Source organism: Notothenia coriiceps, unplaced genomic scaffold, assembly GCF_000735185.1.
Source record: "Notothenia coriiceps isolate Sejong01 unplaced genomic scaffold, NC01 NC01_scaffold00023527, whole genome shotgun sequence".
Classification (NCBI taxonomy): Eukaryota; Metazoa; Chordata; class Actinopteri; order Perciformes; family Nototheniidae; genus Notothenia; species Notothenia coriiceps.
Genome location: NW_011356228.1, coordinates 378,303 through 439,250, shown reverse-complemented (window position 1 = coordinate 439,250; position 60,948 = coordinate 378,303). Strand labels below are relative to the sequence as shown.

The window sequence follows — 60,948 nt, the reverse complement described above, 5'->3', positions numbered from 1 at the left end:
GCAGACTGGCTCCTCGACCGAGTCAACCAGGCGAAGTGGGTGGGAGGGAGTTAAGTGAAGTTTCCACCAATGCGAACAAACTACATTAAAATAAGTATTTATGTTTTCAAAATAAAATCATAAATGATATATTGACCGGAGGCTTCTACTTTATGATAACATAAATATCAATATAAACACAAACTATGGTTCAGTTATTTATTTTAATAATTTACATGTAATAACAACGTAAAATGAACTAGCCATAAAATAAAACTGCACCCTATGGTTTTACTCTGAAAACCTTGACCGGAAATCCCATCTTTCTGTGCACCCAGCTTGACTGTAGCTCTCTGAGAAGCTCGAGCGCGGCCAAGCAGGAGAGAGTGGCAGTGAATGTGTCTGCGGCAGCTTTTAGCGTTAAAAAACACAAACTACGGCCGAAGAACAGAGGACCGAACCCCGCTGCAATTAGAGACGACCTCGGAAGACCATGGACTATGATAAATTCTAAAAAGAGACTGGTAACTGTGGGCTGTTTTGACGACAAGCGGTTTATTGAACATCTGTAGAGCATAATGAGGGCATCCGCTATTCTTTACGGTGGTTTTTCCTCTGAGGTTTAGTTAGACGCTGAGTGACACTATTTATAAATGCGTCGCTTTTAGACATCCACTCAAGGAATAGACACACCGAGGGGATAGAGCCTGCAGAAATTTAGTTAATTCCCTCCTCCCATGGCCCCTGGGGAACAGTGAAGTCATTTGAGAAGTCACCGGAGAAGAAGACACGTCTTAACCATCCTGATAGTTTAACAGTTTTGCGCGAGAAAAAAAATCTACATTCCCCTTCCATCGGCTCGCCGGCACACCTCTGCTTTTTCATCATTTTTTTCAGTTAATCTTACATGGTTTAAGCTTCCTGAGAATTCATCGCCGACCCTGCTGTGGGCATTTTCCCCGTTAAAGGATGCCGGATCAAATATCCGTGTCCGAGTTCCTCTCGGAGACAACAGAGGATTACAATTCCCCGACAACATCCAGCTTCACCACCCGACTGCAGAGCTGCAGGAACACCGTGAATGTGCTGGAGGAGGTAAGGCCACGGTGTCAGCCTGCCTGCGGGCTGTGTGCATGATGGATGGGTGGATGATTGATGATTTAACAAAACAACCAAATAAACTATATTATTATATTAAAAATGCATCCAATTAAAAAAAAAACAGGCTTACAGGGTGGAATGTTATAACACCAACCAAGGCTACATAACCAAAAATGCAACTGTTGATACATGACAGCATTTCAAAACCTCCTTAAATGCATAAGAATGCTACACATCCGCACCTGTTGAGCTGCTTTTTCTGTGAAAGTGCATTTTTCCTGACAACATTTCCCCCCCTCCACACATGCAGATCTGGTGTGTGTAGGTGAACTATAATCTTGTGTGTTTGTGAATCTGCTGCTCTTTCTTGCCAGAGCTGTAGAGTACTAATAGAGGGGGTGGATGGCTCTGGTGGTGTAAGGAATAGAAAGATGTGCACTCAGGCCTGCAGCTCTCTGTGTTCACTATTACATAACTCACAGCTTCAGAACATGCTGCCAGGCTGTGGCAGTGTGTGTGAGTGTGTGACAGATAGAGAAAGACCAATCTCTACTCACTGGCAGTCAAATCAGGATTGAACCGTTTCAGGATTAAAGACATTCCCCACTTTTACATGGGCCAAATTATATTTAAAACGATCCAGAAACACCCCCAAAGTCACACTCGATGTTGCTGTGTCACCTCTGATCATGTAGGGATAGTGTAATAAGGCCAGTCAGGTGGGTTGCTATGTGAATGTGTGTGTGTTTCCCACCTCCCCACCCCCACCATCACCCTCCATTGGCATGCTTCCTGCTATGATTAAATGGAGCATCAAACCAGGGGAGCGCCCACCTTCACTGTTGTCCGTGAAAGCCAAAATGTGACCTAATTTCCCACTTTAAAGTGCATTTAGCTGCAGACATGAATTACTTCAGGATCACAGTATTTAGTTTAATCTGTCATGTAAAGCAGAAACATTGAACGTGACTAAACTAAATGGTTTATTTATTGTACAGATGTAAGCAGAGGAGGACAGTAACCAGATATGTTTGTGTAAAGGAAAAAAAAGCCACTCTTTACATTCTAAACAGCCATTACAGTACCAGCCCTCGCTATCCATCACTTCTATCTCCAATCTTTCGCATCTTTATATATCATGATATGTGTAATAAAGCAACCAAAACAGAACCGGGCCTGTGTCTATTCTCAACCCGGAGCACACTCTGTGTCTGCTGACTGTAACAAGGAAAAGGCTCACATCATGAATCACCTCTCTGGCTCTGTGCCTCTGAACCCAGAGACTGCAGCACCACAAACGAAAAACATCTGTTAGAAAGGGCCGCCATGTGCGCTGGGCTTCAGTAGCTGCTCTGGAATTTTTTGCAGGGATCACATGACATGGAAGACCATTACACTGGTACCATAGAGTGAGCAACATGCTCTTCACTGTTTAAACAAAGGCAAGATGCCCCTGAAACTTTGAGGCGAGGATATTGAGAAACTAAAGCCGGGATACACCCATCAGACAGAGAAGACACCATCAGCAGCCAGCATTAAGCCATGAAAACTGTTAGATTAGTGTCTGTTTATAATGACATTAGCTACCCTGTTTGATCCCTGCGTAGACATGTAGGGACTGACTTGCATCATAGACCTGCTGCATTGAAGTAAAACTGCTTTCGGCGTCACTTTGCCTGAGGAGGCGTTTGTTCAAAGTGTCCCAGGCTTTTTTTTTACTGAGCTCCTCTCCCCAAATTTAAAGCATTTATTCCTTTTCTTTTCCTCCAAGTAATGTCCTCTGTATGTTGACAAGGTAAATAATGCAAAGGTACGGCTTGAATATTTAATGCTGTAACTTGAGGGGGTGACTTGACACACCGGAGGGTAGTCGCTCTCTGAGTCATCATGAGTTGCAAAGAAAAGGAAGGAAAGAAAATTTGTTGCAGCATCATATTGTGTGTGTGTGTGTGTGTGTGTGTGTGTGTGTGTGTGTGTGTGTGTGTGTGTGTGTGTGTGTGTGTGTGTGTGTGTGTGTGTGTGTGTGTGTGTGTGGTGTGGTGGCGGCATAGTGGCAGCGCTGTTGGTTTGTGGTGTGGCTTCTTATTTTGGTGTCATCTTCGGTGCTAAGCAGTCATGATGTGGTGTTTTTTCCACTGCATTTCCCAGAAATCAATGTTGGACTTTCTGTTGGTGAAGTTGGAGGGACTATAGTTGATAATCATATTTTGTTCATCCATATAGCAGAGATTATAGCTGCAAGTATTCCCATTCATTAATGTTCTCCCATATTCCAAGAACTCAAAGTCATACAATTGGTTTTCCAAGGACTTCAGAAAACTGCAATACAATCTTTGGATTTTCGGCGCTGTAACCCTAACACATTTGGTTGTGACACATTGTTGGTCAGTTGGTTTCTCTACCAGTTTGTGTCAAAGAAAGATATCTTAACCAGGGCTGAACAATTAAGGCAAATGTTATAAATATGCAATATGGACTAGTGCAATATTCAAATAGTAGGGATCCAAATCATTGTTAAAGGCTACATATTTGTTAAAATACAATTTTTTTTAGTGCCACCTTCAGGACAAATCAACACGTTTGGCATCACAAACTGATACATTCTTACACATTGGACGATTATGTTTGATTATTTAGTTTGTGACATCTAATACTTTTGGCCAATTAACATTGGGCCACAATTCAAGCAGCATCAGTATTTATTGTCTCCCAAAATGGTATCGCTTTATGTTAACAATTTACAGATCCTTCCTGCAGTCCTGGAGATGGCTGCTACTACTCATTTGTACTTCTTTATATTTGTTGTACTACATAACGTTTTCATGCTTTTCCCTCCCTGACAGGATTATTTGAAAAAATAATAACAAAAAATCATCTTAAAATACTCGCTTTAATCAGATTTTCTTCTGCTCTTTACAGCGTGTACTATAGTTCAGCAACCCATAGTAATGACAAACAAAAAATCTTTCATGTTACACTGTTAAACTCAGCTTTTATTAACAAAGAAGTAAGTAGAGCAAACATAATACCCCAGACCAACTATAAATACCACAATACCCCCAGAAAAACCTGAAAATGTCACAGGTTATTTACCTTAAGGCTTTTTGCTTTTTGATATACCATAGGTTATTATTAGCACTTTATAAGCACTTGTTATTCCCCCGTGGGGCATGCATTGTGTCCCTCTCTGCCCCACAGATGGAGCTTTGCGTCACTGGGTTTGCTTTTCTAAACCACACAGAGCCATAGCAGCGATACAAGGGAAACCCTCACTGCAGTGGCATTCCTTTGAGCATGCCTCTCGCACCACATCACATGGGCTGGACCAGAGAAATGTTGACTTTTCACAGTCATTCTATTCAAGCATGAATAAGCAATAGGCAGAGACCTTTTTATATTTTTGACTTTTATATAACTGCCTTTTCAGTAGCAGAGACACATCACAGAGTTAGATGATAACCTGGAAAAAGCTCAATGAGTTGTTATATTCCAAACCACTGCGTCGATATTTTTGAGTTAAAATCATTGCTTGAAGTCGTCACAGAGTAATTTATAGATTGGGAAAAATGTTGTATAACTGTTTCCAGTAAATTACTTAACATTTCTACCATTGTTTTTATAGCTTTAGTTCATTTATGTCAATGTACCTGAGTTAGCGTCACTCCAATCAAAAGTTGGATCTAAGTTTGGAAGAATTAAAGACGTCCTGTGCAGATTGTGACCAATCAATAACATACATGCACAAATGTGGAGGAAATGTGCTTTAAAAGCCAGCAAAGCAAAGAAGTGCAAGACCAACTGAAGCTTTGGGTTTTAAAACAAAGAAGTCGTGTTAAGATAGATTTATGAGGTCAGGTCGCCGCGGTTTTCATGAGAGGAGTGTTCACTTTGAGGTGGGAGAAACTCAGTCTCATGTTCAGTTCTCTGCTTTGGCCGAATCCTCACTTTATCAGTCAATCACTCTTTTATTCACCCACTCAGGCAACAGAGACCGAACAGCTTGGACTGCGATTAAACTGTCGATTTTCATTTCAGGATAGTCAAGTAATCGTCACGTCTATACAAGATATGAGGATAGGGAAACACGGCCGTTAGCAGTTCTCCAAAACCTAAGGATGGGACGTCTTTGTTTATCCAGTTTTGTCCAAATTGCAAACTTATTTTGGCAGCAAATATTCACTTTTGACCACACATTTTGTATTTCACAGGTTTCAAATGAATTGTGTGTCGATTGCCTATAATACTATTTCATTTTATATAGCCGATGAGTGTGATTCTCTCACAATAAAAGCTATCAATAGTGGAAATCAGAAGTTATTGATCACAGCCAGAGCACGGGTAAGCATTATTATCTAAAATAAACCCTGAAACGGACGGGAGAAAATGAAACACACTCAACTCAACACTCAAGCTGTAGAAACAAGTAAACTTTTGTATTTGATAAAACATCCGGAGGGGATGTTTAGAGAAATCTACCATGGTTGGAAGTCCACAAATCACCAAACACTTAGAATGTTAATTATCCCAGCTTTAGGTTGTTTGTCTGAAAGCACCTGAGGGCATTTCCCAGAAGACACGCTGTCACGTGAGGCTTCAGCTTGGTCACATGTTTCCTAACATCTAGTCTTCTACCAGGGAGTCAGTTGTAACAACATCTACACACATAACAGATAATGTTTAGCTTTCTTTCATATTTGGTCATTAAGCTTTGGAGAATTGGCTGATTCTTTGACCGGTCTTCATCGGGAAAACACCTACGAATTGTATGCACCATAATTCAAAAGAACGAGGCGGGGTTTTATCATACTTGGCTTTACATAACAAAAGCGAGTGCTGGCTATTCAAAGCTCTATTCTGCAACATCTGCAACTGAGGAGCACAGCTGTGTCGGATTCAATTATTAATGAAGTTATGGCTTTTTATTCATCATTTGTCCCCCATGTCACCAAACCCAGTGAATCATAAGGGGTGAGAGAATGGGAGCATTTCTCGTCCCTTGGCACCGTTACTCACATGACATCTTGTTCCAGTTAAAATGCACTTTAAAAAAATGCAGTTAAACTGGTCATTAAAAAGATATTCAAACTTATTTCTGACAATTACAGTGCTGAGGGGGGTTTCAAAGGTCACAGTGACACTTTTAATGGATTTCTTGCTTCTTAAGTTAGAATTGTTGACACGATAATTAGCTAAATGCTATCGCAGATATGTAGGTGTACAGCTAACATATTTTTGTAGGGTAGCTTTTTGTTTTAAAAGGTTTACTGTTGTCAGAAGGGCTGAAAAACATACACATTGAGTAGTTCCTCATCTTAAATGATTTGCCTTCATGTTATCAATAGAGCTTTTATACTGCCGGTCAAGTGTCACTTATTGACCTAAAGGCGGAAATAAAGAGAAAAGGCAAAGAAGTGAAAAGAAGATAAAGGACCAACGTTTTGGGAGAATTTCCTCTGCTGTGTTTGGGTTCCTTGTTTGCTAGCAAATATTTATCATCTGATATAATATTGCAGGCTAAAGGGCTTTATTTAGGCCATTAGCATAGCAACTGTACCACATAGCCTTTGGCCTTAAACTCGCTATGTCGTCAGAATGTAAAGAAGTGGAAAATCCCCCATTCTGTCATTATTTCAAAAATGGTTATCACTTAAATAGCCTTGTAGCCACATAACATAAGTGTAAATTAAGCCTTAATTGGATGTTTTTATTTGGTGTTATGGTAGTATTTTAGCCGCCACTAATGGATGCTTGTCTGCCATTTTGACTTAGTTGTGTTTACCTCCACCAAGGAGATGCTGTATTGCTGCTGTGTGAAATTCCCAATATTTTCCTATTGGGAAATAACTAGGATGCTGACATGAACTGTTGGAACAATAGCTGCTTATAATTACAGTCTGCACAGGAAAAAGGCATAACTGACAGCTACGGCACCGTACGGGAGTGTTATTTAATTTTAATAAAGCAGCATCCAAGGGAATGTTCCTTTGATTGTTCCTCTATAAATACCAACAAACCTCCGAGCCATTTTCTAATTCGTTCTGTCTCCCACAGCAGGAGGGGAGACTCTGTTGTGTTGCTTGTTTGTCGGCTTGTTTGCCGTCTGTGGCTGAAATCTGATAATCGGTCTGTGGGCCACAGCTGTTGGCCTACCTTCCTGCCACAGCTGCACTGCGTATATCATCAAGGGCTATTAGCCGGCAGCGGATTAGCCCCGGACCAGACTCTGCCCCGGCACTCTGATCCGCCTGCTCTACCCCAGATTTAGGCGAGGAAGAGGGGGCCAGTGTTCACATCTGTTTGCACCCTACCTCACACGGATAGATGGTGTTTAAGTCTTGCTCCATCGACAGCCATTTTAATCTCTCATGGAAAAACTCTTTGTGCATCAATGTAGCTAACAACTGGGATACATTTACATTATATCTTATACAATATTGTCCGCTTTATAAAGATGGCTGACTTGGGCTACTACAACTTTTGATTATTTTCATCAATTTATGTAAATATTCTGTCTTTCAAAATAAACAAATGCTACTTCCTTTACAAAAACAGAAAAACTTGTATGTTTCAGGTACATATTGAACCTTGTAGGTAATTATTGTATTTAACAACTTAGCATGTCATGCTAGCATTTGGGCTACCCAATAAGTCAGACAATGAAGGTCAATCAGTCCACCTGATGGACTGAAAAGATCTCAACAACTATAAGATGGATTCCTACAATATTTGATCCAGACATTCATGACTTTTAGAGGATTCATCCTGCTGACTTTCCCCTGACTTGACCTTTAGCACCACCAGCTGACATTTGTCGCTCGACTGATGTATCTGGACATCTATTGGATGGATTGCTAAGATATTTGGTACACACGCCTCAGGAAGAACGGAAATACCTTCCTTTATTTAGCACACTCTGGTCAACATTTCAGTTTGTTTATAACTTTGGTTTATAATAGAAAAATCAGCAAACTAATGACATTACCATCAGACTCAGGTGTACTTTGTGTTAAATGCTAAGACATAAATTACGCTTATTAACACCCTGAACAAAGATGGTGAACATGGTAAACATTATACCTGCTAAACATGTTAGCATTTTCATTGTGAGATTTGTTAGCATAGATTGGTCTCTCCTCAGTTCAATACTTAGCATTTTTTTTGCTCTTCTTCTTTGATTCTAACATTGTTGACTGCCCTGCAGAACCAGGAGACACGGTTGTCCCGTGACATCTTATTGTGGCCTGGGGGGTAAACAGTGCATCTCTTGTCTGTCTGTGCTCTTTGGTGGTGTTTGGCCCTGGAGTGTGTGTGTGTGTGTGTGTGTGTGTGTGTGTGTGTGTGTGTGTGTGTGTGTGTGTGTGTGTGTGTGTGTGTGTGTGTGTGTGTGTGTGTGTGTGTGTGTGTGTGTGTGTGTGTGTGTGTGTGTGTGTGTGTGTGTGTGTGTGTGTGTGTGTGTGTGTGTGTGTGTGTGTGTGTGTGTGTGTGTGTGCTGCAGCTGAACAATTGATAGATCTCTTCAGTGTCGAATTTGTATACAACCTTTTCCAGCACAGCCAAGTGCATTCAAGCCTGCAGGAAAGGCATTGACAGGCCTTCAAGACAAGTCCATTTAAAGTCAGTGAAAAGTCTAACATCACTTCCTTTTCCACATCATAACAGCAGCTGTCAGAGCTCCACTCGCTGAAAGTACTCACATGGGGAAATCCAAGTGGAAATGTGCATTAAGAAGTTACGCCTTACTTCAGTTCCTCTGTGTGTCTAGTTGCTTAAAATATGCGAGCGTCCAAATGGCCTGTGGGAGTGGATACACCTGTGGTTTTGGAATAGCTGCTCGCTCACCCAGCAGAGTCCAATAAAGTGTGAAATTCGAGACTGGTCTGCAGACAAACTTCAAGGAATGCTGTAAAGCTCTGAAGAGGCTGTGACTTTGGCCAGGGAATCATGACCGAGCGGTTGAGCAGGAGTGTTACTCAGAGGCTAGAAAAATAACTTTTCTTTAGATTGCGCGTGTTTATCAAGGGAGCAAATTCTTTGGCAGATTGCCCTAAAGTGCCTTTACAATGTGAGTTGCTGGAGGGTTAGGTAGCAAAGCTGGCAGGCTTATCAGCCGATCAGTGATAAGTGAAAGATTTAAGATAAAAGCTTGGAGTAGTTTATTTTAGGTTATCTTTCATCAACCTACGCAGTGCTGTTTTGTTAGTTGGTCTTTTTCCAGCTGTTCTAGTGTCGTATTGTAGAAATGTGATGAATGATCAATACTCAAACACTCAAAGCAACAAAGTATTCTCTATAAATTACCAAGGTTTTGCCTCATCGTCTCAATTGGGAGGATTAGCTGTCAACCGAATAACTTGATTGGGCATTCAAATGTTTGTTGGTAAGGATGTTACTTTGGACATTATTCTAGCTTGTTGTATGCCAAATGAAAATATGTTGAAATAAAAAGAAATAACCTGCAGGTTGATAGGTCCTCCATATAGCTTTGGTTGCATCTCTGTTTGTAATTATTGGCATTTCTAGGAATAAAGGATACATTTGAAGCCAAAATCCACAACCATTTATAATTGTTCCTCCAACCCTGACTAGAAATATGTTTCCTGAGTTGTAATGTTTTTTCTTCAGGAAACAACCTGTTTACTCTTTTTGTTTTTCTGTGGCATATCAAACACAATGAGAAACAGGATGCCAGTTGTCATTTTTGTAATCATCAGCTGCAATTCCTCCCACTATTCCCCTGTTAATAGCAGCTGCTTCACATGAATAATGACTTCCTGACTGGTAGACACAATACAGATAAAGGTATGCAGCTTTTTTTTAATGGTACGTTTGGTGAGTGCAGTCTAATGCAGCGGTGTGTGGGTGGGATAGAGAAAACATGCACATTGCTCGAAGAACAAAAAAAAAGTAGTGCGCTGAGAGTGAGAGAAAGAGAGAGCAAGCATCGCAGAGGGAAGCCACCAAATGAAGTGTGAATGTAACGCTGCTGCATGCTCGGCTTGGATTTTCGCCGGCTGCACGCATGCGTGTCAGTTCCTGTGAGATCTGCGGCAAAGAGACGGCGTCTTAGCAGCTCGGCGACTTGGCTTCATCCACCGTGTGGCCGCACTACACTCAGCACAGGAAGCACACAGCTGAGCAGTTCATTTCTCTATCAGAAATCTGCATGCTAATAGCAGCAATACGTTATGGAGTAATCTCTGACTAGTATTGACGTTCTTAGAGGCCAATAACATTAGCAAGTCAGGATTTATGCATTAGATATAAATCAATTAGAGCAGATATCTTACCCAGTGACTCAGCGTGTGAGTAATATTTTCCTGAGATTGTTGTATCCCCGCTGTAAATGTATTTTATTCGTAGTCAAAGTAACATCACTTGGTGATACTGTGCAGAGCAGGGACTGTTGACATTTCATTGTGGTTTGGACTTCCTTGTGGGACATTGAAGTGCTAATGGGAGGTTGCCACAAATGAGAATTGAGTTGGCTGCAAAAAGCGATGCATCAACGAGCTGCATGCTGGAAAATCTGACTCTTAAGTAGGCTGAGCAATACAGGAAGTGTTGCTATCATGATAAGCTGATATTTGAACGTACAGGCCAGGGGTAATATTATACAAGGTATCAGATCTAATGCACTCAGGCAGTGCTATTTCAAAGCCTTTTGGTGAAAATCAAATGATGGCATGAATTGCTCTGCAGCTACTTTTTTGTAATAACTGAAATCCTTATCATTTTGGGCTAGCTGTCGGTCGGTCAGTCTGTCAGATACTTTATCCAGACTGAAATATCCTAACCATCTAAGCTATTGCATGTCATTTGAAGTTATAATTTGACTCTTAGTCTCATTGATTAACAGAATACCTCATGATAAAGCATCTTGCCAATGACTTAAACAAAAATCAAACACGAGGGGTATGACAATGACAAGGTATAATGTTAGTTTTGCAGCTCCTTGTACTAAAAAGTTGCTAGATGGCATCCAAAATGTTCTTATTTCCCACTATAAAGAAGAACTATAGTTATATACTAATCCCAGTTTAAAAAAAGACAGCTGCGATGGTTAATCTAAAGTAGGTTTCATGTTGATACAAATTTGGGATCCTCATTCATTTGAAAACCATGAATAAGACGAAGTGTCATTCATACTTCTCGTTTTTATTATCCATTTCAGATGCACTACATTAGTCATGTGGTCGTTCTGATACACCTCTTAACCAAAACCACTGGCAGTCAATCGCTCTCTTTCAGTATTTCCGTGTTTCTGTGTTTGTGTCGAAAAATAGGCCATCCTACCTCAGCTGCTTTTGAAAATGTTACATCCTCTCATTTTTCCCATTCCACTTGGAAATCTGAAGGCCTCTCCTGCTGCAGACCCAGAAAAAAAGGATGTGCATTTGTGTCCTGCCAATGAAAGCAGCTCCCCGCCCTTCCTGCTTGACTCATGCCACATAGACTCAACAGACAGACACATAGACTCGACAGACAGTGATATCCTCTTTGACTTGTTCATATTAACAGAACGTGAAAAGCCATTATTGCTGTAATGTTCAGTATGTGAACATTTTCTGTATTCAAGTGTATCTTTCAGTTTAGCTTTGAGTCAGAAAGGATGTGACTGAGTGAAACAGGAATCAAACACACATTCCCGTTTCTTCTTCTGGGAATTAATCAGCTTAACAGCAATTCGGAGAGCTTGGGTCTCTGATCTTATCTGGGTGAAAAGTAAAATCTGCCACAGTGGCATAGTTCAGTTCTGCTGACAAACAGAGAGCAGAGTTAGTCAGAGCTTCCCAAAATCTCCACGATGAAGAATGTTGAGCTGACGTGTGACACGGCCACACCACATCTCCAAGGTTACCGTACAACCACAGCGACAGTGCGATGCCAAATGCCGAAGTGGGAAGGATGAGTTCAGAAAGGAAATGAGAAAGACGACTAACGGGCCATGAAAGGGACAGAGCAGGAGTCTTAAGAGTGGATCAGCAGACGAAGAAAAACACCCAGAAAGCGTCTTTTGTTTTACTCTCCAGCTGTCAGCGGAGAGCAGTTAGTGTCATTAGACGGAATGCTGACGACCCGGGACAGGACACCGACAAGCCTGGCCGCTTCCTGCTTCCTGTCAAAGGACGGCTGCAGGGGAAACGGCAGTGCTGCTGAGTGAGGATAAGGCCCGGGGCAGGAAGCGTGAAGCTGAGACGGCCTCCAGTCAGTCATGCCCAGTCACTTCAACCACCAATCTCCCCCAAGGATTCAACCTCAACGGCATGACTAGGTGCGGTTGTTTGGGAACCAGGAAGTCAGCCCTATTAACCCCTTTGGTCATATGGGTTCTTTCAAGGGTTATTTCTATTTTAACTTTGAAATAACAAACGGACTCTTGGGAATGGCTTGGTTTGTCTGACCAAACGCCCAGAACACCAAGATGTTAGCTGCACGCTCCCAATGTTTGTCGGTTTTTGGCACATCTCTGTTGGATTCATGGACTAAGACTATACTGTTTTGTTATATTTCCCATCTTTAGCAATCATGTGCCAGGTTTTGCATAAAAGGATGGTGATTTCCCCCCCACTCTTTGTCCTCAATCAGTCTGCTTTCATTGAAGATATTTGTTGACGATGAAGTGGTTTGTGGGTGCCAAGTGCTCTTCAACTGATATTTATCTAAACCTGCATCAATTGCAGCAGTCATTTAAAAAAAAAAAAGCTGAACTATAAAAACTTCCCTGCTTTCCAGCCTTTAGAATATAAAGTGATGCATTTACTTTTGGTTATTTATACTGTTGAACAAAACAATAATGTTGAGTTATTGACTATTTGATTGCTTTTTTAAACCACCAACTGATAATCTTACATCATCCAATCTCATGTCAGATGGATCTATGTATTTGGTGTCAACCTTATTGACCTTACAATCAATACCAAAAAACAGCACTCAATACTCTGAGGCATCAGTCCACCCAGCCTAATCAAAGCTCTCAATGTTTTAATGATTGCCTTTGTGTGCTTTAAGAAGTGAATATTTCACTTAAAAAAACCATGTTTGAACAGTATTAAAGAGCTTTTCCTGCCTCCTGAATTTGACCGTCATACATTTGACAAACTTTCGGAGCTCACGCTGGGTATAAAATCTGTTCCTTCTGAGAAACCATGCGCCACCACCGCCCTTCACCTCCTATAAGCTGGCCCTTGACCTCCTTGGCTCCGTTTCTGACAGACTTCTACTTAAAAGCATTCTGACACTGACATGTTGACTTTCAGAGCACACATGGTTCTTCATGATAGATATTTCTCAGTGGAATAACAAAACTTATTTTATCCCTTGTTTTTTTTCTCTAAATAAATCGTTTGCATGCGTCACTTGGACAAACGAGCGCAGATGTTTTGGCATTGTCACACTTTCAAATCCCCCCGGGTTGATTGGGAGCTTGCCATTGGTTCCTGGCAGACAGATACAATTTAAATATATTCAATAGTTGTCTGCCTTTTGGAGAGCTGAGTTTGGATGCATTCTTTCCTGTTGCCAAGGGGTTTGTAAAGCATGTGTGCCAAGACAGTGCTATTTCATTGATTCTTTTTATCCCACTAAAAATATGAAGGATAAGAGCTTTAACAAACCCTATCTTCAAGATACATTGGTATCATTTACCATTTAAAGAGTACTGGCCAATGTATGAATGAGTCTTCTGTCTTTGTATACAACATAAACAGCACAAAGCATTTCTTTAATCAGATTCGTATGGACAATCTCACCATAAATCCAAATAACAAAACAGCTAAAGAAGTGAATCTGTAAAGGCTGTTATATTACTGCTGAATATGTAATTACAAAAACAGACAGAGTGGATTATGGGTGACCCCTTGGGTGGCGGTGCCAGCTGCTCTCAACATGAGCACCACAACGCCAGGCAGCCTGCTCAGCCTCTTGTTCGTGCTCTTCATCCTAATCAGCACACGGCACTGCAGCCTCTGAATAATCACAGATTGACTTTGAAGACGTTTCAATGAAGACTGACTACTGAGTGACGAGGGGGGGGGGGGGCGGGTTTGGTGTGTTGCGGAAAGAGCGAGTGACGCAGCTTGTTAGTAAATGTGTCGGCTGCTATGGGGATCTAATGCAGAACGTATCCAATCATTTAGCTGGATTCGCTGCTATATGAAAAGAAGTCTGCGGATTTATGTTTTATTTGCTTTAAATAATTCACGTTTTAGTCTATTAATAATTGAAACTATCTCTCACAGTTACAAGGAACCTCATGGTGACGTCTTCGAATTGTATTTGATCTTTGAAAACCCAAGATAACCACTTCGCTTCCCATGTTTTCGGGATGAGCAACCTGAGCTTTGTAATCTATTAAGTATGTTTTTATGCTCTTTGAAGATTTTAATTATAGTGATTATTGAGAGAAAACCCATTTTGGCCAAGATAATGGTACTACAAACATGCACAAGCTTGCCTTGCCACTGTTTAGCCAAACACAACTTAATAATGAGGGGTTGTGTTGGGCAGCAGAGTTCCCATATCCAGGGGGATCAAAGGGTCTGGCCCCCGGCAGAAAGGGCCCTGCAGCGGGCAATCTACTGCTGCCATAATTGGGGAAGAGCCATGTAAAGCTGTCCAGGGCAGACTGGAGAAGCCTTAATTAATGTGCAAAAAGTAATTAGCCTTCTGTTGAGTGTGTGCGCTTTTGTTCTTAACCGCCTGACCTTGATGTAATGGTGTGTTTGCTGGTGTTTATCATCCATTACAAGCAAACATGGCAGTAATGCTTCCATTCCCTCTGGTTAGGATGGTCTGCATATGAAATCATTGTACTGTCAGGACCAATTAGTGTGATGTCTACCAATACCAGCTCACATTTTAAATCATTTAGTGGAAAGTCATTCCGGTGCGTTTGTGTTTTACTGAGTTTCTGAAGCATCTCCCGATGGTCTCTGCTCAATATAAAATAATAATAAACGTCACACAGACAGACAGCGTTTTGTATGACAGGTGGTTTCCTTGTTGTTGCAGTGGTTGTTGAGCACGCAGCAGGAATAAATGCTTGACCTCAATTTTGCTGCATTCTCCATTCATGAGGCAGATCGGAGCGTCCTGTAGCATTTAACTTCAATAATCCCAACAAAGAAACATCCTCCTTCTATTTCATCACACGGTGGTTACAGATGACACTCTGTGAAAAAGGGATGGTAAATAACTGCTGTAAAGAGAATAACAGGGAAGGTGTTGTGGAATAATAGAGTTTTATCACTTATTGGACATATCGTGCTTGTGGACAAATGCATTGGGATTTTGTATCCATGCAGGCATAATGTACTTTCATGTATGCATTCAGAATGTCCTCAAAGTCAAATTAAGTAAACATTTCTTACCAAGAGTTCAAATTGTTTCCTTTACTGAAAATAAAAAAATAAAAATAGCAGTTAATCTGATCACACTTTTTAAGGTTTAAATGTGGTTTAAATTAAACAATTGCCAAACATGTAATCAAGTGATTGAAAGTATCAGACAGTCTATTATCCACATGTTTTAATAAATGTGTCAACAACAATGTACCATATTCACAAATAAGAGCGCATTATATCTGCAGATTGCAAATTATTCCTTTGTTATTAACATATAATAATATCATCGTAAAATATATTCATTGAAAAAGGCAATAAAAACAGCAAAAAAGCTCAAACTTAGAACAACATTAACAAATGCTTACAGATGAGGTTATGAGAAGAAAACAGTATTTGAATAAAAATGAAAGATTATTATAAGACTGGTTGAAAAAGAAAAAAAATGGCTTAAAAATCTAAATGCAATTGTAAGAATATCTGCTAATTAAAAATGTCACATGTCTTCCTCGAGTGAAATGTACTGTGTTTAGCTTTCAGGGCACAAATCATAATGTGTTTGAATGTGTTGTAACTTCAGATGTAGTTGAGTTATTCTCTTGCAGGGAGTAAGCTGAGCGAATACGGGCACATGCTGAGTCTTTCTTTATGTGGATGATGTTTATGATGATGAATTTTCCTTGTGCGTGAAGCAGTTTTAAGCGAGCGGTAAATCAGTTCAAGGGTCAACCTAGAATGGCTTTGTCTTAAATAGCGTTGCAGGATTTTCTCTAAATATAGATATGAATCTTCGCTAAATGAGTTACCACCAGTGTTATGATCTATGGCGTCTTTGGAAGTGGTTTTCTATTTATATTGGTCATTATTTCAACTCCTATGCGCTTTGGGTGCTGAACCCGGAACATTAATCTCTAAAAAATTACAATAAAGTGAGACGGATAACTCACAGTAACAATAGGTCACTGACTGTGTTTACTTTTCTAGCATTAATATGTTTCATTATGAGTAATTATCCTAATAAATATCCTAAACAATTAGAGAACCTGCTTATTTATTTAGCTTTGAGCACAAAGGCTTTGCTCCAGCTGTTAGAATTGAAATAATAAAAATGCCATATTCAGGTCAAACACTGTTTCTTAGCTTTACTGAATATGAATGGTTTGAATTACTGAGCAAATATTGTGTTAATGCTCTAAATTCTTCAAGTTTGCTGTAGCATTAAATCCCCATTATCCCTGACGTCCTTTGATATTAATGTCTTCAATATGTTCTTCAAGGATGAATAGATTTTTAAAAGCTTCCTCTCCTTTTTTTTCTCAGGCGTTGGACCAGGATCGAACATCTCTGCAGAAGGTGAAGAAATCAGTGAAGGCCATCTACAATTCAGGACAAGGTGAGACTGTCTGTTCTAAATATACCAGGCCTTAGCATGCTTTAGCTGATGGTTGGTTACGTACTCATAACCCTTTCCAAAGAAAACCCCCAGAGGATAACCCAGGATCTCTAAGATATATTTAATACAAATGCTTTTTTCGTTGTTGTCCGGGACATTGCCTTTTGTGGAACAGATGGCGTTTTGTGTTTTCAGGCTGTCCCAGAATCCGACACCTGAGTTTGTTTTGCTCGTTGCTGTGGCACGGATCCTCAGTAATTTTCCACAGAATACTTTTGAGAGCAGTCTCCACCCTTTAAATTGACAGTTTCAGCTGCGTGTCTACCAAATAAAGTGTGGTTGCCCTCCAGAGAAAAGACAGACTACCTTACTGCCAGTGTGACTCTTTGTATGAGAAACTCTAAAAGCCTCATAACAAGTGGAACAACTCAAGTCAAATGTCTTAGTTCAAGCCACTTGCTTCAATAGTTAGTGGCTTTGGCTAAACCTAGTGGTGTTGAGCAAAAAAAAACTGTATATGATCTCAAAATAGAAATAAGAATGGGATGTTTTTGCCACCTGCAAATGTAAGAAATGGTTAGAATCTGAGAAAAACAACATTTTGTAATCTTTAAAATATCAGTTATGGTTTATATGGAGACACAACAACCACATATATATGAGAAATAGAACTTAATATGATTGATTTCTATTACAAATATATATAAATAAAGGCACGTGGAATGTGTGGGCAAGTATATGCTAACACCATCTACCAAAGCTAGCTAGCATAGCCACCACAGCTAATAAAACCTACTATAAAGAGAGCTAATTGCTGCTAGTAAACACATTAAATGGCTGGAGCAGACCATAAATAGTGTCAAAGATTTGGTTTGATTCCAGGAATAACATTCACACACACAAATACTGAATCCTCACATATACATTCAGTATTTTCTTGGCCCATACATGCCAAACAAACTAGGTTTTTGAATTTCAGTATGCCAAAAGATCAAAATGGCTGCTGCAGGAAGGAGCTCTGCAGGGTGTTACTCTCACCTGACCTCCCTCTCAGGACTCTTCCTCAGACTTGGCAACCGCGTGAACATCACTCCCCCTGCAGCCCCTCCCCATCCATCACAAGGACAGATGATGCTGCTGTTTGACTGATGCCTCCAGCTGCCGCTCACAGAAAACCACACGTCTCGTTATGCTGACATTTCCTGCGTATCAGCACGACTAAATATAGTCAACATTTATAAAACGCAGTCTCTGTGGAGCAGCACTGATCAGAAATTCCTGGTGAAGGTCACGTGTTATTGTATTACTTAAGTTGGTGCACTGATGAAGGACCTTTCCATTGGAAGGATGTGTTGAATATTTCTGCCATTATTATGAACATCACAAGTAGATGTTAGAAGATTTATAAGCTTTTTTCCTCCAGGTGTTTTCCTGTGTTGCTTTTTTCGAACAAAGAATGGCATTTCACTGATTTCCTTTTTTGTTCTTAGCCCTTTTTCTTCAATTGTCTTTAACTTATATTCTTGTTGTAACATATATCAAACCGTTTGGATATTCTTTTAAGAGCTGTGACCCACGGAGTCAACTTCACCAGCAAACTATCTGTATTCAAATGTAAAACAGACACTATGTGATAAGAACACCGGCCATCTTTTTGTACTTGACAGTTTTTAATATTCAGATCTGCGGACACATTTCGGTTGGTAATACAAAGTGCTGAGGTTTGACACCCAGCCAACCATTACCTTTGTGAGCGTTGCACCTGCAGCTAACCACCATCAAGACATGCAAATGCTATCGTCCACTTCCTTCCCTGTACACATGCTAACCATGCTAATCATCAGCCAGACTTCTGGGCAGTTAACTGACCAGTGGTTGAACCTTCTCCTCTGTTTCCCACACAGACCACGTCCAGAATGAAGAGAACTACACTCAGGCTCTGGATAAATTTGGCAGCAACTTCATCAGCCGGGAAAACCCCGACCTGGGTACGGCTTTTGTCAAGTTCTCCTCCCTCACCAAGGAGCTGTCTGCCCTGCTGAAGAACCTGGTGAGTCCAACGTAATGTCAGTCAAATGTTTCAGAGAGCTCTATGTGTGCTTCTCCTTACATGGATAGAAAGAAGAATACTTTCTGAAGAGAGTTTCTGTCTCTACTTCTAAGTGGTTTAGGATTTGGTGTTAAGATTAGGATTAGAGTAGAGATGAGGCTAGTAGTGGGGAAGGTCAAGAGGTTATTAATGCTGATTCCTCACAGAATAAAGGTTCATCAGTCTCCACACTCAAAACTGTAAAATGTGCCTACACAGTGAGTGCTGTCATCTCGTTTGGACGGTATAGCTGACTGCGGCTGTATCCACCCCCCGAGCTTTGTGTTATTTCCCCCACTCGCAGCTCTTATCTTCCTGCCGTGGATTTCCCCTGACGTTTCTGTTGAATAATGTGTCCTGTTTGAATCCTCTGTGAGTGATTGTTGTTAGAAGAAGAGCCAGTCGCCGCTCTCTCCCTCTCTTCCTGTGTGGCTGACAGCGAGATTAGACTCCATGAATACACTCGGCAGCACCAGGAACAACTGTGTGTGTCCTTAAACGTTCCTAAATCATCCACCAGTTGGCGCTACTTTCATACCTGCAAAGTGAAATGATCCCTACTCTTAGTTTTCCCCTAGTTTCTATTTTGAGTGTTTTATTGAGTGACTTTTTTACACTTCAATATCTACGCCCCTAAGGCTGCTGGTATGTGCGAACGCTGCAAATGAGAATTGATGAATTGTGCTTGTCCTAGATGTTCTACATGTGTTATCGGCTTAAATGTAAGGATTTTATAGATGCATTTGGCCTTGGCTTTATCAATGGAAATTCCCCCCTTTTTTTGATAATGCTGCACTAAAAGACCCGCTTCCAGGATGCACACCGGCAGCCGGCCAGTAGTGGATTGATCCTGACGTTGGACATATGCAAGACGGGCACTTAAGAAGCACATTAGCCCCCATTAGGGGTTGTTTACTTCCTTGACCGTGTGTCTGTGCGGACTTGGCTAACAACAACAGGGACTTAAATGCTTCGTACTGTTGTAAATGACCTTCCTGATCCTAATGGTTAGAGCTGCTGAGCAACCCAAGTACTTGGCAACATGCTAATTCTTCAATAGACTAACTTGCACTTTTGCCATTATGTTGCCGATGACTTCAGTCAGCCGTATGCAGAATGTGTCAATGATGCATTGTGGGTTAAAGGATAAGGCCGGCTTGATTTTTCTCCTCAAAAGACAACAATTTGAACAATCCACCTTTCTGTACTTAACAACTGCCATTCCGTGTCTACGTTACTCAGACCCATAAAGCTGCACTAATCAATATTTTATATTACCAATGAATCAAATGACATGTCACCCAGTGTAACCATGTGGATCATTGATGTTTTTTTATAAACAAAACAATGGATCTCTGGAGTAATGAATTATATCGAGCAACACAGACAATACTTGTTTGTGAGATGAGTCCAGCCTGTGTGATGTTATCTGTGATTTATTGTGGCAACAGCTACATTCTAACTGTAATTATAAATGTGTGTGTACTCAAAGCTCCAGAGCCTCAGCCACAATGTCATCTTCACTCTGGACTCGCTGCTGAAGGGCGATCTGAAAGGCGTGAAAGGGGTAAGGTTTACTGTAAAACATTTTCTCTTCTTGACATTTTTTTCTTCCCTCCCCCGCTCCTCTCACGGCAAAGGCAGGGAAAAAATAAACGCCTCGTCAGCAGATCTCTCTTTTAACCACTGTAAGTTGAGTGTAAGCGAGAAGAGGCCATGGACACGGGGGAGAGTGCTCTGTTTAAAAGCTCCCACTGTAAATCTCCCAGAGAGTAAACACTGTCTTTGAGTTTTGCTTGAGGCGGGTGGCGAGTAACTGGGTCATGAACCGTTGTTGTTTGGGGTACAAGGAGGGGTGCGGTCGCTCGCCAGACGTCCAGAGCATAAATAAAATGAGCGGAGGGAGGCATTTGTTGGAATTCTGGTAGTGATCCAACTCTGCGAATAACTCCGTCCCCACGGTGACCTCTCTGTTTGCTGATGCTTGTCCTCCTTTGTTCCCGCAGGACATTAAGAAGCCCTTCGACAAGGCATGGAAAGACTACGAGGCCAAGTTGTAAGTGGATAATTAAAGTTGCACTTTTGCTCATTAAAGATGAATAATGAATCAAACAGGGTTTCTAATGCAGCAGTATTGTTTGCGTCCGCCAGAAGATATTGCATACACAAACCTACACTGATGATGTAAAAATATACAAGAATAGTCATTATCCTCTCCTGTGTGACAGTACAAAGATCGAGAAGGAGAAGAGAGAGCACGCCAAGCAACACGGCATGATCCGCACTGAGATCACCGGGGCTGAGATCGCCGAGGAGATGGAGAAGGAGCGGCGTCTCTTCCAGCTGCAGATGTGCGAGGTAGGTTGTGAAATGAAGCTACGTTAAAATACATTTTTGGTCGGCATCAAACATCAGAGGAACCCAGCCGTTAGCCAGGGCCACATTACAGGTTAAATCCCCACAGCACAGCATTGTGATCCGTCCAAATATCCTCTTTTATGATGCTGTCTCTTTGTAAATCACAAATTCACCCTCACAATGAAGCGTTTCATATTATTATTTTTGTATTTGTATGCATTATTTGGACTGAATGGGGACATTATATAACCGTTTTATTATGGCTCATGACACCCAAATCCAACCGTTTCTTTAATGTGGTTCGTCCTTCTTTGAAGCAACTTGAACCCGCCAACGCAGTGCTATTTTTGGTTTGAGCACCCACTTATTAAAATCATATATGTATATGTATGTAAAGTCTTCGGTACCAGCTGCATTTAAAGGGAATCTTAAGCTCCAGTTGACTTTTTTTCTCTCAAGATAATTTGAATAATTTAGAGAATATCTTTAAAATTCCTGCAGCTCCACATGTAGGGATTACAGCAGCCCCAAAAGATACATTAATTAATGAGCAACGCACGACTGAATATAACATTAAACATCTCATGGCCAGTGATGAGTTGATATTTGAGCAGCTAATAATAAAAAGTAAAACTGTTGGACATTAATTTAAGCGTTTTCAGATGTTCTTCAAGTTCAGTGGACTTGTTTGCTTCCCAGCGTGTTGTGACACAGTTTGAGTTATCTTCCATTTTATCGCTCAAAGACTAACACTTAAAGAAATCCGACTGCTAGAATTAAGTGTAAAACAAATGTGAGTTCTTTATGTGCTCAAGAGACTCAGAACAAACTGTTATATCTCACTTTCCTTTGCCAAAAATCCTCTCTAGTCGTGGGTGGTGACGCCTACGCCTTGTTCACTGTTTTATCCTGTTAGGATTTTTGACTCAAATTACATAATGGGCCGATGCCGGTGCACTGCTGCTGGTTGTGTGAATTATTCACAACAGAACTTGCTGCAGTCCTTTTGTGGCCTCCCATGCTGAGCTGCCCTCCTCTAACGCTGAGCTGCCCTCCTCTAACAGTACGTGTGTCCTGCACAGTATACTGTATAGAGCCCTTACCAAAAATGTAAAACACTTTTGTTCCTTTTGCTCATATTTCCCACCTGTGTTCACACTTTGTAGTCTGCCGCAGAACAGGTCTTTAAGGATGTCAAGTTTATCTGAATGTTTTCGAGAAAGTGGTAAAAATCAAACAAGTGAAACGGATAAGAAAACAACAGAAGAAAAGATAACTCCAGCCATGCTAACAGAGCTAAGTGCTAACATTAGCATGCTCACACTGCCAATGCTAACATGCTAATGTTTAGCAGATATAATGTTTTCACTCGCCTGGTTAATTATTAGCCCAAAGTAAAGCTGCAGTTTACTGATATTTCATTAGTTTTGCAGTATATGGTTATCTAAACGCTAAAGAGCCACATCAGTAGCGTGGCTTAAACGGGAATGTATTAAAGTTAATTAGAATCGTCACAGTATGAACCCTGGCATCAAATAAGAAACCCTTATCTCCAAATCATTTGTATCCCTTTTCGTGATGCCAATTGCAAGCTCTCTTGGTTGTCATGGTCAAACACAACTGTATTTCTTCTATTTGGTAGATATAGCTATGTAAATGATGATGTAAATATGCTATAGATTCACTAAGGTGCTGCGGGCTGAAACTCAACCCCTGTTAATTAAGGCTACATTTGTTAAAAAACAGATAGACACATACGTTTTTAGAAGCATGTTTTTAGGATGTTGGACCAACTGAATCTAAGAATATGCGTATCATGTTCAAACTACATTAACGCTAGCATGCAGCTGTTCAGCCCGCACTGTATCTTTGCTGTATATCTGTCCCCCTTTGACTCTCTGTCTCTTTATGATTTTAGAATATTTGTTCAACACTCAGTGTATTTTACATTTTTGTAGTCCGCCTCCAGTTGATGTTGGATGCCAGGGTTGTAGCTCCCACGTTGTATTAGCCCTGGCTTCCTCTTTCATTGGCTGCCTCATGTCCATATTTGATTTAAAATGTCTAATGACCAGCAGAACTTTTCATGTCTGTGCGCTGACTTACAGTATGATGCTGATTTGCTGTCCTCACAAGACTGCACGAGTCCCGTGAACAGTGCATGTTGGTTGTTCCGGGCTGAAAGCAGCAGACAAAAGGCCTTTGTGGTTTTGGCCACTAGATACTGAACCAGCCTCTCTATAAATGGTGGTTAGTCGACTTTGCGGTTTTAAAAAATCCTTAAATGGCTCTTTTATGCGAGCAGAATTGAATCATTTCTATACATAGGCTATATGATGTGTTTCAAGCCAAGTACAGTTCAGTGTTTAGGTTAAAAAAATGTAAAGCCAGATATCCCATCAGCTGCTACTGTATTTAAAGAATCATTGCTATTGAGCCTCTGATCTGACCAACCTCTTCAGATAGCGGTTTCTTATTGTGCCATATGATATAATGTAATAAAGGAACCATCAGAATGATTTCGCCATAGCTATCTTGTTATTCTTTAATATATTTTGTTACATTTGGAATGATATAGCCATTCATAATTAGTACTTAAACCATTTTTTTTGGCATTTGATGTGAGAAGGTTTTTATTAGTCAAGGATTTTATTGTCTGCGTTTGCTAAACACCCTCATCATATCTGCGCACTTTAACCATTAGCATATACTTTATTGATTTTCTAGATAATGTACTTTATTTTGCTAAGGTATACGAGCTGAAGCAGTTACTTCAATAACTTCAATTCACCATTTGAGTCTTTGTATTCAAAATATGAAGTCCCAGCTTTCCGTATATGTTGCTCAGTCAAAATCATTGATGTCAGTAAATTGCAGATATTTTGTCTCAAAGCAATTTCTTTGAAGACGATTCAAGAATTGTTAAAGCATTTCTCTATTCTCTTTTGACGTTACCATTATAGGAAATGACAGCCTTACAATATGAACAACTTTGATACCGGAATGATCAAATTGCACATTAAATACCTACTTCATAGGCGAAACATTTTTGTGTTACATCATCCACAGAGTTATGTGATTTATCTGTAAACCAATAAAAAGAGGAGACAGAATAATCAAGACATTTCCTAAAATCAACAGTCATCAGAAAATAACTCGGAGCGTTGCTGCTGTGTGAGGGCGAGTTGCTGCAGTCAGTGGTACAATCTGTTCATCCCACTTAACCTCATTTCTCTGTGTGTGCGTGCACTCTCACGCTCTCTCCCTCTCTATGTTACTCAATCACCAGATTACTGGATGCTCTCCCTCTCTCGCCCTTTTCATCCCCGCTGATGGGGAAGGAGTGCGGAAAGGCCGGGCTCAGCGCTCTGCATTATGTCCTGCTCAGACACGGCGATGCTGCTCGTTCGCACAAAAGAGTCCGAACACGCACATTGCGGCAGCGCTCTCCGAAAACACTGAAGCCGCAGACAAAATGTGGATAATCTCCCATCCAACGGGCGCTGTCAGCCAGACAAAGGGACAGCACATGCATGCATACACACGTATACGCACATACACATGCACTCATGCGTACACATGCATCCTCGCACGTGATGTAAGGAGCAAATTGAAACAGTATGTTGGAAGCTTTTGTGTGGATGATAAAATCTCGCTGTGAAGCTAAAAGTGGTCTGACTCTTTCAAAAATCTCCATGCTGTAGGATAAACTCAGATTATTATATATTTGTTTGTTTTGTGGGAGCCTTGCCTGAAGATTTGTTGTGAATGTTCAGACACTCAGACTGAGCATGCCGTCTACAAAGCACTTCCTCTGGAGGCTTTTCTCTCTTTTTACGATGCAAATATCATCCTTTTTGAATCTTTTTTTAGATCAGGGCAGACTGTTCGGTATTTTCCTGTACTGAAAGTGTGTTCTACCACTTAAGTCCCCACTCCCGGTTTCAAGGCAGTCATGGCTCGTACATCAAAGCTTTCTCAAAGCACTCAGACGCGATTATCATAATGCAAAGTGTTCATACTCTTCAGTGTCTATGGCAAGGCAGAAACATCTTTATTCTCTGTAACAGCTCTGCCTCATTAAACCCAAGAAAAAAATCATTTCAACCCACCCTGAATTTCAACTCCTGACTGAACTCTGCACTTCTCTTTTCCTTTGCAGTACCTGATCAAAGTAAATGAGATCAAGACCAAGAAAGGAGTGGACCTCCTCCAGAACCTGATTAAGTATTACCACGCTCAGTGCAAGTAAGTACCACCTTAATCCCCCTGAACCCGAATCTGTGAGTCTCCCCTGTTGTGTGCATCACACCCCCTTAGAAATGTGTCAGAGAAAAAGGTTGTGTCTCTCTCCGTCTTTGCAGCTCTTGATGTCAATTTCCTTTTCTCCTGTATGATTCACAGACCTTGAGGGTGCACACGTGGGTATATATAGCTCTCATAAATATGCACAGGTCATCATCCAGATACGTTCTGATAGCTGTGGGGTTTGGTGGGTAAATAAGTGGGCGCTCTCTGTGCCAGAACCGCAGCTCACGACGCCTTTTGACAGAACGACAAATCTTCTCGCGCAGTTGCTAGGTCCTGTCATAACACCAGGACAAAACAATATACTTCCCAATGTAATCTATTCAACCTGGGCCTTGATCGATTGAAAAAAGGAGCAGCGGTGACGGATTAGCGGCAAAAAAAGCAATCGATGTGAACCTCAGGGAGGAGTGACTGCTCACAGCCAGAAAACTGTTTGTGTTTATTTTCCACGTCAGATGCTCTTCATTTAACAAATTGAGGGCGGCAATTAACTGAAAATAGTATTGGCCCAAGGAAGCACGGACACTTTCAGAAAATACATTGGTTCTTCTCTAAATAACATCCCAACATTAGTACTATATGATGTCAAATTAGGTATGTAGTGAATTACGTAGGTTTTTGGATGCAAGAATTCAATTCTAATTATGAAACAACAGCTTCCTAGATATGCTCAACTGCCTCATAATGAATGGACTGTGCAATGGCGGTCTGTGAGGCTTAAATGAAAAGTGAGCCATTGACTCCTCACCAGAATAATGAAATGAGATCATCATAAGCGCAGCAATAGAAGAAGGTTAACCAGGAAGTTGCAAGGCGGTTAGCCGTACTGGCATTTCCAGTAGAGTACTTTCTCTGCTTATTAGAGAAAATGTTCCTCTTCTTAATGAACATTATTCTTATTAGGGTCCATATTTCCCAAACCTTTACAACAGTGGTGGTGGGTAGAATGTTGTCACGGCCAAAAGCTATACCTGAAGCATAAACACTTTTACTAAACATCCTTGTACTTGACGTGGGAGCTGGATGGAGTGGGAGGACACAAGTGGGATCCTCAGTGCTCAGATTAAAAGCAAACAAGCAGAGGAGAGATGAGACGGAGAAAGTAATGAGCGGAGGAAAGGAGCGGTGGGCAGGGGGATGGAGGGATGGAGGTCATTAGCTGTGATTTGTGGCTACAGCGCCGCATCGAGGTGTGTCGCGCCGACAGATCCGTGATGGATTTCAGGATGTGCTAAGCACCTCTGCAAATCTGCTGTGGACACGCACAGCCACCATTTCTGTGCCAAGACCCAAAGGCGAGAACAAGCCCAGCTATACATTAAACATAAACTGCACCAATCCCCCCTCCCCCCCCCCCTCTCTCTGTGTGACCTTTATAGTGGCCAAAAGTCTTAACACCTGACATTTGCAAAGTAGTAATTCTCATAAATGACCGACTCTCAAATGTATTCAGTGCATGTTGATGTCAGTGAGATTCACATTTACCTTTTTATTCTCCAGTTTCTTCCAAGATGGCTTGAAGACAGCGGATAAGCTGAAGCAGTATATTGAGAAGCTGGCAGCTGATCTCTATAATGTAAATTATTTTTCATATTTTGCCTCTCTTATTGATCAGATTCATTATTGCTTAAGCTAGAAAGTGTACTTGAAGTGTGTTTTCTTTTTTGTGTGTCCGAGGTTAAAAAAGGAAGTGTATGCATAATGACCCCTTATAGAAAGTGACTAAATAAAAGAGTCTTGTTGATATGCTTTACGGTAGGTTTCAGGAAAGAAAAGGCTATCTTACACACATAATAAAAAACGTTTGGAATGGTAGAGCCTACACTGACTGCTCTCCAACATTTCTTATATAAAGTCCTGCTGTGCTTTCTCCTGAAGCAGCCGTTTTAAAGCCCTGCAGTTCTCACGAAAGGGGAAGTAGCACATCTGCAGCAACTGTCATGACTCACCTGGAAACTTCCCATATAAACGAAATAAAAAGCAAAATAAGTTCATTTTGTAGCAGATAAATTCATTTCAGTCTTGGTATTTACACGAGGCACTTTTATCAGCACAATAAACATCCCCCTGTAAACACAGCTAGTCATCTTTTTGTGTTCCTCAGATCAAACAAACTCAGGATGAGGAGAAGAAGCAGCTGACTGCCCTGCGCGACCTGATCAAGTCCTCCCTCCAGCTGGACCAGAAGGAGGTAGGCAGCTCACACACACACACACACACACACACACACACACACACACACACACACACACACACACACACACACACACACACACACACACACACACACACACACACACACTGGCCAAATGTAAACTTGTAGTAGGTGGAAATCTTAACAAGGCCCAAACCGAGACGTATCATTCTAATCACAGCAATGGGGTTCACTTAAACAGCCATATTGCTCCAGGTGCCACACGGATTTTTTGTTAGACATTTTCCACCACCACGGTTTGGAGCTTGTCTCCTGCAGCACAGAGCGAGTGCCCAGTGCTGTACCATGCTGGTAGCCAGTGTGTGGTCGGCTTTGCTGGTGACCAGTGTTGTGCCTCACTGGCTGCTCAGTGGAGAGCCCCTCACTGCCCGACTTAACACATCATCATTAAAACCCTGCCAACCCCGGATTTAATCAGAAACAAAACCTGCTGTGGTAGATTCACACATTCATTCTCTGCATGACAGCCGTTCACATTTAATGTTCACTTCCTGTAGCTTCTCTTGCTAATATCACCCACGGTAGGCACGACAGTAAAACATGCATATTGTGGATTTGATGGTACATGGGTGGGCGGCACACTTTTTCACACTCAACGCCTTGCACCTGAGATGGATCTTTCACACCTCTCCCCTCTATCTCCCCCTTTCTGCCTTCTGCTTGTCTGGATTCAAGTCTAGAAGAGTAAGTTCTGGTGCATGTTGGGCATGCTGGCATTTGTCTGTTCAGTGGTTTGGCCTTTTAGAGGCTTCAGAGCATGCCTTATAGATGTCATTTTCTTGTTAGCTCTTTGGTTTAAGATTAGACCTTGTGTTTTGACGTTTAAGTATAGTGTGTTTGTGTCTGTGCTGCATGTCTTTCAGCAGATACTCTGCATATAACTTGTGTTTAACGTTGTTATTCCTTGCGTGTTTGCACATTTTGTGTGGATTCGCACAGGACTCGCAGAGTAAGCAGGGTGGCTACAGCATGCACCAGCTGCAGGGGAACAAGGAGTTTGGCAGTGAGAAGAAAGGCTACCTGCTGAAGAAGAGTGATGGGTAAGCCGCTAATACAGACACTAATACATCAACACAGTAAGAGGAAGTAGCATTCAAAACATTAGCTTGTAGACATTAACATTCAAATGTAGAATTTCAAAACTTGTCCACACAGATAAGAAACACATGAACACAAGTCCTTTCCTAATGAGCCCCCCCTCCCTCTTTTTTTACAGACTGAGGAAGGTTTGGCAGAGGAGGCAGTGCTCAGTGAAGGGGGGCATGCTCACCATCTCTCATGCCACAGTGAGTACCACACACACACACACACACACACACACACACACACACACACACACACACACACACACACACACACACACACACACACACACACACACACACACACACACACATACACATACACACACACAATCACACTTTGCTGATCAAAGAGAGAACATCATGCGGGGAGGTAGTGTTGGGCTTTCTCAATCTGGAGGCTGGCAGTGTGGAATTGACATAGATGGGTTGTCATGGCAACCCCGTCTCCCCCTTCTCGCCGCCCCTCCCCCCTCTGCCTGCTGCGCCTGGGTGACTCATCTGAGAGCAGTGAGAGCGTACTGTATGCTGGCACGTCTGAGGGCTCGTCTCCGTGCAGCTGCAGTGGCTGCTTCGTTGCGAAACCAGAGAAACTGAAATCACACCCGAATAAACTCTGTAACACTTGCTGTGATTTAAAACCTCCCACTGTGTCTGAAATAAAGACTGAGGAGCTTAGCACAATCCCCACGTTTAGCTAATTGTGGCAGAGCGGTGGCAGATGTCTCGTCAGGCAAAGACAGATCCAATTGTGGACTTAAAGAAAAAAACAGGAAATGTTTCATTGGACTTTGGAATTAACGAGGTATAGTCTGTGCATTTTGGCTGTGTTACCCTAACTGTCACTTTAAAGCTGTCATGTTTAAAAATAAAGAATCTGAAGAATTGTTTAAAAAACACTGAGAAATGTTGAAGCATCAAGACCGATAAGAATCTCCCTGATGTCAACAAACCAACAAGTTAAAGGGACCCTATTATGGTCATTTTAAGATTTCATTTTTTTTTTTGTGCCTCTTTTGTGAAATGTTTACGAGCTTTATTGTTTAAAAAGTGCCTTATTTTTCTCAAACTGCCTGTGCTGCTCTTTTCACCCTCTCTCTGAAACCAGAGCCCAGTCTGCTTAGATTGGTTAGCTGGCTAGCACGGTTGTGATTGGTCTTAGAAATGGAGCTCTAGCCAATACAAGAGCAATGATTGCGTAGTGATGTCACTCTACCACAAGTCTCACTGCCTATCAACATCATTCAAACTAAAATGACTTGATGGACATCATTGGTGACCAAAAACGTACAGAAAGCTTTTTATATTTGCTTTATCTTTGGAAAAAAGTGGTTTGTATGAATAAATGCACACAAACAATAGACAAAATATTCAATTCATCCAAAATATGACATAATTCACCTTATAACCACATCTTTGTTAAAGACTATTCAATAACCTTACCTATATGAAGGCCCTAAGGAAGATCCTCTGTGCTGTATTCAGATTCAGAAACTCCCTTGCTGTGTGTGAGCCTCAGTATTTTTCATTGGTCACTTTCTGTTTTAATAGTGTTAGTTTGTGAGCATGATTTCAACTTTCCCACAGCCGCTGCCTCAACCATGATAACATCCTTTGTGTTCGCTGCAAGCTCTTGGGAAGTGGTCACATATGACATGAAAGGCTTCCTATTGTTCTGTTGTACAATCACTCGCGTTGTGTTATTCTTGGTAGATATATAAGATCTTATAACACATTTATTTCCGACTGGAGTCTCTTTAAGTTCTTATTTCTGGTGTCAGAACTTGTGGCAGCTGAACTCTAGGTGACTCTTGTTGACATGGCGGGTTGCCAGCAGGCCAGCCGAGCTCCACGGCTCATCACAGCCTGTTAGCATTTCATTAGCACGTGCTGCCTGTCACTGGCAGGGGACAATGCTCAGTATACATGTGCCAAGTGGGTCCATTATTACAGTACACAGCCCAGCCATGACGCTCCAGATTCTCAATGGCGTCCTGGGGTCAACCTGTTTCAGTGTGACACCATTTTGTAACTTGTTAATATGCAAATTACACAGCTATGGTGTTGATTAATAGATAAATGAAGAGAAGAAATTAAAATTATATTGATAAATCATGTACATCCTTAATCAGTTTTCTTGATAAGCCTCTTTTTAAAATAATTTTCATTGTTTAGTCTTTGTGTTTTTAGCATGTAAGTGAAAATAATAATAAAAATACCATCCATTTGGTGGTTGCATCTTCTCATATATGAGTATTTGTTGCTACTTTCTGTTTTAAATCATTGTACATTTCATATATTCAGAGTTTTTACCACTGGAACGAATAATAAAGCAATTCGAAAATCATCTTTGCCCTCTTTAAATTGAGATTTTCTGCCATTCTAAAAAATGGAACCTCACAAAGTTTTTTTATTTTTAAACCCCTGTGTGTGTAATATATTAATAAGATGTGGTTTTATATTTCCTTTCTGCTTTTTGTGACCCTAAACCTGTCTTTGCTCCTCAGTCCAACAGGCAGCCGGTCAAACTGAACCTCCTCACCTGCCAGGTCAAGCCGAGCACCGAGGACAGGAAGTGCTTTGATCTCATTTCTCGTAGGTTTTAAATGTGTTTAATGTTAGCTATATACATCAGTATGAGGCGTTTGTAGAATATCTGCCTTTTTAAATATCAAGCTAATCTGTGGAGGAATAACTGACTACTTTTGAGGCTTGTCCAACAATTAGGACACAAGTGATGAATTTGAATAACTGTACGTTGTCAGTTGCTTCTCGTATTATAAAATGCAAGATAAGAAATGTTTTTACTTCACCTCATTGTTTCTTTATTCAACAGATAACCGGACATATCATTTCCAAGCTGAGGATGAACAAGAGTTTGTCATGTGAGTAATATTGCTCAAAGAAAAAAAAAATGTTCTTAAGGTTTTCAATTGTATCCGTCCCTAAGCTTCTAAATTAGTTGGTGTTGTGATCTCAAAGATAATAGTTTTTATTAATGGAGGGGTTGTTTAGCGGCTGCTCTCTTAAAGACAGGAAGTACAAGAGAGACTGTTGAGTGGGTGGCAGAGGCACAGCGAGGAGAGCAGTGGGATGTGTGGTCTGCAGTATTATAGGTCTCTGTAACCTCATACTGCTGTTTCCCACGCAGACACACACGCGGAAAGTCAACAACTTTTATGATGAAATTATTCCACAGCAACTTTGATTTACACATAGACTCTTTTTTAAACGCTAGCATAAAATATAATAAAAATATTGTACGTAAACAAAAAGTGGTTGTTCTGGTTGCCTCTTGAATTCAACCAACGTTATATAAAACAATTAGTGATACATATTTCGGATTTTTGCTGATGAAAAGGTGGTATGGTAGTTAGCTACCCACACAGCTAGCTTTGTTAGCAAAACAAGTAATCTAGTCAATTCTTAAATTCTTTAAAAATGTAAACCCTAGGCACTGGTTGCCCTGAAAATTAAAAATAAATAAACAAAATGTAAATCAGGGGGTGCACTTTTTCTAAATGAAATGTTAAGTAAGGGCAATGCTAAATAAAATATGTGGCTAATATTGAAATATTTTAGATTGATGGATGGTATTATGTTTGTTGATATAAATAAAATTTGTGGACATACAAAAAAGTAATTGAAACGGGAAAACACACTAAATTATTTAAAAAATGCAACTTATGGCGATCATACGGAACTCGTCTAAAATCTGTTTTTGAAGCTCTCTTTGAATTGTGGCACGCTGCCTTGCTGTGGTTAAACCCTGGACCTCCATGTACTTGTAATCCTCTGGGATTCAGCTGCTCTTCACTGCTGCTTCCGTCACGCACTTCCAACTGCAGCAGCAGCACCTTCAGAGGATTTTCCATTAAATATTTAGTATTCCATAGGGCTGCTGCTTTGTGCAATCATGCTCCCCCTCAATTAGGCTGGGAGCATATTATAATGCATCATATAAGTAAACACAAACGCTCTGGCGCAGCATCTGTACACCTACGCAGCTGTGGATTTAAATAACTTGTTTCTCACACATACATATAAACAGACAATCTAACACTTCGGTTTATGTGCCCACTCGCTGTCTGGCCTCTGCCTTTGAAGAAAGGGTTGAGTGACAATGATAGAGGAAGTGCTGACGTGAAGCTCATGCAGCCCAGTGTGTGTGTGTGTGTGTGGTTTGTGTGTGAGGGCCAGTTCAGTGGGGATACTGCAGAAGCAGATTGTGTGTTGTACAGAGCTGCAGTAAGCCGTGTTTGAAAGGCAGTTCCTATGTTTGTGATTCTCTTTAACAGTGTGTATGATTTATAGGTGCATGTGTATGTTCAACTTTTGAAGTGAGTAGATCTGTGAACTCAAGAAAAAAAAAAAAATGACAATTTAAACTGAAAAATAAATGTATTCATGTAATTGTAATAATGTCACATCTTAAATGCAGTTTCGGTCTATGAATCTATCATATTGGGGAAATGACTTGCCCTTTGAATCTGATTGCTGCCCTATAAGTGATAACGTGTTAGCTTTCATAACCTCAATTTCGATTTCTTATGATTAATTTCTTTTCTAGAAAATAAATTATAAGCCAGTTGTCAGGAATTAAATTGGCTAATAATCATATACCTATTCATTTTGAGGTAATCTTAAAAATATATCCCAAATGTTCCAGTTTAATGTCATGTTATCACAATGCATTTAGGTGTTGGCCAGCTGGTCCGACAAAACAATACATTTTAGGGGATTCTAGAGTTTTACGAAATTGTGATCGCCATTTCTCATAATTCTGCCATTTTATAGACCAAACGATAAAGTGAATTGCTTAAATAATCCTGTGATTACTTTATATCTGGTGGTGTTTTATATTTACGTGAAATAACTAAGCCTGAAAAAATGCAATTTTTTTTTACAACACCAACAATGTGTTCCCCTGCAGCTGGATCTCGGTGCTGACCAACAGTAAGGAGGAGGCCCTGAACATGGCGTTTCGTGGCGAGCAGAGCAGCGGCGGCGAGGACGGTTTGGAGGATCTGACTAAAGCCATCATAGAGGACGTGCTGCGCATGCCAGGCAACGAAGTGTGCTGTGACTGCGGAGCTGCAGGTGTGTACGGAGGCAGAGAGGATTCACACACACACACACACACACACACACACACACACACACACACACACACACACACACACACACACACACACACACACACACACACACACACACACACACACACACACACACACACACACACACACACACACACACACACACACACACACACACACACACACACACACACACACACACACACACACACACACACACACTGGAGCTGCAGGTGTGTACGGAGGCAGAGAGGATTCACACACACACACACACACACACACACACACACCCTCATCCTGCTTTGTGCTTAGTCATCCCTATCCCTGTTACATGAGAAGCGCCTTCACCTCAGCATTTTTTTTGTTTCAATGTGTGCAAATGTTTTTTTATTTAAAGCCTTGGTTTATTTTGCAATGTCACGGCTGCCCTGAACTCAGTGTCCTTCAGTTAGATGGAGACTGAACAAGCTACAAATCCCCCTGCAGCCTTTAGCAAAAGCGTGTGCGTGCACGAGCGTTGTTAGCATTCAGGACACAACCTGATCCTCATCCTCCCCCACATTAGGAAGCAAAGACTGAGCACTCAGGAGTGGTATAGACATTCAGGCCCTCTGACACACACACACACAAACTCACTCACTCACTCACTCACTCACACACACACACACACACACACACACACACACACACAAACACACACACGCACTCACTCACTCACTCACTCACTCACACGCTCACACACACGCTCACTCACTCACTCACTCACTCACACACACACGCTCACTCACTCACACACACACGCTCACTCACTCACTCGCACACGCACACACGCTCTGCTTTCTAGCTTCTCTCCTCCCTCAACAAAAACCCACAGCAGCTCACACGCACACACACACACACACACACACACACACACACACACAAACACACACACGCACTCACTCACTCACTCACTCACTCACTCACACGCTCACACACACGCTCACTCACTCACTCACTCACTCACACACACACGCTCACTCACTCACTCACTCGCACACGCACACACGCTCTGCTTTCTAGCTTCTCTCCTCCCTCAACAAAAACCCACAGCAGCTCACCAAGCCTCCAAATTTATGCTCTTAGAGTTAGAAATTTCCATGCTTTGAGAATTCATCGTTACATAAGTTACACACGCTCCGGCGACCCCTGCGATCTGCAGAGGGGGGGCCTTGTCATGTCTGTATTCTTGTTGCTGGGTCCCTTCATGTACTCTACACAATGCATGTTCCAGATGTGGGTTTAAGCTCTGCTTCCTGTCAGATTCCTGTTTTTGCTCTGAAAGGGTTTCCTTTCCTCTGCCTAAAATTAACATCACGCTCACAAGGTCGTTTGAATGACATTCAACATCTTTGTTGGCTCTGTTCTCGGTAGATAGAGTACATCTCCATCTCATTCTATATTCTCCCAGGATCGGCCCCTATAAGACCTAGCTTTGCAGCTTTAGCATTAATCAGCTATAGAGGTCATCGTGTATCAGCTCATCATGGCGAGCGTGCACTCTGACCCATCACCAGCTCTCATCTGTTTGTTACGTTGGGAAATATGTGTGTGTGTGTGTGTGTGTGTGTGTGTGTGTGTGTGTGCCTTCTGCCTGTGTTTCTGAGGATGACTCATCGGTATTTGGGATGCCTCTGACGTTTCCTGCCTGGTGTTCATTTGTCAGATCCACAAAGAACACGATACCCGGCCTCACAGCATCACAACCAACACCGCTGAGCTCGGTGTTTTTAAAGCCTGTTTAAATCTCCCAGATGCATCAGAACATCAGGCAGTGACGCCGGTCAATAGCAGCGGTTTAGAGGGCGCTACATCACAGCGTGCTCGAGCCGTTTGCTCGACACAATGAGCTCTGTCTCTCTCCTGCAGTATGACGTGACTGTGGCCACTGTTTGTGCCTATCACAGTCCTCTAGTGGTCTGAAAGTCAGTTGTTGATGGATAAATAAAAACAATAAAGGTAGTCAATGGTCATTTATTTAAAAAGCTTAATTCAGGTCTAAAAATATGCATGTCTCATTAGCTAAAATGACGTGTTTTCATGCCACAGGATTACATTAAAGTATCTAATATAGGTGCAAGCTGTTTTTGAGCTGACAAAGATATGATTGTATTTGAAATGTTGTCTTTTAGCACATTTTGGTTTAGAGTGTGTGGGTGTTACTCTTATTCACTATGACAGGATAACAAAATGTGGCCGTAGCGGAACATAAATGCCCTGTCCTGTTTGTTTAAATGCTTATCTGGTGTGAGATTTGTATGCTTCTCCAATTACTGGGCGTGGCAACATTAGATAAAGTCGCTGGTTACTTTGCATTTCTAGGCCTCGTTTATTTTGGGTGTATTGTCTTTTATTCTATTATAACAGGAAACTGAGCATATTCAGAAAGAGTAAACGTCTCTTCGTCGAAGTTCTACAGCAGAAAATGTAAAGATTGTTATCTTTACGCCTGGGTGTCAGTGGTTTTGGTGTTAACCCTCAAAAAGGGGTAATAGCTTCTGTCAACTCTCCCAAGTTCTGCAATCATACAGGAATAAATCAAATGTAGAGACGCTGAGAAACCAATTTCTGTCCTGACAGCAGCCTCAAAGAACAAGAATACAGTGCAGGCACATGAAAGGATTTGTCAGTAAATCGTTGTGCTGAGAAAACACTCGCTTGTTTATTCTTAAAAAACATTTCTGGGGCATTTACTTTGGAATATAGATAGGGATGACATGTCTGCTTTGGAGCTTTTCATCTCATTTCCTATTCTGCACAATCTAAGGCATAAATCCAACTTCGAATATACTTATGTTCATCCACTTGTGATCACAATGGAACCACATACTGTAGATTATGGAGAGCATTAACACTAACCTCTCATATGTTCTGTGTTTTAAAGATCCTAAATGGCTTTCCACCAACCTGGGGATCCTGACTTGCATCGAGTGTTCTGGCATCCACCGAGAGATGGGGGTCCACATCTCCCGCATCCAGTCCATGGAGCTGGACAAGTTAGGAACCTCAGAACTCTTGGTGAGTCAGAGAGTCTTCGAGGCGGCGGTCCACACCCTGAACTATTTTCATCTGGAGTTAAATATTCAAAATAATGAAAGAGTAGTGGAATCGGATTTTGGTTCTTTGAGCACCAATGTGAATACTTCTGTTCTATTGTGACATAATCCTGTTTTTCTTTCCCCTAGCTGGCCAAGAATGTAGGCAACAGTAGTTTCAATGAGATCATGGAGGGGAACCTCACTACGCCCTCACCAAAGCCCACTCCATCCAGTGACATGTGAGTACTATCTAAGCAAAAAGATGCTTGAAAACTAGATTTATTTGAATAAATATGATCACATCTGACTGAATTCCTCTTTTCCACCACAGGACGGTGAGGAAGGAGTTTATCTACGCTAAATATGTGGACCACAAGTATGCGAGGAAGACGTGCACATCTGTGTCCGCTAAAATGATCGACCTGTTTGAGGCGGTTCAGTCCAGGGATCTGCTGTCCCTCATCCAGGTCTACGCAGAGGGGGTGGAGCTGATGGAGCCGCTGCCCGAGGTCGGAGCGGTAAGTCCTTTTAGTTCATGGGTATTAACCTAGAACAAGAAAGAACATTTAGTCATGCAGATCATTGAACTTTCTTACTGAGTGTTCTGTTCATCAGGATATTTGCCTCTACTCCTTATTTGAAACCACTGTTTTCGTCCACCTTGCAAATATAAGTCCAATATTCACTGTGTTTTAGCTCCGTTTTTGGTTTCTACCATCTTTCAAACGACCATTTTTGACTCCGTAGCTTCTAAATGTTCCACCATGTCCACCAGCCAGTCGCAAACTGTGCCTCTGCTGTTTTGTGCTGAACAGATACAAAACAGTGGGCAGTTGGTTTTACAAGCTTTTTATCTTGAAACAGCTGACTTCTGCGGACACATTGAATCCACATTGAAAGACATGAGAGTGGTAAAAGTGAACCACAACATTTAAACCTATGGTGGACAGATTCAGCAATGAAAACTGTTGAGAGGAATGTCTGTTGCTCATGGCAACTAGTCGGCAAACAATGAAAACAATTCAGTGCTTCCAGCTTTTCACATGTGGATATTCCCATGATTGTCTTAGATATCTTGGATATTAATATTTGTAGGATTCACACCCCTGACAAAACAAGCAGTTTGGCTACATTGTCTTGGGGTCATTTTGTTACTTTCTTCCACTGTATGACCTTTAAATAGTTGACATTCTTGGTTGGTATGTTGCCTGGAATATTGGCTACATATCAACCTCCTCCTATAGCTACAGTATATCCTCTTAATCACACACCATGACGTCATACTGGAATACAAACCCCAGAAGTGTCCCTCTCAGATCTCTACACTGCAGTGGATCATCCTCCTGCCAGCGGGACAGAGAACACTGACACATTTCTACCTGTTGGTGAAATATTTGGCGGGTAAATTAAAGGTTGTATCATCAACAGCTGGATCATTTAAAGTCATCCTGATATCTTCACCAGCAGGTGGCGATATCCAGCAACCTTCATCACATTGTAGGCATCAACTCATTTTGAGTTCATTTTGTATCCGATGACGACATCTGCGTGATTCACGTTTTTCATTCTGTGGTTCAGCCTCTTTGTGTATTTGCACCGCTGGATAAGGCATAATATGAAATTTGAATAACAAGAGGTGGATGGTGAGAATGCCGTAGCGTAAACAACACAGATGATCAGACTTAAGCTGACATAAATGGGTCAAGGTTTTATAACACAGACGTGGTAGTTCTCCTCATGAAAAATGAAGTGTGCAATGCAGCAGCAGAATTAACGAGGTTTGAAGACAGAGAGAGCTGCTGCTGTCTGCGCTATTAAGTCTGACTCACCGATATCTGATCTGCTGTTGTCAGTACCTCTGAATGGCTGACAGCACGGTGACATCCCACTCCCCCGCATAACCAGACACATACAGGGACACACTTCCCTTACTCTTCCCTATTATATACAGCACATATATCCCTTACTCCACTATATGTAATCCTTTATCTCCATCTTTAAAGCTGCATTTAATGAACTGACATCTTGATCTCGTTTGAGAGAAAGATGTTATTATTACAAGACAATGGCAAAATGTTAAACTCTATGCCTTGCCTGCTGAAATATTATTTTTAGGAGCCATTTTGTTTACTGCAGCTTGTTTAAATGCTGAAAGAGACGCAGAGAGGGAGAGAATACAGAATGGATGCTGCACAAGATTGTCTCATGGTGTCTGTGCTGTGTTTGGTGGCCCCCTGCAGGAATCCGGAGAGACAGCACTGCACTACTCTGTACGGACTGCTGACCAGACCTCCCTGCACTTGGTGGACTTCCTTGTGCAGAACAGGTACATTTTTCACAATCATTTTCACCCAAAAAAGCCGGAATATAATTGCCTTATCACGTGCATTTCTTTGGGGACGATTCATGCCAATTACAAAGCTGTCCAAAATATCTATTAACACATCAACGGTTAGAGATAAAATGAAATAAACCACAGTTTTGTGCAAACACGCAGTATCAAATATGCTCTGCGTGACTCTTTCTTGTTCTCGGCTTGGCTCTGTAAGAAAGCAGTGGACGTGCAGAGGAGAGCTTAGCGCTGCAGCTCATATTCCCACAAGGCAAAAAGAAATGGGTCAAGCACTTGTTCGCTGCCTTTCATTTATTCCCTTCTCTTTTCAATTGTTTACCCACCACTGCTCCGAGTGCACACACAAGACGTGGAACCCTCTCATTAATTAATAGCAGCGCTCATACGGTGTCATGCTTAGACCTCATTATTTAAGATATATCTCTTGTTATTTAAGACATATGATAGATAAATAGGTACTTTATTGATCCCATTTGGGAAATGTTTGCGTTGCAGCAGCAAAAAATCACAAGGCAGAGAGAAATGAAGACACAGAAATAAACAGTCCAAAATATTTCAGAAATAGAAATAAAATAGCATTAAAAAGTTAAAAGATTTTAAAAAATTGTGGATGTGGAAATACAAATTTCCAGTAAAAAATATAATGCAGGATATTATTGTGCAAGAATGGATTATTCAATATTAAATAGAACATGAATGTAAAATGTACAGTGGGAGTTTAAGTCCAGTCATTGAGAGAATATATAATCCCTTTTTAAGAGAGATTATTTGCCTACTGTAACAAGAAAGAGTGAATTTCCCTAGCATTGTTTAATCAAATGTTTTCATGAGGGATTTTAAAAGCTCATTCTAAACTACTAAAGGAAAAGACAGTGTTTTTTAAATATCCTGTTTTCTCTCGTGCAAAATCCTGGGTTATCACATTAACCTTTAGCTGCAGGATTGTGGAAATCACCCTAGAGCTTGTAACCTGTGTCCTGACTTTGTGTGTGTTGTTCTCTCAGTGGTAACGTGGATAAGCAGACGGAGTGGGGCAACACCGCCCTGCATTACTGCAGCATGTACGAGAAGCCCGAGTGCCTCAAGTTACTCCTGAGGGGCAAGCCAGCGACTGATATCAGTGAGTCACAAGTCCAGGTTCATCCTCTCCTTAAAGCCCTGTGTACGCCACACTCCTAACTGTTGATCATCCTTCTCTCTTCCCCTTCAGCCAATCAGAACGGAGAGACGGCGCTGGATGTTGCCAGGCGACTGAGGAACACTCAGTGCGAGGAGGCAGTAAGTACAGCCGGTGATTTTGGACATCACAGGGGTTTATAACACTCTAAAAAAAACATGGAATTAAAAGAAAATCACACATAATACATTACATTACATGTCATTTGTTAGACGCTTTTATCCAAAGCGACTTACATACTCAATACTGTGGACAATCCTCACAGGAGCAATTTGGTGTGAAGTGTCTCAGGGACACAACGACATGCTGACTGCGGTGGGGTTTGAACTTGCTATCCCCTGATTCGAAGTCCAGCACACTCCCTAATAAGAAGAATTGGTTGTGGAGTAGAGCTTGTGGTTGATTTAACATTTTATCAGGGAGATCATTCAGAACACTAGATGGCAGTCAGAGGTCTGTCTCCAGCCTCAGGCAACAGGGACAGCAGAGTGGAAGTAATGGTTGATGTATGTTCATTATTAACGCTTTTATGACCATGCAGACAAAAAAAAGCTATTTTGAATGTAGTAAAAAATATAAAATAAATATATTATTAAAGTATTTGCACATTTAATACATGGGGGATATTGTTACTTTGTGGAAGCTGAATACTGCTGAACATACCCATAAAGAAAGTGTTTTAAATTACCCTGATTTTTCCCACTTAATGTTTATTTTGTGTCTAACTCATTGAGTACTTATAGTGGCAGACCATTTTAGTTCCACTTCCTTATCTTGTTTTCCATTAATAGGGTTTGGGATTGTCTCTATTCAAATGTAACTGATGAACGTGTGTGTGTGTGTGTGTGACAGCTGGTGCAGGCTGCAGAGGGGAAGTTCAACCCTCACATCCATGTGGAGTACGAGTGGAGCCTCAGACTGGAGGAGATGGACGAGAGCGATGACGACCTCGATGATAAGGTTCGATCAGAGCATTGTTCAGTTCCTTCAAGCTTCAATTCAATCATGTTTTCACCGCGCCCATATACAGTGCTGATGAATAATGAAACTATTGAGTCAGTCCGATGTGCAGATACCACAGAGCAGTGCTGCTCTAGGGCTTAAAGGTTGGAAAGGAGCTGCAGAAATTAGCCTGATTTTGGCAACTCCTGACCATTTATGTTCTTTTGTGTTTTTTTTATTAGGACTCTATTAAAAGAGCCTTTTCTTTCTTTATTTTTATGTAAACACCAAAGAATAGCAACTATTAGAAACTGGCCAAAATAATGAGGCATGATAATATGCATATCAAAATATTCAAATGCATAATTTGAATGTCTATATATGTTTGAGTATCACCATGCCAGTAATGCCATCATCAGGTGATGGTACTTTTTGGCTAACTTAAGTTAGCAAATGTCCCCCCCGCCCCCCCAAAATGTCTTTAAATAAGAAGTGATGTGGGAGAAGACCCTGCGTTGTTTAATACATTACATTTTGAGTCATAATCGCAGGCAGTTATGCTGAGCGGGAAGCCATGTGTTGATTTTGGTGAAATCCTGTTAAATGAGGCGCTAACACCATGGAAACTCCAGAGATATCAAGCTTCCGGGATGTGTTGCGAATATTTATTTTTAGTGATGAGTCTCATAAGACATATGAACATCCCAGTTAAAAAAAGATGTGTGTGTTTTCTATTATTTATTTGGGAAAAGATGGTCAAAATCAACTCAAGGCCCTTTGAGTTACAAAGGGTTGAGATTCCCTACATTTAAAAAATCTGCAGGTTATGATATTAGCTCTTATTCCCAGACTGTGTCTCGTGTCCCTTTGCAGCCCAGTCCCATCAAGAAGGACCGCTCCCCGAGGCCTCAGAGCTTCTGCCACTCCTCCAGCCTCTCTCCCCACGACAAGCTGTCCCTGCCGGGCTTCATCAGCCAGAGGGACAAGCAGCAGCGCCTGTCCTACAGCGCCTTCACCAACCAGATGTACAGCGCCTCCACCGATCTCACCTCCTCCCCCGTGGCCGACGGGCCGCCGCTGCCCCCCAGGAACCAGGGCAAAGGTCAGACCTGACTGCCCCGACACCCACAGCTACATCAGTCTTTAGATTATAACCTTGACAGGAAATAAAGTCATGTAATGCTAATATCTCTTTTGGAAATGTCAGCCTGTTATGCAAATAGCTTCTGCTTTGTTTACTGTGACTGATCAGTAGAGGGAAGCTCGTCTTTGGAAGTGTACTTCATTAGCTCTGTTAATGTTTGATTATACTAAGGACAGGATTAGGTGCGGAGGAATGCTGCGTAATTACTTTTCCTCCAAAATGTCTTCTTTGTTAGTCCACGTGTATACACACACCCTGCAGGGGAATGTAATTTGTTGAACGCACAAATCAGAGGGCGGAATGCAGGTGTCATTAAGATTGCTTACACAGTAACCTTCAGAAAACATGGCTGCAGGAGAGGGCAGGGGGTAGCTGTTAGTCAGGCCAGAGGTACACACTTCATCATTACCCTCAACACATTATACACACTTACACTGTGGACGTGCTGTCTCTGCAGTATTACAATCAAAGATAACACTCCTCCCTCAGTGGAGTAGTTTGAAACACTAACCCGTTACTATGGATGAAAACCTTGCACAACATGCAAAACATCTTAACAAGGCATCTTTAATCCTTTGAGGCTTTGGATCTTATTTTTCTTAAAGCAAAGGGTGTGAATTATCAATTGATTCCAGTTGTTTTGGAAAGCCCTCAATTGGCCTTTCTTTTAAACATACGTTTCATTTCTAGATGACAACAGTTTCTTTTGTTGGCTAAAATGAGGACTGTCGCTGGCAGGTTTGACTATCCTTAATCCTAACTCCGTCTCCACTGTAACTGTTTTTAGCTAACTAGATTTCAAATGAAAACACTTAAGCATGAACGTGATAGTAACAGACATGATACAATGCTAAAAAGTTAGGTTAAACCTGCATGTCTCAGGGAAAGATAAGTAATAAGAAGACATCCCCTCTTGATCTTTAGAATTGAAAAGGCACTCCTAATCATCCGACACGATATCAGGATTAAGAAAGAATATTTCACTTTAAAGCACCGACAGTATAAATTGATTTTCTTAAAGTTTGATATGGGCAAAAATGTGATTTATAAAGGCTGAATGATATACATAGATTTAGAATAACATGCTAACTCTTGATATTCTCCAGATAGCAGCGCTCCCTTGGGTGCTGAAGATCCCCCCCCCCTGGGGCCAGCTTCGCGCCATTTTTCCTCTTTTTCTTTTCTTTTTCTTTGCTTGCCACTGATAAGATTTCATCTTGTTATTTCACAGTGTGTGGGAGCAGCTCTTCTTAACACTGACATACTGTAGATTCTCTCCCACACTCCTCATCTCGCTCTCTTTTCTTTCTCTTTTTTTGTTTCTCTATTCTTTCAGCTCCACACTTGGCATTCCTTGGCTCTCATTCGCACTACGCCACTCTGGCTGGCACTCGACCATACATCAGTGAATATCCTGGTTTTACGTTCTCCCCCTTACTCGGCTGTGTGCCCCCTATATACCCTTATCCCTCAGTTGTTTCCTGCTTTACAGCTCACATTCACAGGGTGGTGGTGTTTTATTAAGCAAACAATGGGACCATGTAGGCAAGCTTAGTCTCCACTTCTTGCCTACGTGAATTTTGTATCATGCTGGAAATCATGTCCCACCATCCTTGAGCTGTAAACTCTTAACCACAGCTGATTCCTCTCTGGCTGAGCTCTCTATAAGCTGCTTCCACACTTCTTTTCTTTATATTAGTGAACAGTGAGTCCCATTGGAAACAAAAAGGCGTATTCATAAACAAATTCACCGATTAGAGCCACAAGAAATGTGCCTAATCATGGTTTCCCTTTTCCATATTCCCATCTGTTTTTTATTTGTTGTCTCCTCATATTGTTTCGTAAAAAACTAAATTCTTCTCCATATTTTCCGCTCCTCCTCTCCTCCATGCTCCATTTTCCTCTCCTTTATCTTCTCGGGGGGTTAGGGGGTTTTCAGAATGACTTTTTTGGGGAGTCTCGTCACCTCATGTGTTTTATGTATCGCTCCTCCAGCTCCTCCCCCATCTGGCCCTCCCTCTACACTCACACCAGGAGCCAGCTCCACCCTGTCCAAGAAGAGACCTCCGCCCCCACCTCCTGGACACAAACGCACCCTGTCTGACCCACCCAGCCCGCTCTCTCACAGTCCACACAGTAAAGGGGGCTTGACTGGGGGTGAGACACAAGCACACGTCCTGACAGTAGGCTGGTTTTGCTCCAGCAACAGATCTTATCAAAGTTCAGAATGTTGCAGGGTTATTCTAAAAGTTCTGCACTTAAGTTCAAATAAAGACTTTTTCTCAGGGGTTTGAGGGTTTTCATTGAGTCATACAGACTAGCTGATGCCTTTGTAAGTGTCTTTGTGCAATTTAAAAGTATTTGGAATGGCTCATTATGTGGACATTCATAGATGCAACTCGTATTTTTCCTCTATTTTGGATAAATCTTGTATTTTTTGATAACCGGGTTAAGGTCTAAAAACAATCCCAATTTGTTGACACTTTTAGAAAGTGATTCAGTTTATTATAAACATAAAAGAAAAGCAGCAAATCCTCTCACTTTCGTTTTGGGTTCAAATACCTTGGATGATACACGTCATCCAGGTCAAAATGTGGATGTTGACACCACTTACAAGTTGGAAACTGATACTAACTGTAACTTTAATGCATCTTTGAGTGCTCCATCAGGTAGGATGAGGCATTTACCATCTTTAAGTACACAAGTCTTTTTTAAATCCACTAGTTGATCTGAGATCAAAAGTAGCATATTTTAAACTGCACAAAACACAGAAGAGTTATGTTTGAACTACCACTTGGAGACATAACCACAATCATCTTACCTGCAATCATCTGTCCCTTATGGGTATGCTGGGGGTATTTTGAATGCTTTTCCATTGTTATCATTTTCCCTCTGTGGTGTTTTGTGCATTCTGTGTCACCCTTACCCAACCACTAATTAAATGATGACACTTTATTGCACAACCCCCAAATAACTAATGGAAAGCTCAGCCAGATGACGCCTCCCTCACTATTATTATTGTTTTAACCATCACAGCATGTTTATTATTATTATTATTATTATTATTATTTCACCATTAATTTTTTATTAGTCTCTGGGTTAATGCTCTGCTATGTTGTTGAGTAATCTGTGTCGTCATCGATGTCAATGTTTTAGGAAGCGACTCCACCCCTCCTCCTGTCAGCAAGATGTCTCCGGTCTCTAACAAGTTTGAAGGAATTCCTCAGCAGCAAAGGTAACAACAACAAAAAGACGATGGAATGTGAATCATTTTATCAAAACTCGCTAAGAAAAATGTATCCCAGCAAATAAGGTTCAAGCGTTTTCTTACATAATCTTTTTCATTAAACTTCATGTGATAAATCTTTTCCCAGCACTACTTCGATCAACACAAAGTCTACACTTGGTCCAAGGGTTCTTCCCAAACTACCTCAGAAAGGTACACCTTTGTCCAGCTTTATTTTGATACAAGCTGTTAAATGGCAAAGTTATTCACACACTTCTCTCCCCAGTGGCATTGCGGAAGATTGACACCATCCACCACCCGTCGATGGATAAGCCCAGTCTCCCTCCAGAGGTCTTCCAGAAGTCCCCCCAGGCAGCCGACCCCCCCCAGAAGGCTCCTCTGGCGGACCGGCCTCAGCTGGCAGACCTGCCCCCCAAACCCCAGCCGTCTGACCTCCCTCCTAAACCCGGAGAACTTCCTCCCAAGCCTCAGCTCTCAGACCTCCCTCCTAAACCTCAGCTGGGAGACCTCCCCCCCAAACCCCAGCTCAAAGACCTGCCTCCGAAGCCGCAGCTCTCCGACATCCCCCCCAAACCCGGGACCGCCGAGCCCACCCCCAGGCAGCCGCACGGAGACACTCTGCAGAGGCCTCAAACGCAACCTCCACCTCCCCCTCAACCCCAGCCCCAGCCCCAGCCCCAGCCCCAGTCCCAGCCCCAGTCCCAGCCCCTGCCTCAAGACTCACCGTCCCCTAATCAGCAAGCACCTGTTGGGACGCCCCCCCAACCAGCTGCTGAAAACACCAACGGGACCCCCACAGGGACCGCAGAGACACCCGTGCCCCTCCCCAGGAAGATCAACACGGTAAGAAGACCATGCTGAGTTTTTAAGTCAATACATGTGCTTTTCAGTGAATTAAAACATGTTTTCAGAAGCATAATGGTCTTTTTAAATAAAGATTAGAGCCTGATCAATACCATATAAGATTTTTTATGATTCTTTTTTCCACATAACCTTCTGTTACTTATTGGCCAACATTTATGCTGATACTGACATATTTCAGGTAATTTTATATTGGCTTAAATCTTGACCAGTTAATCAGGATCATCTGTAGATGTAATACATGAGATTCATTATGCTATTTGTTACTTTAGCAATGCTTATCAGCTGTTTAACATTCAGTTTGGATCACCATCTTCTGTTTTAAATGCTTGGTCACTCGGGTTTCTAGCGACAGCCTCTAACCACAGTCTCTAACCAATGCACACATTATGTTATATTTTCGCTTTTTTGCTCTCGAAATACACGAGAAACAACTTTTCTAAAGATACATTCTTATTCTTAGTGGCCGAACATGGTACTTACACTATACTCCCTCATAAAAATAGAGAATGTTTTGTCACCGTTTTGTTTTTGTATGTCCAGGGGAAAAGCAAATCCCGCCGGGTGAAGACGATCTATGACTGCCAAGCTGACAATGATGACGAACTGACATTTGCTGAAGGAGAGGTGATTATAGTAACAGGAGAGGAGGACCAGGAGTGGTGGGTAAGTCAAGCCTCAATACTATCCGTATTTTTCTTATATGTAATACTTCTTTGTCCTTGAGCTATCTTAAGGGCACAATAACACACGACTTTGTTCTCATATGTTTCCTAAACTCTTCCAGATCGGGCACATTGAAGGGGAGCCGGACAGAAAGGGTGTGTTCCCCATGTCTTTTGTGCACATCCTGAGTGACTGACAGTCAGAGAGACTTGCACTACACCTCTCCCTACATTGAGAGGTCCTGTACATAGCGATTATAACACCTCTTGTCCAATGACAAGTGTCCTAAAGAAGAAAAAAAAAAACAAGAAACCAAGAAGGCTCATCTAGCCATGGATATCTCCTCCATGCTGTACAAAGAATGTGTGTATTCTTCCTTTACCAGTATTATCTTAACCCTATAGCACGGCTGTGAAGAAGCCACTCTCAAAACCCTAGCACTTACCTAAAGTCTATGTTTATGCTGTTACTGTGTATATATGTATGTAAATATATATATTTGTGTGTGAGTGTATATACATGTTTTATTGTACAAAACATGTACCATTGCTCTCTCTACCTGTCAGATTTAAACATCAGGGCGGTAGACTTTGAATTTTATCCGTATTGATTTTACTGGCCCTCAAGTAATTATCAGCTTATATTTCTGGACAAATAAGAAAAGGAATGTGAAATAGGTCATGTCACTCTGTCTTGCATCCCTGTTTACCACCATAGTTGACTGAAGAGGCTGCAGTCTCCCACTGATCTTGCCCCCAAATGAAAACATTAATGTACTCCTTGTTCTTGCTTGCTTTGTGTACACGTATTATGGTTGTTTTACAGTATAGAAACCTGCTGCTACTGTGTGGTGGAATATCAAAGCCTGTGATTCACTGTAGGTCACTAATTTACTCCTTGTTACACTGTTCACTGTATGTATGCTCTGTGCATAAACTCAGCGCCATCTCCACAGTCCCTTGACTTTCTGTGCATGGTGTAACAATGACTGGAATTGAGTGCTGCATTCAAAGATGCTCACCTCGGGGTTTGAAGAGCCACTATTAAGCAGGACTACACAAAAAAAAAAAATGTATCCTGTGTTTAAAAGCCACTATTAACAAGTATGGGAAACTCAAGACATCTTAGCAATAACTTGATTTTCTGACACCAACCGTTGTTCACAATTCAGTGTCTTGTAAAAAACCTCATGAGCTTGAAATGTTTAAGTTTGATCATGTAATATCATTCCATGTTACTGGATCCAGTACATTTCCAGGTTTGCCTGTGAACCAGAGATGTCTTTAAGAAGCACAGTGGAATGAGCAAAAGGCTGGAGAGCCGATGTATTTTCACCCAGTCCTCACTGACTTGCAGTTTCCCTCCCCCATGTTAAGGAATAAACCCATCAACCCATTGTATCAAATAAAGTGCTGTACTGAAACTCTGGCCCTGGGCTCTTGCTTTCATGATTAAACATCCGTTTGCCTTTTGATGTTAACCTACATTAAAAATCAGTAAAGCCAAGCAGCAGTAGATTTTAAAGGTACTAAGGCTACTCGACCATTTGGAATTGTAAATTCCTAAACGCTTTGCGAAAAAGTCAAATGGAGTATTTCTTCAGTTTCATCAAGACAAACATTTCAACACAAAGTTCTCAAATGATTCTTTATTTTTGTTTTCTCAACAATTCACATTTAAACCAAAATGTACCATCCAATAGCTTCTTTTGGATTTCTCATTAACACAGGAATAATCTTTTAACATAAATATTTTGTGTCACAACACAAATGTTATTTGACCAAATAAAAGCAGCAATACCAGAGTTTACTGGTAAAAGAAAAAAAAACTAAGTACACATTTAGGCTTTAAGTTTTGATCCTTGTGCCTTCACCACTGACTTGATGACTCCGACAGCGACCGTCTGCTTCAGGTCTCGTGCTGCAAAGCGACCTAGGAAGCGAAACAAAACATGTTAAACACTACAGAAGGTCAATATAAATGTAGACTGATTTGGATAGTATACCTAAGGAAGCGTATGAGAAGAAGCTCTCGACACACATGGGCTTGATGGGAATCATTTTGACTGTGGCAGCGTCTCCAGATATCAGTAGCTGCGGATCGTCCTCCACTTTATTTCCCGTCCGCCTGTCAATCTTCTCCTTCAGCTCAGCAAAGCGACAGGTCACATGGGCCGTGTGGCAGTCCAGGACAGGAGAGTAGCCTGCCTTGACCTTCCCTGGATGGTTCAGGATGATCACCTTAAGATGGAAAATACACACATCAGCACAGGAATTACAAGTTTCAATTTCAACTCCACTGAACCAACCTGCGCTTCAAAGCTGCTGACATCTGTGGGCGGATCCTGCTGGGCGTTTCCAGCCACATCCCCTCGCCGCAGGTTCTTTACAGCCACGTTCTTAATGTTGAAGCCGACATTGTGTCCGGGCAGACCTTGCTCCATCCCCTGGTGGTGCATCTCAATGGACTTCACCTCGGCAGTGATTTTGGCTGGCGAGAACATCAGGGTCATGCCTGGTTTGAGGACGCCAGTTTCAATCTTACCTACTGGCACGGTCCCAACTCCTGAGAAGATGAAGAAAAAAAAGTGCATTTAAAAGTTTAAATAGTGGATTAAGGCTTTATCAGCTGACAAACATTTCTGTTCTTGACCCCACTCCAATTGCTCAGCTGCACACCTGTAACCCATGTTCTTAATTGGAGCCAATTGATTTCAGGCTCGGGGAGCAGACAGAGCAACTCAAAAAATGACTAAAATTAACAGCATAACTCCTAACCTCCAATTTTGTAGACATCCTGCAGAGGTAACCGAAGGGGCTTGTTGATGGTGCGAACTGGTGGTTGAATGGAGTCCAGGACTTCAAGTAGAGTTCTCCCAATTGCATTTCCTTCCCTTCTTCTGGATTTCCATCCTTGGAACCAGGGCATCTGCAGAGAGGAACTTGTGTTAATGTGTTGCATGTTCCTAGATTTTCACAAGTTTAAGACTATAATTACCTTCTGAGTTGCAGTGATCATGTTCTCCCCAGTCCAGCCAGAAATTGGCACGAAAGGCACAGTTCCGGTTTCGTAGCCGATCTTCTTGAGGAAGCCGTTCACACCTCGCACCACTTCTTCAAAGCGCTTCTGGCTGAAAGGGGGTTCAGTCAGATCCATCTTGTTCACACACACTATGATCTGCTTCACACCCAGAGTATAAGCCAGCAAGGCGTGCTCTCTGGTCTGACCACTTCTTGAGACACCAGCCTCGTATTCTCCTTTAGCTGCAGAGACCACCAGGAGGGCAACATCGGCCTGAAAGGACATTTATGATTTTGGTTAGAAGGCCCATGAAATTACACTTACATAAAGTAAAGAACCTCTGTGCTACTAACCTGTGAAGTCCCTGTTATCATGTTTTTAATGAAGTCTCGGTGGCCAGGTGCATCAATTATAGTCATGCTGTATCTTTGAGTGTTAAATTTCAGCAGAGATATATCAATGGTCATTCCTCTCTCCCGCTCAGCTTTAAGCTTGTCCAACACCCAGGCAAATTTGAAGGAGCTCTTCCCCATCTGTAAATAAAATATATAACTGGTCTTAGTAGGTTTTAAGACATTTCAAGAGCTCCAATAGTTTCATTTATGTTTCTCACCTCCGCTGCAGCTTTCTCGAACTTCTCCAATCTTCTCTGGTCGACGCCACCACATTTGTAAACGAGGTGGCCGGTGGTAGTTGACTTGCCGCTGTCAACATGGCCGATAATCACCACGTTAACATGAGTCTTCTCTTTCACCATGCTTGAAGTTGGCTTTTCGAAACTAACAAATTAACGATAGTTTTCTGAGCAGAAGATACAACGTTCACGTTTCCGAATTCTTCGATCAAATGTGTGTGAACAGCCACTGTGGAGCTGCGTTTTAAGCTGCTGCACCTGTCGACACATGATTGAAGACAGGTGTGCTTAATTACTAATTTGCCAAACATGCACCAGCCTAATAATTGCATGTTTGGCAAAGGAGGAAATGACAAAACAGAGCTTCCGGAAGAAGAAAAGAAAATGCTGAAAAGCTACATTTTGCTCACTTATTTTTTGGGGGAAGTAGGAGTGCGAATTAAAGTATTACATTATATGTTATTAATGTGCAACAAATGGCGGTTGCAGTCACCTTTTGATATGATGTTACAGCCAGGTTTGTCATGCAGGGATGGCTTTGAAGAGCCTTAAAATAAAGAAAACAAATAAACTACGCTTTTTTAAATTAAAGTTCCTTAAGCTCTTAATAATGTTAAGATCAATACTTATAGGCAAATGAACTCTTAATTAAGTTAAGTGCAAAGGTAATAGCATCAACATATACTTTAAATACCAAAAAGTAAAACGTATTAGTCATGGCACATTTCAGAATAATATGTATTGTTGCAGAACTTAAATTAACACAAAATAATGCTGGTGGTACCTTAATTTCATTATCTTATGTAGGCTACTTGGTTGCCAGGCCTATATTCATTTATATATACAGTCTATGATTCATACATATGTGACTGATGTTAATGTATCGGAACCCGGTCGGAAGAAATGGCACATTAGCGCCTCCTAGAGATTGTTTAAGATGTAAATTAGCTTCTTGCTCAAAGAAACTTCGGTAAAGTCAATTTTACATAGGCCTAACTGTGTCTCGCGGTCAAAAGCCCTAATTAACGCCACGGTGAGACACAAATGATAGTATAGGTAAATTGTAATCCGGTTGAAACCACCGTTAAAACACAGCAGCGGGTCATCTCTGACCGGGCGGGTCTATCTTCAGTCAGGCAAGGAAGGTGTATAAATTCCCCCTCCGCGCTCAGAGGTGGAACAAACCGAACTCCCCTCTCGTTTGACGGCCACAATGACGCTCGATAACTAACCCGGAAACAGCAACAGCAAATCGCTTTTCTTCTTCTTTCAGCCCGTACCGCTGGCTTTCTAGCGTGGTATCCAGACGTCGACACCAGTGTTTTCTCTACGAGCATCAAGGTAAATAACAGAGACAATTACTACTTTATCTCCTCTTTTTCTGTCATCTCAACTAACCACCTATACTATCCACCGGTTGCCATTCAGTCAGGCTTGTTTTGAGTGTTACATTTAGTTCTTCGGCTCGGAGGCAAATTTAGTGATGGATAATAAACGTGTCCGGCGAAAATGTAACCCCCCACCCCTACCTCTTATTGCAAAGTTACTGTAAAAAATAAATAATGGAAACTATTTGTGTTGTGTTTTTAAGTTACACCCTCGGTGCCCCGTTAACTTCCCCTTTTCAGGGCAGCGGTCTCAAGGTAGACGTTAGGTTAGGCTACACTGCTAGCTAGATTTTTCCTTTATTTGGCCAGGGGCATTGAATGTTACATGCGTGACCCATATAGCCTATTACTAAAGCCAGGTAATCAGCTGTGTTGGACTTCGTGAACACTACAGAGACAGGTAACGTATCCAGTTTAAAACTAACCGCATGACTCGGATTAAAACTGTTCTTTTACAGACAGTAAATATTCATCAGTACAGCTGCATTAAAGGAAATGCTCACACTGACAGCTGGTTAGAGCTGGTTTGTCTTGATGATTGTTGATTGTTCTTCAATCAATGCATGATTTAAAATAAACACTCCTAAATTCAACATCTCAAATCCTCAGTAAGGACAGAAGTAGCCTACTATCAGCTGAATGAAGTCCTTTTTTAGGCATTGAATTGAAATATTTATGCTCAATATAGGTTTTAAAATAAATTCAAATTGTGTTGCACAAAAAGTTCAATATTTCACTCTAAATTGTAGTATAGGAAATTCAACATAAAAAGTTCTACTTTTATTGCAGTACTCAAATATTTGTACTTTAATATAATTCCACCACAGGCTCATAAGATCTCACTGTCTAGTAATAAACGTGTCACTGCAATTTCATTTAAAAGTTGCTGACTATGGTTGGTTGTTTTCCTATTTGCATCTTTTGTCTGCACGACTCAACTCTAGCACGGAAGTAAATGTTGTTTCCTTTCCGCCCTGTCTCTGCAAAGCTTCTGAAAGTGGAAGTGAAACGTCCCAGAAAACCAGAATGAATGATTTCTTAGGCAAGTGCAACTCTAATGAGGTTGTCATACAACGTGACATTAGTCTCAAAAGACTCATGGTGTCTACTTGTGCAAATTGGTATTTTTTTTCTGTTGCTACGTAATGGCTTGTTACACACAAGTATAGACTCGTGCATTAGTTCAGAGATTTGTATTTAGAAATTTACCGGCCTCATTTCACAAAAAAATGAACAAGCTCTCAGACATGGCTGTGCAGAGTGTTTTTGAGGGGAGAAAATAATTCTGTGCACTAATATTAGTCATTGGTGCATTTCTTTTGTGTCAAGAAAACTCGTAAAACATAAAAAGCGTCATTATCTCATGGCAAATCCAGTTATGCTGTTTGAAATAACATGCCTCCAGGTTATCTTTTGCAATTTGTCTTCCTTATATGTGCCGCTGCTGTATCACCTTTCTTGCCTAACAGATGGACACACATTTCTGCTCTCATAGTCTGAGTCGGTGTAGACTTGGAAATAAAGGCTGGGAAAAAAATGCTTGACTTGTGCCACTGTTGTAGGACTGTGGTTTAACTTGTTGTGCCATTCTTCTTTATTTTGCATGTCGAAGTTGCAGACACAGTTGCGTCTTTTTCGGCACAGTGTATTCCCTCATAAGTCCTACTCTAATGCAGGTAGCGGCCAGTTGCATTAAGGCACAGCCATTTCTAGCTTTAGCTTTTACACTTTTAGTTCTAATCTGGCTTTAATATTGTCATAAAGCTTTTTACTCCCATTCTTTTTTTTTTACGTGACAATATTGTTGACATGAGATAAGACTTTTGCCAGAGCTTTACATCAGTGTTTGCATTATGTGTGCTTAATTAACAATAGGGACAGAGATGTTTTTAGAATGATTTAAAATAGTCTTTCATTGTGCGAACGTCATGAACTCTGTTCACCCCCAAGAGGATTTCCCACATTCTTTCTGCACAAATGTGTTTTCTAGTTCATAAACTGTAGATCCTGTAGCTACGGTCGTAACATGAGGGTTGAGTTGATGTATTGGTAGTTGATTTTAATTATTCCTCTTTTCCACCTGTCCTCCCATTGACCTTTAAGGCAGATCTGCTCAGACGTTTTCATTTCAAACTCCTACAAACACACTCATTTTAGAGGAAAGGTTGTTTTCTGTCGTTAAGCTGTACATTTATTTGGGAAACAGTATTGGGAGTGCTTTACAATAGAAATATTTAGACATTCTCTAATTAGGAATAACTTGTTGACCTCACTGGAATGTCACACAGTCGCCAAGGGGTCCAGACCCCTCTTTGCAACCCACTCCCGTGAACACACCCAGTGTCACGGAGCCGCCGGCCTCAGGTTGGGTTACTGCAGTTATTCTCGGTATGAGGCTCACTGTAGTCCTGCTGACAGTCACAGTATTTATTGTATTTCCGGCAGCAAGTCGCTCCACTGATGCTAAACGTCTCCTCTAGTCATTGTTTTAACAGCTAATGTGTGTGGTTAAACTGTATTGTTGTGACATTTCTGCATCTGTTTATGTCCTCTACAGTGGTGGAAGACGTTAATACTTCTCGTACGTACTATCTGCTGCATGCAGCCTTTTGTCTTTAAATATGTGAATTCACCAGGGTGAAATGTATTATTGAGCCACTTGAGCTCCTACTTTACTTTTGCATGTTGTTTTTGTGATTTATGCTAGGAAGACAATAACATGAGCACTTGTGCAACGTGTTGTGATGTTGTGAATATAACCACCGTTGAACCAACACGTCTCTAACACAACATTTTATGATTTAGAAATCTGTTTGCATCATATTGTTAGTACCCACACCCCTGTATTGCACACTCACTTCAGGCAGCATGCTGGGCCAGGCTGTCTTTATGCAGATAGAGCTGTATTGATCCCTCGCTGTGGCGTAATGCTGTTTGTTCAGTTATTCGGATTAACTTCCTCCTAAGTATTTCAGTCTGTTCAGCATTCTGCTCTAACACCATTACCATGACACGGCTTAATGCTGGGGAGAAGGTGACTGAGGCATCGTTTAATTTCGAAAACACTTTCAATTAGTTTTTAAAGGTTTGAAATGAAAGAACATAGTTGAATAGGCACTTGCCTCGCAGCTACAGTGCAGTGGAAAGTGTGCCTAACTAGATTTTTGCCGTAGACTATAATCTAATTTGCCTCTCTTCCATTGCTCTTGCATGCCTGCTCTTGTTCATAAGCAGATCATAGCCGAAGTGATGACATGCATGAATCACTCAGTAGGAAAGGCTGACTGTGTGTCCCCCCCCCCTGGATGTAGGCTGCTTGTTTCAGCTGAATTATTAATATAAAGAGAGCATATCACAATGTATTGATTTCAATTTGAGCCTACTTTAAAAGTTGTATCTACGGTAGTTTAGATGACTGGATGTGTTTTTCAGTCAATCCCCAAACAGCTTATTTAATGTTTGTTGGTTAACAGGTCATGCTCACTGTTTGCTGTTAAATTAGTAGAGAAAGATGGTGCAGAGCAGTGGAGGTCCTCGCTGTGGTGGGTTTGTGTTTGCAGCCTTTGGCGGTGGCAACTAATATACTTTTGATGTGTGTCTCTGATGTGTTATGAGTCAATGTGTGTGCCAGTTTCAGATCTGCTGTGCTGGTAGACTCGAGCATTCCTCTGAACCGCCTCACTTCCGCGCTGTGATGTTGGCTTTATCTGAAACCCTAAGCATGCACAGTATTAGAAGAGAGAAAGTATCTGTTTTGTTTTTTTATTCTTCTTCTCGCAGGCATTCCATTCAAATGCCTCCAACAGGATGCTTTCATTTGTCACTCCCTGTAATACGCAGCGTCTTGAGAGTAAATGTGGCACAAAAGTAAAGTGGACCTTGAATAGAAAATCTCAACATAATGCTATGAATAACCCACTCGGAAAGAAAAGGCTGTCACTGTGTGACCCTACCCCCACACCTTTCACACATGCACAGAAAACCCCTCCAGGCTCAGATCTACAGCAGAGAAAGCAGACTGTTGGAGGTTTTCCTCCACTCTCCTGCTGTAATATTTAAAACTTATGATTTTACCAAAAAATAAAAACATGGTGATGATCTTTTTATTGTATGTGAAAGCAGGCGGGCATGAGATCCTCGTGTGGCCGCCTACGTGACGGTGGACACACATAGCAGGGTGTCGCCACAGATGGTGGATCAGCATGCTACAAATTCTGATTTTGCAAGAAACTGTTGCCGTGCTGCCCCCGCACCAAACCCCCATCCACATGGTGTTAAACTGTCAAATACTCCAAACCTGTCTTACTTTTAACCCTTCATTTGTGGATATGTTTATTCATATTAAGAATATGGAAAGGTTGTATGAAAGTATTTCACTTTGGCAACAAGGAGCAATTTTATATTGTGATGTATTTCATCGTGATAGATTATTTTTGTTATCATTATAACATTGCAAATATACACTTACATGTTATATACATTACATAAGGCCCATTTATTTTGATTCTTATAGTTTAGAAAACAAATGGGTGGTTATTTTAAGTATTTATCCACATTACAAATGCATTATTGAAGCATTTTGACACTAGCCTAGCATGTGTAAACCAGTTTATAATCTTCAACAGGTCATTTGTTCTGACATTTCAGTCCGAGGATCTCCACTTCATGTAACTGATCTGTGGGGGGTTCTTCCTAATGAAGCTCCGTGGGCTTCAGTAACTCTGTTGTAGGGACAGGGGAATACAAGTTGTCATGGCAACTCGAGTTGTAATGGAAGTTTTATTCAGTGGTGTTGAAACACTGCGAGGACTGATTTATATCCCAGTGTCACTTCCTTTAGTTTGGTGTCTCTCTTAAAAGGCGACAGGCGGAAGCTTCTCTACTGTACAGTGAAGACTACATTGAAACCAAAACAGGAGGGAAAAAAACCCCACAGAAATCAAAACGATGTACATTTAAAATAACATAAATTCAAAAGACAGAACATTCAATCTACATTTTTCATGGACATTTTTGAGTAGCATGTATGATCATTTGTGATATTAGCAAAGTTGAGCAGCCCTTCTTTTGATAGTATAATGAACTTTACACCCTGTGGCCAATTTACCAAGTACACCTCACTGTGTTTATGGCCCTGCAATAAATCCAACATGACTTATTATTAACTTCATGACCATTATGCAGGGTGTAGTTTTTCTGCTGGTGTTTTCCAAGATTTCCTCCACCCCATTTACACCAATGAGGATCGACTCTATAAAGTGCTGATGAGTGTACATGTGTATGTGGGTGACAAATGGACATGCTCCACATACAGCGTCCATTGATTACCTCAGTGGCCTGCTTCATATCCAGATTCTGCACATGTCTGTATCTCACACAGTTTACAGCAGGTCCACACATGTTGGCCCACATGTATTGACCCTTTCATGTGGCGGAGAGTCTATTAAAACCAAACAAATGTGCTTGGCATGTTGTCTTATGCTGTTAACAAACTGAAGATGCAAGAGCACGGATTCAAATGTGTCTCTGCCACTTCTTCCTCCTTTTTTAAAAGCACTCTTGCAGCCTTATGAAACTGTTCTTGTACACAAAACTTTCAAATCCTACTGTTCAAGTCTCTGGAAATGACAAATGAAAACAAGGAAATCAATCTTTGGAACAGTGGGAAGTTTGTGCGTGGTTCAGAGGGAAATACACCGAGCAGCGTTTGTGTTATTGCCTCTGATCCTGTGGGAGTAAAGCCATATCAGAGCAGTTGTGCCGGTAAGCATGCTGAGAGCAGTTGTTTGATTATAAGGATATTGAATTTCTACACCCTTAACCTGCCGTTCCCTCTCACTTTCCTTATTTAAATGACTTCTTTCAAGTTTTTGTTAAGAAAAAGAGTCATCATGTGACTAGTTGATGCCTCCGGGCTAATGGAAACAAAACACTGACCACCCTCAGAACACTGGTTAACTGGGCAATAGTTGTTCCTTTGCATGTCATTGAAGGGACACGCTCACTCTCACAGTGCCACTTCAGTATGATCTCATCATGTGGGTCTTTTCCCACAAGAGGTGAATGATGGTATTCTTATAAACGGAGAAACCACAAACCTAAAGGGAATAATGATAATGAATGGAACAGTAGTGATTTTGGTGCGTCATTTGCAACAGTCTTTCCAATTTAAATAAAGATTCTGGAAAAGAGTTATACACGGTATTTTCCTCACTGCTATTAAAATGGAGAGCTACAAATCAACATATTAGCATTCTGACGTTAGCATTTAGCTCACAGTGCAGCCTCACAGAGTCGCTAATATGGCTTTAAACCCATGTTTTAATTCATAACTTATATATTGTTATATTTACTTTTCTCAATTACTATTTTAAAAAGTATTCAATAGAGTCTTCTCTTTTCAATATGAAAAGGGCCCTGCTGAGATTGACACATATAAATGACATTATGTCCATCTTTTTGTATGCTCTACATCAGGAACATTCTCTAAATAAATAAAATAGTGATGTAAATAAATACCCTTTCAGAATTGGTACCAAAACTCGTACTGCTACTGAAAAAATCCAAATGATATCCATTTAATTGTCTTTTTCGGTAACAAGATAATGATTAATTAGTTAACTGATGGCTCCATGGTTCTTATGATATCTTGTGGCTGTGAATGTTGTAATTCCATTGAGAAACATACCATCATTTCCTGTTTCCTCAAATACTAAAGTGCTGCTCCACAGCACTGTAAGCCCGTTCACCTCATGTGCTCATTCAAGGAATGATTTGGCCTTATGTTGTGGCCCCCAGCTGTAATCATGATGCATAGCTGACTCCCATGATGCCCTGCCACAGATGTCACCCAAAAATTCCCCCTGTGACATGTCAGCTGTGCTGAAGGAACACTGTTACACCGTCTTTCTTTTTTATTCTAGCATCCAGTCCTTTCCTGCTTTTACTTTTGTTTCTTTTGCCCTTCTCACAGTGTCGTGTTCGATCACATTTGTGTCACCAACCGTTTCCCCCACAGCGTTCTTGTGAGTTTGAAGTTTCAGGGTTTGAAGTCTGATCACATTCATGCAACACTGCCTCCATTCCCCTGCTTTTGTGTGGCTAAGAGAGAAGTGTCCTGGTGCTAATGGTGTCTCTGAGCCTGTCCTCTCAACCAGGGCTTTTTCAGATAACCTCTGATTGCCTTCTTTCACAAAATGTGACCCGATAAAGTCAATTGTGTGGTAGAGGTCTTACAGGGAGCCTTTCAGAAAACCTGAAGTGAATCAGAGGAAGTGTTACACAATAGGAAGTGGTGGGTTTTTTCTTGTGCGTCTTTTTGTTCCACGTTCTATGATAACTCTGCAAATAGCCCATGTTTCAGACGGGAGGTAGAACATAATCAACCTGTTATTACATGCTTAACATGATACCTGCAGCTCTACTGCTAACTACCCCTTTCTGTGTGATATTACTGTCTTATCATCTATTTCAATGTGGTTTCATTTTTTTTGAATCATTGTTTTTAAAAGGTTCTCCATATATGGCATTCAGAGCATTGGTGTGTGTGTGTGTGTGTGTGTGTGTGTGTGTGTGTGTGTGTGTGTGTGTGTGTGTGTGTGTGTGTGTGTGTGTGTGTGTGTGTGTGTGTGTGTGTGTGTGTGTGTGTAAAATTCCTATGCTTTAAACCCTAGACTGTTTTACATTTCTTAAGCATTAGGATTTACATTTTGTATCCTTTGACACGTGTTTCAGAGGCTGNATGGCATTCAGAGCGTGTGTGTGTGTGTGTGTGTGTGTGTGTGTGTAAAATTCCTATGCTTTAAACCCTAGACTGTTTTACATTTCTTAAGCATTAGGATTTACATTTTGTATCCTTTGACACGTGTTTCAGAGGCTGACCTCTGGTGCTGGACTGTGACCCTGGGGCCACCTGCCAGGCCGGGCTCCTGACTGACAGTCTCACAGCTCCACTGCTGGTGAGTCCTCCAACCACGTCGCACTTGTTAAGATTGATGCTTGTTTTCAAAGGATTTATTAACTTTTTTCTGAAGTCACAATGTAAAGAAATGGTGGGAAATATCCCACATCTGAACATCTCTGATTTACTGTACTATAGGACAAATAGAAGTAGTATATCCTCACAGCTCAGATGCTACTACTAGCTAATTATTAAAGGGTCATTAAATCCATAAGTTAAAATGGATGCGGACTTAGTGTTTTTGCTCATCAGCTAATTGACTAATTGTTTGAAATCTAGATGTCTCAAAGCAAGACTGACATCTTTATTTGTATGATAGTATAAGATACGGAGACATTTCCAAAGCAACAAATAACATATAAAATGTCAACATGGACAAGTTAGCAGTGGTGTAAAGTAAATAAGTACATTTACTCAAGTACTATACTTAAGTATATCTTTGTGATACTTTTACTTTACTTGAGTATTTCCATTTTCTGCTACTTTTGATTTCTACTCCACTACATTTCAGA

At 41.3% G+C, this 60,948-nt stretch overlaps 3 protein-coding genes and 1 long non-coding RNA gene across 8 annotated transcripts in view; 2 read left to right on the top strand and 2 right to left on the bottom strand.

Annotated features, from left to right (window-relative positions):
* Positions 1–351: 351 nt before the first annotated feature.
* On the top strand, positions 352–48,861 carry asap1b (ArfGAP with SH3 domain, ankyrin repeat and PH domain 1b). Of its 5 annotated transcripts, none has more exons than XM_010781709.1 (29): positions 352–1,074; positions 16,740–16,812; positions 18,717–18,862; positions 20,394–20,468; positions 20,908–20,957; positions 21,130–21,259; positions 25,422–25,507; positions 27,071–27,146; positions 27,675–27,761; positions 28,461–28,469; positions 28,725–28,825; positions 29,002–29,071; positions 31,375–31,462; positions 31,704–31,752; positions 33,801–33,967; positions 36,890–37,023; positions 37,191–37,282; positions 37,375–37,561; positions 39,284–39,369; positions 40,401–40,516; positions 40,607–40,674; positions 41,426–41,533; positions 42,389–42,617; positions 44,655–44,816; positions 45,816–45,894; positions 46,034–46,098; positions 46,172–46,749; positions 47,311–47,433; positions 47,555–48,861. In XM_010781709.1, the coding sequence occupies exons 1-29, from the start codon at positions 949–951 to the stop codon at positions 47,627–47,629; spliced, it is 3,435 nt and encodes a 1,144-aa protein (XP_010780011.1). In that variant the 5' UTR covers positions 352–948; the 3' UTR covers positions 47,630–48,861. The 5 variants fall into 5 exon arrangements, with proteins under 5 accessions (XP_010780011.1, XP_010780013.1, XP_010780012.1 ...); XM_010781711.1 differs by lacking the exon at positions 44,655–44,816 and adding an exon at positions 43,996–44,064; XM_010781710.1 differs by lacking the exon at positions 28,461–28,469.
* A 69-nt stretch (positions 48,862–48,930) lies between these two features.
* On the bottom strand, positions 48,931–51,403 carry eef1a1l3 (eukaryotic translation elongation factor 1 alpha 1, like 3). Its single transcript, XM_010781708.1, has 7 exons — positions 51,068–51,403; positions 50,808–50,987; positions 50,431–50,727; positions 50,211–50,361; positions 49,742–49,998; positions 49,439–49,673; positions 48,931–49,365 (listed from the first exon to the last, which is right to left on the bottom strand). The coding sequence occupies exons 1-7, from the start codon at positions 51,209–51,211 to the stop codon at positions 49,274–49,276; spliced, it is 1,356 nt and encodes a 451-aa protein (XP_010780010.1). The 5' UTR covers positions 51,212–51,403; the 3' UTR covers positions 48,931–49,273.
* Positions 51,404–52,293: 890 nt separating this feature from the next.
* The window catches only part of fam49bb (family with sequence similarity 49 member Bb), a 32,010-nt gene continuing 23,355 nt past the window's right edge, over positions 52,294–60,948 (top strand). Inside the window, exons 1-2 of the mRNA XM_010781707.1 lie at positions 52,294–52,429; positions 60,350–60,434. The gene's annotated coding sequence lies outside the window, so the exon portion shown is untranslated. The remainder of the gene's footprint in view (positions 52,430–60,349; positions 60,435–60,948) is intronic.
* Positions 59,641–60,948, bottom strand: part of LOC104954578 (uncharacterized) — a 20,142-nt gene continuing 18,834 nt past the window's right edge. The window contains exon 3 of the long non-coding RNA XR_799348.1: positions 59,641–59,651. This is a non-coding gene — a long non-coding RNA (uncharacterized lncRNA). The remainder of the gene's footprint in view (positions 59,652–60,948) is intronic.

Bases quoted from the DNA above. Each gene is read 5' to 3' on its own strand.
- asap1b (XM_010781709.1), top strand. From the start codon at position 949: ATGCCGGATCAAATATCCGTGTCCGAGTTCCTCTCGGAGACAACAGAG. The intron at 18,863-20,393 runs GTGAGTCCAACG...GTGTACTCAAAG, and splicing joins CTGCCCTGCTGAAGAACCTG to CTCCAGAGCCTCAGCCACAA. The intron at 20,958-21,129 runs GTAAGTGGATAA...CCTGTGTGACAG, and splicing joins AAAGACTACGAGGCCAAGTT to TACAAAGATCGAGAAGGAGA.
- eef1a1l3 (XM_010781708.1), bottom strand. From the start codon at position 51,211: ATGGTGAAAGAGAAGACTCATGTTAACGTGGTGATTATCGGCCATGTT. The intron at 50,728-50,807 runs GTTAGTAGCACA...ATGTCCTTTCAG, and splicing joins TGATAACAGGGACTTCACAG to GCCGATGTTGCCCTCCTGGT. The intron at 49,999-50,210 runs GTTAGGAGTTAT...TCATCTTCTCAG, and splicing joins GGATGTCTACAAAATTGGAG to GAGTTGGGACCGTGCCAGTA.